Genomic DNA, 70299 nt, shown 5'->3' with positions numbered 1-70299 from the left:
CTCCTCCTTCCCCAGGTATTCAGCCAACACCTCAGTCATCTGTTCTTGCGCTGACTTCCCTTCCACTTCTGGCAAGCCACGAAAACGAAGCTGCTTCTCCATATGTTTAGTTTCTGCAACTGACATTCTCCCCTTCACCAATCTCATCTCTGTTTGTTGCGTGTCTATTAAATTCTCCATCGCGTCTTCTACTGTTTTAACTCTCTGCTGCGTTCCTTTTAATTCACTACTAATCGTTTCCATACCTTTTTTCATTTCTGACAGCTCCGACTTTACTGTCTGTGTAACCTCTTTAACCTCTTTAATAAGCTCCAATTTCGTGTCCTTGAGTTCTTTGATCATATCTACAAGTTTTTTGTCCAAATTTTTATCCAAATTTTCTATTGCCGATTGCCACTCTTTTTTCGACATCGTGGGGCTTGCTTTAGCTCGCTCCCACGAATCTGCTCTCTTCCTTAACTCCGTGGCGTAAAATTAAACGTTTTTCTTTTTCAAATGTCTCAATCTTCTTGCCAAAATTAACTTTTAAAGTGTCCAAAATGTCGGGCGTCTTTTCTCTATGGTTTCTCTATGATGTTATAATCCAAGATGGCCTACTTCCTCTTCCGCTGAGGCCGCGACCCTTCCCCTTTCAAAAATGGCGATTCCCTACTTCCTGTCCTTCGGCAAGGGCCGCTTCTCTCCAGCCACTCTATTGTTGTTACGCACTTCCTGTCTCCCGTCTTCCCACAGCAGGTCTCGCGATGGTGTCTTTTTCCCACAGCTCCAAAACCACAGGTATTCAAAACAATAGTCCGATTTCTTTAATAACTTCTTTAAACTTAGTCTCTTTTAAAATACAACTCCTGCCGAGTCTTCACCTCCTTTTCACTAATCTGTTGCAGTTTAAAAATCTACTTTTTTTCCTCTCTGTTTTTGTCAAACTGTCCCGTATCAAAAGATAGCGATCTTTACCTTCTCTTCACTTTTCTCGGGTTGTAATCGCTGTTTCGATCTTAAATTCTCCTCTCAGCTTCCTTTCCCAATCGAAGCTTGGGTATGTAGGTCTTATGCCAGCCGAATTGGCCCCAAAACTGCCGCAGAGATTATAGCCGACCCGTCGCAAGGTGGGACCTCAAGGATCGGGGGGAGACTCGTGGTGTAGAGCCCCCCCTCGTCCGAGATCTAGCTCACCCTAGGGTCTTGAGCGTTCTTTGCCTGCTCCCCGCCTGAGAGCAGTCGGACGCGGGTTATTTTCACCCCTCCGGCCGGTTAAAACGGCAGTCCGGTCAGCTCCGCGAATGGAGCTGCGTTAGACCTCCATGAATCCCAAACCGGAAGTCCCCTGCGGGACCTTTTTATAGTTCCACAAGGCCTGCAAGATGGAGATGTTCTGCTAGGCCTTTGAGGAGGAGTCAGCATTTTGTCCCCTTTTCTGACTGCCACCATGCCCCTCTGCAACTGCCTGGGGCCTTTATCATGGGGGTCCTGTGGTTTTATAGTTTTGCAGTAGCCTGGTATTGTTTAGAGGTGCCTGGATTTTAGCTGTTAAACTGTTTTTTATGATGTTTTAATTGTACATTCTTGTTATAAGCCACACTGAGCCCACTCGTGGGAAGGGCGGGGTATATGCTGAATAAAATAACAACATTTGATTTATATACTGCCCTTCAGGACAACTTAATGCCCACTCAGAGCAGTTTACAAATTTTGTTATTATTATCCCCACAACAAACATATCCTGTGAGGTGGGTGGGGCTGAGAGAGCTCTGAGAGAGCAGTGATTGACCCAAGATCACCCAGCTGGCTTCAAGTAGAGGAATGGGGAATCAAACCTGATACTCCAGATTAGAGTCCTGCTGCTCTTAACCACTCTACCAAACTGGTCACTACACCTAAATAAAATTGCTGAGGTTCCTCCCGCACTCTCCAGGCTCCATTCCCAAATCTCCAACCTGGAGTTGGCAACCCTGCTTGCGTCACAGGCATCTGTCCTGGCAGGAGTCATAAAGGTGGGGTGGGGAGAGGGGCCACAATTAACCCCATTGATTCACTTTCTCTGCATTCTTGGTCTAGGTTCTGTGACTTCACTGGTACACAGAAAATGCAGGCTGCCCTGCAGATGCCTTCGGGTCCTTGTGTCATTTGAGCCTGTGCCCCCCTCCCCACAAATGGGGCGCTGAGGTGTAAAATTAACATTGCAGCAAAAAAGCCCACCTCCCCCCACCTCCCCGGCATATCCATCAGGCCCTGACAGACCAAGCCGGGCCAAATGGTGGTTGCTAATTCGTTTGTGTTTATTCTGGGTGTTAATGAGTCTTCTCCTGCAACCCAATAATAAGTCCATTAGCTGCAAATTGTGGCAAGCAAACACAGGCGCACGTTTATCGCCAAGACTACAAATCTCTGTTAGTCCTAATTAAAACAACTGCTCGGCCTTTAATTAAGTCATCTTTTTTCCTTCCTCCCCCTTTTTGCTCTTTTCTGCTCTCCTCCTCTCGGGCGCAAGCAGCAGCAGAGCTCAACCGGAGGCCCTCCTCAACAAAGTGCAACCCGGGAGGAGCCGGCTTTCTGGATTAGGGTTTAGTCCTTGAGCAAGGGAAGCACTGATGAAGTGGAATGTGCCTCTGAGCATGGCCAGTGCGCATTTTTCTCACTCTCTCTGAGTGATGCCTATCACCGCAGGGTGGATGGCATTCTTGGAAAGCAGTCACTGAGAACTGGGGAGGACAGAGGACAGTTCGTCTCTTCAGATTTCCTCATTTTAATCCTGTCTTGCTCTCCCTGATTACTTTTGCCAAATCCTAGATGCTCACAAGGGAATTCGGTTGCTGGCGCAGCATAGTTAAGTAATTCTGCTGCTTCGAATCTCACGACCGCCATGAACTGACCACGTGGCCTTGGGTAAGCCGCTCTTCTCAGCCAAGCTCCACAGCTGCATTGTGGGGATAATAATACTGACTTTGTTCACCACTTGAAGTGGGCGCTAATCTGTCCAGCAGAGCAGCATACAAATGAACTGTTGTTGTTGTTGTTATCTCCAGGTGGGGTCTGGAGATCAGGAATTACAACTAATCTCCCGACTACAGAAATCAGTTCCCTTGAAGGAAATGACTGCTTTGGAGGGTGGGCTGTATGGCATCACATCTCCGCTGAGCTTCCCCTCTCCCCTAACCCTGTCCTCTCCACTGGCTTCACCCCCAAATCTACAGGAATTTCCTAACTTGGAGTTGGCAACTCTAGCTGGTCCGGGTGGGCTGCTAGGGATGTATTCCTTGGGCTCACGGCCAGGCAAGGGCTGTTTAGGTCCTGCGTAAACGTTGTCCTGGGTTGCTCTCCATTCCTGCTTCCAGGGGTCAGTTGTCAGGCTCTGAAATGCAGGAGCACCTGCTCTCTTGGCCATGCGATGCCTGGGGGCCAGGCTCCCTTGACTGGTACGAAGCCTGGCTAATCTAAAGATGTAGAAAAGAGCAAGAATCCAGTAGCAACTATAAGACTAACAAAAAATTGTGGTAGGGTAGGAGCTTTCGTGAGCCACAGCTCACTTCTTCAGATATTGTGCCTCACGAAAGCTCATCCCTTACCACAAATTTGGTTAGCCTTATGGGTGCTACTGGTCTCTTGCTTTTTTCTACGGCTACAGACTAACACGGCTACCCATCTTGATCTAATCTGAAGATGTTGCCGTGCTGGAGCATCTGAACATTGTTCACAGCCTTGGAGGTCTAGGCCAGGGGGACCCGAATCCGCCCCCCATGCTTCTGTCTGTATCTGCATGTCTCAGGAGAACCGAGGGGCAATGCCATGCCAATGGGGCATGCATGCCAGCTCCTATGTGTGGCTGAGGATCTTTCAACAGCTCACCAGTTTCCTTCTCCTGCACAGCTGCCAGACTGAGTGCCCTGGAGCACCGCAGGGAAGCTCCTCTGGGCTTGGTTCCAGGGCCACTTACACCTCCCACGCCACCCCATTCGCCCCCCCCCCCGGATAAAACGACTCCACTTGCTACATCTGAAGAACTGAGCGCCACCAGCCCGCAACAGTTTTATGCTGGAATATACTTGGTCTGTCTTATTTTTGCTACACCAGACTCTTATGGCTGAGCTTTTAAAGTTGGGTTTTTATTAATAACTTTTAAAAATATTCTTTTTTTACTTTGCAAGCCACCTTGGCATATTCCCTGGATAGGCAGCATAATATTTTTCTAAACGCATGAATGAATGGAAATTAATCATTGCTATTTATTTCTAAAGCACCTTTCATAGCGACGGAAGCTGGGCTTTCTTCTCTCCCTTTGGCATTTGCTCTCCTGGCCGATGGAGTGCTGCCTTTTGGAAAGTCTATAAAGACATTCTTGTTTCAGAAGACATTTGACAGTGTGGTGGTTGGTACCACTCAGGGCTTTTTTTCAGCAGGAACATGGTGGAACGGAGTTCTGGCACCTCTTGAAAACGGTAACATGGCTGGTGGCTCCGCCCCCTGATCTCCAGACAGAGGGGAGTTGAGATTGCCCTCCGCGCCAAGTGGTGCAGAAAGCAATCTAAACTCCCCTCTGTCTGGAGCTCAGGGGGCGGGGCCACCAGCCATGTGACCATTTTCTCTGAGGGCAACCCACTGAGTTCCACCACCTCTTTCCCCAGGAAAAAAGCCCTGGTACCACTAGTTTCACAGGTTGTGCTGTTGCTATTTTTCCTTTTTAAAACCCCTCTTGGTTAATTTTAACAGATTTTGATGTAAATTTTAACTATAATTTAATCTTTGTTAATACTACTAATAAAGAATACCTAAAATTGCCTTGCATTTCACACAGTTTAAAATTTATTGACTACTAGTGGCCTCAGGAGGGAAGGCAGCATGGTATAGCCTGATTTTGTCAGATCGCAGAAGCTAAGCAGCATCAGTACTTGAACAGGCAGCCCCCAAGGAAGACTCTGCAGAGGAAGGCAATGGCAAACCACCTCTGCTTCCTTCTTGCCTGGAAAGCCCTTTGGTGGGGCCACCATAAGTTGATTGTGACGTGATGGTGCGTGCTTGTGCGCGCACACACATATACTAGTGGCCTCAGAGACTCGTTTTTGCTGCTAAAAGGCGATACAAATGAAAATGGGAATTCATAAATTGTATAAAGTAATCTAATTTTTTAAAAATATAGGTCTCTGTTTCAATTTACAATCTACATTTCAACAGAGGTGAGACATGGGGGGTGACTGGGGAGGAGGAAAGAGTCAAGGGATGCAGATGAGCAAAGTTGATGCTTAGTCTTTGTTTCCTTCAGAAACAAAGGATGAAAGAATTAAGCCAGCCACTTCACAGCAGAAATGTGCTTGAGCTAAGATCTGAAGGGAAAAGAAGGATCACGTAACAGCTCAGGGCGGGAGTCCTAGGCATAGTCAGTAATGCTTGTTTTCAAATTTGGGCAGCCCTTACCCCACTGCATTGCTTCTTGAAAGTCCGAGCTGTTGATCGTGTTGACCTACTCTGTGTCATCCTCTTTAAGTCTCAGCAAGGAAGGCAGACTGTAAATCATGTAAACAAAAATAAATAAAAATAGCAAGGAAGAGCTGTTTAAAGGATGAAAATATATCACATGCAGAGCACTAGTTCTAGGTGACTCCCGCAAGTGAGTCAAGCTACAGACATCTGAGCAAAGCAAGCAAGCCAAACTATTGCACAGGGTCGCCAGAGTGGAATGTTATTCCCAACTGATAATCGGTCAGACTCTTGGAGTGTGTGTGTGTGTGTGTGTGAACGAGAGAGAGAGAGGGGGGGGGAAACCCTTGTCCCAAACTGTGAAGCGCAAGTCAGCTGCCCCAGGGAGGATTCTATAGGACCGGGACAGGCACCAACAGATGCAATGGCCTACACATCCAAGTTAATCAGTAAGAGGGCAGTGGCAGCCTCAGTCTCTCTTTGAGGCAAGCTTTTCTGAAGGCTCCATGGCAACGGCCAGTGAGAGATGCTCCAGCTCCTGCCCTTGTATCTTCTATCTCTAGCCTAGCCTATTCTGCTTCAGTGTACAAGAGGAGGATGCTTTCTCCCACCATGTTTTCTTCCACAGGACGGGGTTCCTCGGTGCTTCCTTGTCAGGCACCACGGCTGTCAGTTGACAGGGCTGCTCTCCGGTCATTATATTTGGGCGGTTGTTGCCCAGGACAACAAAAAAGGGGGAGAAAAAACAACAATAAAATGTACTAATATACCTGTCCATGTGTGAGATTACTATGTATATACAAAGGTATGGTAATTATAGGTCAAACCACACTTTTGATGCTTTTTATCATACTTACACACTTTTATGTAACTGGCTAAGTAGTGTAGTTGACACCCAATGGAATCAACTACACTATCTCTGGCTCTTACAGCTGCTCATTCTCCAACGTGCCAACAATGTCCTCATGTGCCATCCTCATGTGCCAACAATGCCCCTCTGCTCTGTACATTGGACACAAATCTGACATTAGAAATGGCAACATCCAGAAACCAGCGGGAGAACACTTCAGTCTACCAGGACATTCCATCAAGGACTTAAAGGTCACTGTAGTTCAACAGAAACATTTCAAAAACAGAATCCAACGGGAAGCTGCTGAATTGGAAATCATATGTAAATTTGACTCAGTCAGACTTGGATTGAATAGAGACTATGAATGGTTATCTCATGTTCAGAAGTAACTGATTTCATTAACAGAAACAAACTGATCTCATTATCAGAAGCAACTGATTTACATCTACCCCACCCCCCAAATGTATCTGGCCAGTTTCTTCTTACCCTCCATCCATCTGACGAAGAGAACTGTGATTCTCGAAAGCTTATGCTACAGTAAAGTTGGTTAGTCTTAAAGGTGCTACTGGACTATGGTTGTTGTGGGTTTTCCGGGCTGTATTGCCGTGGTCTTGGCATTGTAGTTCCTGACATTTCGCCAGCAGCTGTGGCTGGCATCTTCAGAGGTGTAGCACCAAAAGACAGAGATCTTTCAGTGTCACAGTGTGGAAAAGATGTAGGTCATTTGTATCTACTCAGGAGGGGTGGGGTTGATCTGAGTCATCCTGTAAGAGTTTCCCAGGGTGTGGAATGCTAATGGTGGGAGGCTTCACTGTATCCTGAGGAGGTTCTTTTGCATATGGATTGGTGCTAGATGTGCTAATCTTCTCTTCAGGGCTATTGTCGGGTATAGAGTGTTTTGTTAGCCTGGTGTTTTTCAGAACTGGAAACCATGCTCTGTTCATTCTTAAGGTTTATGCTTGTGAATTTCAATGGCTTCCCTGTGCAGTCTGACAAAGTAGTTAACTGATTTTGTTGATGAAATCTGCTGAATCTTTGATGTAAGACGAGGTTTTCCCGATGTGGTCCTGCAGGAGATCGGCCAGATGTCTAGCTAATTCATATGTCGGTGAACCAATGGCACTCACAATGGGTCGGAGTGGGACTGAATCCTTATGTATTTTAGGGAGTCCATATAGTCTAGGTGGCTGTGCTTCTGTCTTGCATAGTTTTCTGTGCGTGTCGGGATGTAGTGAGGAATTCTTGATCAGCGCATTTGTTAGCCTGGTGATTTTGCAGGTGGGATCTCATTTTCTTCCTGTAGGTGAGATTATTGACCTTGTCCCAATCCTGACTTCTCATTTTATGGCTGGTGTTGATATGCAAGCAAAATAGCTCCTTGACTGTGGCAGCAAGTTCTCTGCGGGTAGTGTGGATTCTCTCACGTAAGAGGGCCTGTTCTAGATGGTCATAAATGCGGTTCACCTGTGTGGTTTTGAAGATTCTTTTTGTTGTGAGAAAAGATGGAATGGTTCTTGTGTCCCTGCAGCGTAGGAGAAAGGTTAAAGAACAGAGTAGATGTGCTTTCTTGTTCCGAAGTGTTTCCAATCTCTGGGTCTGTTGGAATGTTTCTAGCACCAATCCATATGCAAAAGAACCTCCTCAGGATACAGTGAAGCCTCCCGCCATTAGCATTCCACACCCTTGGATGGTCAGTGTAGATTAGTCATTGGAGAAGATCAACTGGTACTGGAAAATATTTATATAATCACTGATTTGTGAATAGGATCAGCGTCCTTACCCAAACATCTTGGTGTATGCATATGATGATAGCAGCAGAGCCATAGGAGGGCAGGAGAGGTCAGGAGAGCTCCCATTCTCTTGGCTTTCTGCAGACGGTGCAAAACCGAATGATTCAAAAGGGCTTTTTTACTCAGATATGAGGGCTGTATTGTAGGGAACGTGTCTCAGATGCTTCGCTCATGAGTTAGGGACCATAGACTTCACCACTACGTTGCCTTACATATTATCTGTTGCCTTAAATATGTACTCCTATATACTACTTGTGCTTCATGCTGTGTAATGTCAGTCCTAGAATTGCTTATGTTCTGTTTCAGCATTTCTTCAACTCTGTATTGGATCCTCGCTAATGCTCTGTCTTTGTAAACTTGTATTCATTCACCCTATGACATTGTTTATGGAAATGTCCTTGAGACTGTATGGAAATGTTCTTGATATTGACTGCACTAATCTCACACTGTGTAATCCGCCTTGAGTCTCACTGAGAAAGGCAGACGATAAATGACATAAATAAATAAATAAAAATATGAAGAAAGCATATAGTCAGTTTATACCAGTATTTAATCTTGGGATAAAATCTAAGAGAGTTGACCAGGGCAACTGGCCCTGGAGGTTTGTACTCAACGGTGGCCAATCCACTCGATGTGTCATTGTGTATGTGTGTGTGTTTCAAAGAGGGAACTGAGCTTTGGCATTGGGCTGCTACCCTGCACAAATCCATGATTTTGATGATTCTGTGTATGAGTCATACTTACGAATCCTGAGATGAGCCACATTTACGAATGAACTTGCAATCATTGGGACTGAATTTGTACACACAGGTGTTCACTGAACAGGCCCAGGGGTTATTGTGAAGTCCACACCTACCAGCTGCTGGATTCTCCCTCAATTTTTTCTGTAAGGAGGGTGGATGTCTCAGCAAATTTGGCTCCAGGTCTCTCCGCCTTTCCCTTAGGGGCCAGGGGCCATTGGCTGAGTGGCTTCTCTGCTATCCTATCATTTTCAGGCCGCCCGCAAGAGCGCTGTCCAGAGTACTGAAGTTGGAGCTGAATCAGCTGAATAGTTATCCAGAGAAAAGGGGCATTTAGTAACAGTGGGTTAAGCCGAAAATTGCTTCTGGCACCAAGGGATTTTCTTTCTTTCTTTAAAAAAAAATACTTTATTGTTTTATTCCAAATATAACAACCCGTCACCGACATCACCCGTGTAGGGACCTCCAGGCAGTAGATACATAAATATTATTCCATACAATATTATTTCATATTCACAATTACTCCCAGTACAACTCTATTGCTCTATAGATCATTCCACTTAGCCTTATAATTAAATTAACCTCTCAATTTCCTATTAACCGACTAATCATCCAAAATTGTTTACCTCGCCAAGAATTGGTTTAGAAGGATGGCGGGGTACTTAGAGCCACCAAGGAATTTCCTAGCTTCTCTAATAATATGAACAGTTATGCAGATTCATGCTAAGTAGCATAGAAAATGCCTGAGTAAGAGCTCTAAACTTCTGGATGTTTCGCTGAAACCTTTTTTGGTTTAATTTAACTGGTTGGTTGTGGTCCTCTGGGACAACAGAAAACAATTCTGCTCCATCTTCTATGAGACGATCCTTCAAAAAAAATCCCTGATGGCTAGAGTGCTTCCACAGTGGAACACACCGTCTCTGGAGGTTGTTAAGCAGAAGTTAGATGTTCATCTGTCAAGCAATGCTGATTCAGTGACTCAGTGTGAACTTAGGAAAATTGTGAGAGGGAGGGCAGGAAGGGACGAGCCAGTGTTTGGCTCTTGTGGCTGTTTATTGTGTGCCCAATAGCCATTTTGGGGTCAGGAAGGAATTTTCCTCCAGGACAGATTGGCTGGTGGTCCTGGAGGTCTTTTGCCTTCCACTGTGCATAGCACATGAGTTACTGGGGGAGAAAGAGTGGAAATAGCTGTGAATTTCCTGCTCTGTGCAGGTGGTTGGACTAGATGACCCTAGATGACAGAGATCTCTGTCTTTTGGTGCTACATCTCTGAAGATGCCAGCCACAGCTGCTGGCAAAACGTCAGGAACTACGATGCCAAGACCACGGCAATACAGCCCGGAAAACCCACAACAACCGTCCTTGATACTGATTGTGCTAATTTCATGCTATGTAATCCCCCTTGAGTCTCAGTGAGAAAGGCGGACTATAAATGATATAAAATTAATAAATAAATAAACAATCCTGTGAGGTAGGTGAGGCAAAGGGGACATAACTAGTCTAAGGTTATCTAGCGAGCTTCATGGCTGAGTGGAGATATGAACCTGGGTTTCCCAGATCCTAGACTTGCATGCTGACTGCTACACAATGCTGGCTCAATTATTTGTAGTTCCTCCCCTCTGCAATGCCAGCAAACAAAAGTGAGCAACAGCCATGGCCTGGGCCACAATGAGAGCCAGTTTGGTGTAGTGGTTAAGAACGCAGGACTCTAACCTGGAGAGCCGGGTTTGATTCCCCACTCCTCCGCTTGAAGCCATCTGGGTGACCTTGGGCTAATCACAGCTCTCTGGAGCTCTCTCAGCCCCACCCACCTCACAGGGTGTTTTGTTGTGGGGATAATAATGACATACTTTGCAAACTGCTCTGAGTGGGCATTAAGTTGTCCTGAAGAGCAGTATATAAATTGAATGTTGTTGTTGTTGTTGTTGTTGTTGTTGTTATTATGTTATCACAACCTCAGCTTCCTATCTGTAAAATACACGTTTGTCATTTCTGACCAAACGGAGGATACTTAGTGCAAGGACCTCCTAAGATCATAATCAGAACGATGGATTTATCACTGTGGATGCTAAGATCCAGCAGTTGCATGCTTGGTGACTTCTTGTGGAAAGGGAGGGCTCATTGGGAATTGCAATTTGGGTGGGAATTGCGAATTGGGTAGCCATTTTGGCTCCGTATCATTTGTTATCTGTGCTGTGGGCAGGGCAAGGTGCTCTGGCCCAGGAAGCATCCCAGGGAACAGCACGCATGGCCCAGAGAGAAGCTCAAGAAGAGCTCAGGCGCATCTTAAATGCAGGTTCGCGCAATGGGATCCGGCTCTGCATCCTGACATTGCCTTCAGAGAGGAAAGCCCTCTTTATAGTTCCTTGGGTCTTTGGATCACAGTCCATGCTTGTGGACTCTGGACAGGCTGAGATCTCCCCAGAGAATAGAAAAGGATGCTCAGAAAGGGGCCACTCAGATCTCCATGAGCCCCGAAGCCTTTTCAGGGTTTGCTCTTGGCAAGGGTAAAGCCAGTTGGGATGGACATCTCAGAGCAGCAGCAGTTAGGAGGAACTGGGCAGGATGTGGTCTCCGAGGCATCAGAGGGAATCACACGCACAGACATTTTTAGCCAATGTGCTAGTGGGATCTTTTCCTCCACCTCCACATCACCGATCAGCTGTAAATCTGAAGCCAGACCATTCTTGATAACAGACACACTCTGGGTTTCCTGAGTTGCTGGACCAGCGTGTGATCTTGTTTCCTAGACTAATGGTATCCGGCCTGCAAATGAATTCCAACTTGGCACCTTCTTGCTAGAGTTCCTCTGCCAAACGAATGCAATGCTTAACGCATCTGTCAGAGGAGGCTCCAGTAGACAAAAATCTGTGCGATCAAAATGTCTTTGTGATGTTGCAAGACCCTTATACATTTCCCTAACCCCCAAACTTGTTTTAGGCTGGCTTTTAGTGATCAGGGATAAATTGGAGGCTGCAGACCTACATTTTCAATCGACCTAGAAAAGTTCCTATAGAATAATGTTTTAGAGGTACCGCCACCCTGTCTTGTCTGTAAAAAGTGTCTTAAGCTCCTCTGAGCCATCCGGAAAGAGCAGGAGAGAAATGAACGAATGGGAGGTTGTTGGGGAGAAGCCATATAAACCGGAACTCCATGCCTCACTTGACGGTACTGGGCCCTTCGCTCTCCAATATGATCTATACACTGGAAACTTGCAGATCAATATCCCCTTAATAAGCCGCTGTCACCTTGTGCGAAGAGACTAGCCTCTCTTTCTTGGGGTACGGAGCCTGTTAATCTCTCCCCCGCCCAAATCATAGTAGTTAACGCAGCCTAACAAGCCGAAGTGTCTGGTACCAGCAGCTGTCGAGCCTGCAGGAGGTCGGGGGAGCAGCCATTGATCCCGCAGATAATTGGGGGTCTCACCTCGGCTTCTCACTGCCAATCAGCTCCCAGCAGGGTGGATGGAGCGCAGAGGCCTGAAGGCAGGGCTTGGAGGCGTCACGTGGGTGGCAAGTGAGACTCGGCCTCTGGAGCATTCATTAGAGGCCTGGGGGCAGCATGGCCTCCTGGGGTGGCAGGGTGGAGGGGAGGGGAGGGGACGGACCGCCTGCTGGCTCCAGAGCATGAATCAAATCTGATCGTTCAGCCACCCGCTGAGCTTGTAATTGTCTGCAAGCGCTGGGATGGCAGGCAGGGGAGGGCGTCCTGTGAGGAGGAGGAAACGCACAGGTCCTAGCAGGAAAGCTCAGAGTATCTCCCCTCTGCAGTGGGTCCACTGGTCCCCTCCCCTGTTGGGCGTAGCTTTGGCAATGGTGAGTTGAGAGGTGCTGTAGCCCGGCAGAGGATAGAGCATTGAACCAGGCCCCGGTTTCTGCCAGATTCAGCAAGCGGTTTTGAGCCAGTCTCAGTGCTCCAGTTCTAAAATTGGTGTTGTATCTCCAGGGATTGCAGAGAACCTTGGAAGTGATATGGAGAGGCAGATGTAGAGGTGTATGTGCATGTCTGAACGGTGGGTGATTTTTATCCACTGGCCGACACCTAAGGATGTGCTAAACCTTCAGCTCAGCTGCTTGTGCCTGGCTAACACAAATGCAACAGGAAGAAATTGGGGGGGAAAGCAGGACAATTGGCTGCCAGGGCTGACTTTAGGGAATAACAATATACTGCTCTTCTGGACAGATTAACACCCCACTCAGAGAGGTGAACAAAGGAAGCATTATTATTATCCCCGGTGGTTCAATTTGTCTGGGGTGGAGAGGGCACAGTTTCCCGGCAGACCCTCTTTTAAGAATTGCACAGGGTTTGCCTAGGGCTTCTTGGGTGTAGGAACAATCCACTGAAAACCAGTGCTAGGAGGCAACAACAAGGGAGGGACTATACCTTGATTGTTGGCCCTCCGGGGCAAGTACTTGCCTGCTGAGAAACAGGCACCAGGCAAGACGGACTGCTGTTCTGACCCAGCAGGGCCCTTCTAAGGAAAAGATGTCTCCATAAACCCAGAACTGCCACTTGTCACAGCAAAGGAACTGGTCCCAAGAGCAAAACCGAGATCTCCTTTGGAGAAGGACAAAGAAAGAGCTGCGGGTCACACGGATTTTTGAAATGATACATCATGCACCTCAATGTCCATGAAAGCAAAGCTAGAATACCACCCCACTTATGGCCTTTCCGGTTAAGGCCTCATCTTTTCCCAGGCAACATCATAACCTAGTCTGTGATCCAAATGCTTTAATAAAATCCATGGATTTTCTTCTTTAAAAGGATCCTGGCACCATCCGGCCACACAATTCCAAACGTGGAAGGGCACTTGAGCCTCCAGAAGAGTGCGGGGTGATTTGTGCTGGTTCTCTGTTCTCAAGGGAGATGCCCATTTTGCCCCCAGTGCGGTTCCAGACGGTCCACTCACCCCAGGAACAAAAATTCAGGGGGGGGGTCACGGGCTGCAGCAGGAAGGGAACGCGGGAAAGTTCTGCTCAGTGAGGTCCGGGACTGTTGGATCCGTGCCACTCTGCAAACTGGGCAAGGCCCACTTTTGGTCAGTGAAAGCCACCCTGTATTTCATTTGCCATCTTTACCCATCTCTGTTTTACCCGATCCTTTCCTCATGTGGCATTGTACCCAGTGCTGTTGCACTGGTTGCGCACGGTGCCAAGCTCTGGGAGGACCCAGGACAAACGTGCTCTGAGGGCTTCGCAGGCTGCAGGAATCCATCACGCTGTCTTACGCCTAGTCAAGCCACCCAGGGCCATCTAATTCTGCCCCGACTGATGGTGGCTCTGCACCATTGATGGAAGCATTTTTCCTAATCCTTCTCTGTAAGATCCTGTTACGTGGGACAGAACCTCTGACCTTAGGCATGCAAGAAACACACTCTGCCTTGAGCTATGGGTGATGCTTAGGAACACAAGTGAAGACCACTTCCTCCTAGATTTGAGGGGGAGATGATGGGACTGGTATGAACGGGGGCGGGGGGGCAGGGAGAACTCGTCTCTTACTCCCCTGTTCCCCAGTCTCCCAAAGGCTTTAGCCCCTGCAGTTCTGCACCCCTTCCAGCCCTCTCGAAGGCACACAGGCCACAGCCATCACCGATTAGGCACAGATTAAGTGCCATTGATTTCCTTTGCTCATTAAATCTTCCACTTGAGGCTTTGGAGGTCCCTGTCCCAGGCCCCTGGCTAATCCCCTCAGGGCTGGATATTTTCTTCTCCCGCATCAATATTTTGCTGACAACGTCAGCTTGCTTCAGACTGTTCCAGCAGCGTCGTGTACCAAAGAGCAGCCCTGCACTGCGGAGCCACGCGGGCACCACTAGCTGGGGGCAGCCAACTCACCCTTAAGGACTCTCTTCCCCCAAGAGCCAAGTTACCAGTGATGCCAGCCACATGTTTTTTAACGTGTCGGGGATGCGATTGTTCCTGGGAACTGTAGTTGAAAACAGGGGTATGTCCCTAGTGCGGGGAGGTAGGGGAGGGGAAGAGATTTTCAAAGACAGTTTTCACAGACAGAGTTGTGCGGGATTGCTGGGTGTGTGTGTGTTATGTGCTGTCAAGTCGCCACTGACCTATGGCAACTCTATGAAGGAAAGACCTCCAAAACATCCTATCATTAACAGACTTGCTCAGATCCTGCAAACTGGAGAACGTGGCTTCTTTTATTGAGTCCAGCCACCTCGTTTTAGGTCTTCCTCTTTTCCTCCTGCCTTCCACTTTTCCCAGCATTATTGACTTCTCCAGAGAATCTTGTCTTTTCATGACGTGACCAAAGTACGACAGCCTCAGTTTCGTCATTTTAGCTTCTAGGGAGAATTCCAGCTTCATTTGATCTAGTACCCACTTATTTGTCTTTTTGGCTGTCCATGGTATTTGCAGAACTCTCCTCCAGCACCACATTTCAAATGAATCCATTTCCTTCCCGTCAGCTTTCTTCACTGTCCAGCTTTCACATCCATACACAGTAATGGGGAATACCTTCGTTTGGACGGGGTGGGGGTGGGGAACTTTAAAATTGTTTTCTTGCACCCTCAATGGAGAGAGGAATACAGGGCCCCGTCCCTAACGGGGGGGCGAGAGGTAGGGGCGGGGAAGGGCTGGTAGTTCATCTCTCCGTTGAGGCTGTAAGAAAACAATCGTAAAGTTCCTTCCACCCCAGTGATCCTGCGCGGTTGTCTTTGAAAAGCATTTCCCCTCCCTGCCTCCTCGCGCTAAGGACATAAGGCTGTTCTCAATTGTATCCCTGACAGGTTAAAAAACACGTCTCTGGCGTCACTTGTAGCTTAGCCCTGAGGTGCAGGCCCTCCTTATTGGGCATGGCCTAGATCACATCACACGTGTACGTGCAGCCTAGTGGTTAAGCAACCGAGGCCTGGCGCAGCACTTTGCTGGTTCAAATCCCACTCCTGCCCTGAGCTCAGTAGGTGGCCTTGGGGGAGCCCCTCCTCTCGGCTCCAGCTCCCCAGCTTCATTGTTGGGATAATAATTCTTACTTTGTTCACAGCTCTGAGTGGGCACTAATCTGTCCAGAAGAGCAGTATACAAAGGAGCGGTCATTATTATCGTGTCATTTCTGCCCTTGGGCTAACTGGCAATGTGAATGTGTGAACTCCATTGCACCAGAGTTAAGGGAAAAACGATACAAGGTCTGATTGCTGTGTGGTATCTATGAAGACTGCCACTTGCTGTTGCCACCAGAGACCTGCTGATCATCGACAAAGTGGCTGCGTCAGGCACCTCCAACCGTGCCCTGGGACTGAGCCCCAGAGAAGCAACAAGAGGTTACGCTGTGTGGAAGTAGATGGTTGCAATCACAAAGAAGGGTGAACTTGAAGCGGTATTTGGCAATCAGCGATGTTGCTAGTAGCCAGAGAGGCCCCGTGGAGCTCTGCTTCCAGAGGCAGGCCTTGCTGTGACTTGAGCATCTCTCCTCTCTGGTCTCAGGATAGTTGTTGAGTGCTCTGGATGGCCTTGAAGTTCCCAATAGAGTGATTGCCTCCCAGAATTATAACTGATCTCTAGACTACAAAGATCAGTTCCTCTAAAGAAAATGGCTGTTTTGGAGGACGGACTCAGGGCTGGCATGTCCATAGAGGCAGGTCCGGCAGCCGCCTTGAGTGCTGAGGTGCTGGAGGGGGTGCAGGGGGTGGGGGTGCGTGCTGTGGAACTGGTGGTGGCAGTGCTGGAGGGCTGGGAAGCCACCCATGCGCCGCCCCAGCCACCTGCCGTAGCTGGCCCACAGCTGTTGCAGCCTCCCAGCCCTCCTGTTCAGCTGCTCCATGGTGCTGCCCCTGCTGCCGCTGGCATGTGCTCCCGGCCGGGAGCAGCAGCTGCAGGCCAAGTGCAGCAGGTTGCCAGGGCGGCGCGCGGAGCAACTGAGCGGGATGGCTGAGAGGACACACGCACGCCGTCACAGCTGCCTACCGTGTAATGTCATCACACAGTCCAGGTGCGCATGGGGGCAGTAACAGGCACCAGAAAATCTGGTACCGGGCCTGGACAGACCACTGAGGTTCCTTTTAGAGCTCTCATGCCCCAGGTGGGGGTGGCTTACCTGGCCAGTGGAGGGAAGGTGGGAAACAGGCTTTCCAGGTGTGCTCCTGGGGCCGGTGCAATGACATCACTAGCGTCATTGCTCTGCTCTGCGCGTGCTCCCGTATTTTTCTGCGGGTTGATTTGGGCCCCCAAAAGGGCCAAATTGGGCCTGTTTGGGACCAAAATTGGCCTGCAGCAAAGCACACATATGCACGATGACATCACTTCCTGGAAGTGATGTCATTGTGCCGGCGTGTAGCCAAACTCATGTTTTGCATGAGGAGAATCCACAAGCAACAGAAAGGTAAGTGTTGGGTCTCCCCACTCCCCTCTGGGAGGGTAAGGGGATCTGGCAACCATAGTCCCTTCCCTCTCCAAATCCCACCCTCCCCGGGATCCATTCTCAAATCTCCAGGCACTTTACAACTCAGTTGGCAACCTTATCCCTGGTGCTACTTGCCAAGGGACAGGGGCTGCATTTCTCTAATCTAGCGTGTCTACCTGCCTGTCTTTGGCCACTTGCAGTTTATTTAAGATGGGCAAGTGGCAAAAGGATTCAGTCCACTAAACCTAGGCTTGTGCACAACGGCATGTGAATCAGGCCCACATAATCAGTAGGATTAGTTCTGGAAAAGTCCATCAAGCTGGAGACAGGATGTTTTGTTCCCCCTAAGCAAGGTACACCTGTGCCTTTCTGGGCCTGTGCTGTCTCTGACCAGGTCCAATAAGAGACCCAGACTGGACCGAGCTGCTGCACAGGGGATACCCGTCACCTGCCCATGCCACGCCACTGGGACTGGGCCGAGCCCGTGAGGAGCATCCTTGCCCTCGTCATTGTACTACCCCAAGTAGTGCTTGAGTGACTTGGCTTGAGACCCTCCCCGTCTACTGAAATGATAATGCTGGATTTGGGGGCAACCCAATTTCCTGGACTGTTGCCCTCTCAAGCTGGGGACCTGAGAAAGTGCCACCCGGAACATCCATCTCGTTATAGATTTATTTGGCACCCACAATGATTCTCACTTTGAGGACACCCCACTTCTTGCAGGGACCTGCCTTGGCTCTGGGCTGCATCGACAGCGCACAGTAAGCAGCAACGATTGATTATCCCAAGGTTATACCCTCCTTATATCATGGCTCCTTTTGCTGGCTTTGCCATTTTTAATTGTCACCCTTTGTTGCACAAAGCTTTTATTTATCCTTCCTTTCTTTTTTTGTGATGGCGTCTCTTTCAATAAAACTATTGACTGTGCAGAACAAAGGCGGTGGAGACTGGCTTATCTCCCTCCTCATCTGATATTTCCTCTCTTCCTCCCCCTCAGAGGACTGGAAGGGAACTTCTTCACTAATTACCGTAGAGTTTTCGGCAGAGAGTTCTCCCAAGGCCCCAAAGTTGAGAGCACTTCAGAGAACTTTCCCTTCTTCTCTTGCTGCTCCTCTCTCACAGGGCCTGGATTTCCAGCTGGCTCGGAGGCAGCCTGGAGTCCATCCCGACAGGAGTGTTTTAGCCAATGATTCTGGAAAGGTTGTGAGCAATACAGGGTCCGAGCAGCAGCAAGACCAAGAAGCAAAGGACAAGTTCACCTGAACAAAGCACCTCCGACTTCAGTTGTGTAGTCAAAACACTAAATTAGGATTGCATCAATTGTTTGCACTAGAAAGGAAACAGAGACCCTGTTAATGCATTTTATCCTGCCCTTCATCCAAGGAGCTTAGCACAACATACATGGCTCTCCCTCCATTTTGTCTTTACGACGACAATGGGAGGTAGGTAGAGCCAAGGGGCACTGAGAAAGTCTCACAGGGAGCTTGTAGTTGACTTAAATGAACTCTTGTCACACATCAAAAAGTCCCCGGGTTGTGTTTGGGACCAGATGATTTGAAGGTTCTTCACTGGGATCTCAGGTCCAACATTCACAGGGGCTGAATTTAGATCCATAGCACAGCTTATGCCTCCCCTGTGCAGTTTTCTTAAACCTGAACCTGACTTGGCTGAGCTTTGTTAGCAACCGCCAGGGCTTTTTTTCAGCTGGAACACAGTGGAACGGAGTTGTGGCACCTCTTGAAAATGGTCACATGGCTGGTGGCCCCGCCCCCTTATCTCCAGACAGAGAAGAGTTTAGATTGCCCTCCACGCCGCTGGCGCAGAGGGCAATCTAAACTCCCCTATGTCTGGAGATCAGAGGGCGGGGCCACCGGCCATGTGACCATTTTCTCCGAGGGTGATTTAATCTTTAAAAAACTCCCCCCTTGTTCCAGCTGAGCCAAAGTGACGTCATTGTGCGGTCCTGAGTTCCACCACTGAGTTCCGCCACTTCTTTTTCCAGAAAAAAAGCCCTGGCAACCGCCAACTTAGAAATCATGTTTCACATGTTCAAATCCAATGAAAGCCAGTGTTAACAGGTGGAGGTGGAGCTTTTGATTCTGTCCTGCTAGCTGTGATGCTTGGCTCTGAGGCTGGGAGCCTTCCTCTGTTGGAAGGAGAGCCTCTTGCGTCAGGGGAATGGACCTTGTGCTGTAGGAAAACAGGACTGCAAGTGGAATGAACACTGCAAGCTCTTAATAAACAAATAACCCAGCAGATGGGAATGGGCGGCGGGGGGGGGGGAACCCCTACGCTTTAAGATTAAGCACCAGGGACCAACGGGCCTCTTAACTTGCTGGGGAGTTTCTCAATAGGGTGATAGAGTGCAGGTAGCCAAAATCAAGCCCAGCTGAGCCCTGGCAGGGATTGTAATGCCAAAGAGGCCATTTACCTCTGGCCCAGGCAGTAACAGCAGGGTGTGGGAGATGGGGGAGTCCACATTCATTACAAGTGTTTGGACACCCCAGGAGATCCTTGGTTTGGCTTCCTCCTGAGCCATTTTAATGGCTCTGCCCACTGCTGCCACGCACAAATCCGGAAAATACGTTTCAGCACAGCCAGTTAGATTGACACCCAGAGGGGGGTGCAGCATGGCAGCTCAGAGTTTTTTCTGGGAAAAGAGGTGGTGGAACTCAGTGGGTTGCCCTGGGAGAAAATGGTCACATGGCTGGAGGCCCCACCCCCTGATCTCCAGACAGAGGGGAGCTGAGATTGCCCTCTGCGCAATCTAACTCCCCTCCAACTCCCCTCTGCCTGGAGATCAGGGGGCGGGGCCACCAGCCATGTGACCATTTTCAAGAGGTTCCGGAACTCCGTTCCCCCACGTTCCAGCTGAAAAAAAGCCCTGGACGAAGCTATGAACTGGGAAGTCTTAAGAGAGTCAGAAGTGTTCTGATGGAGAACATGATGAAAAATGGGCTATGGATTCCGCCGTATTTTTTGGCCTCGGACTCCAAATTCTGCTCTGAAAGACAAACTCGAGAAACTTTTTGCGAAGCCCTAATTGGAATGCTTGAGGCCTCGAGTTCTCGACGCTTCCTTTCAGGGCTTTTAATTAATCCAACTGGATCCTTTCCACGAAAGGCCTTTGTAATTATGAGATACCAGTTGGAAGTTCTGATGGACAACGGGCCAGCTGTGGCATTCATTAGCTTCTCTGTTTATTAATTAGTGTCACCTATTACGATCAATAGGATAGATCGGGCCTTGCGCAGGGGCCCTGGGAGAAGTTCCCAGCAGGCGGGGTGATAAGATTTCAAAAGCCGCAGCTTCTAGTTACTTGCAATCGCTATATCTATTTTGTTTAAACTATGTTTGAGCAACTCTTTGCTGAAGGAATGAAGCGCCCATCGATCTATCGGGCAGCGCAGAATCCGCTGCACAGGAATGCAAATCAACATCGATTTACTTTAACTTTTGAGTATTCGGCTTTGACATCAGCTTCACATCTCGCGCTCACTTGGAAAAGGAAAAGAAGAGACCCAGCCCCACCTCTGTCAACTTTTGCCTGTCGCCCCTTCATGGCAGCATCGTCTTCTGTAAGCGGCTTCTGAAGACAGACCTGTGCAGGTCGGGGTTTGCTTTGGCACTCGAGCCGGAGAAGTTGCCTTTGTCCTTCAAAACTAAGGGGTCACAACAGTTCCTGTTGCAGCAACTGGAAGAGGAGAAACATGCCTGAAGGGCTGGGAGGGCTTGAGGCACCTTTGAGACAGCAGTGTGACCTTTGGGGGATGAGATTCCCCTGATGAAGCAGGCTGAGGGTTGCCAACTTGGGCAGTTCCGGGAGATCTGGGATGGAGCCTGGGCAAGGCTGGGTTTGGGACGGGATGGACCTCATCATTTATTTTATTTTTAATTTACTTCATTTATACCCTTTCTCCCCAGTGGGAACCCAAGGTGGCTTGCTTAATTCTCCTCTCTTCCATATTTCCCCTTTGAATAGGTAAGGCTGGGAGTATATGACTGGTCCAAGGTCACCCAGCAAGCTTTTGTGGCAGAGCGGGGAATCGAACTTGTGTCTCCCAGATCTGACTCTATCACTCATGCTACTACACCACTCTGGCTCTAATGCTTTATAATCCACCCTCCAAAGCAGCCGTTTCCTCCAGTGGAAGTGATCTCTCCAGTCTGCAGATCAGATGTAATTTCAGCAGATCCCGGCCCTACCAGGAGGTTGGCAACCTTAAGCAGGCCCTGCTGAGTCCACATGTTCTTAGGCCACAATAAACATCATTCAGGTGCCACAAGACCTTTTTTTTTTGCAGACCAATGGCGATCCTTGTGGGGTCTGGAGGAGGCTTGTCCCTCAGAGGCTGAATATATACACCAAAGATCCTGTCACGGATCAAGGGGTGATTCTACTACCCCACTGCTGGGCCCCCCACGTGCTCCCAGCTCAGTTCTGCCTATCGTCCTCTTTGCAGGAATGTTGCCACATGCAAGCCATACAGTGCCATTCTCTACCCATGGAACAAATCCAGTCCTCAGGTGCTTCTCAAAACGTTTAATCATAGATCTGTCAGATAAATCAACATATGAAGACAGCCCAAAATATGAGCCAGGATAGCAGCAAAGCAAGCAGTCATCCTACAAGCCTTGCTGCAAAGCAATGCATTCGTTTTCTGAAGCGGGGGGCGGTAAAAGCAGCTCAGAAGTGGCTTTTTCCAATGAGAAAATACAGGGGGAGAAAAGGGTTCAAGTTTTCCCCTCACCTGCACCTTTCTCCTCCTTGCTAAGGTAATCGCTGCAGCTGCATTAGCTAAATACCAGAATATTAAGAAGGGATCATGGTGCAGATGAACTCTGGTGCGTGCGCATGAATTAAGACAGTTCTTCTGAGATTGCCTGTTTTTTTCACATCAGAGGACATAAAAGGAAAAGTGGGGGGAAGCATGAATTTGGGGCTCCCCTCTATGGAATCAGGACCGACAAAAGACTGGAGATCAGCCGCTTGATAAAGAGGTCCCGCCTCACAGCTCTAAAGTTGCGATTGCTGGACCACTTCAGCGCTTGGATTTGCAATCCAGTAGGAATTACACCGATTCAAACTGTCACTGCACATCTGGCACCATGCAGCATCTTAAACGGCTTCCACATCTGGAGTGCAGATGTCACTCTAATTCCTGTGAGAGGAACCAGACAGGAGGCAGGATGAGTGCCAAAGCTTTATAACTGCAAAAATAAGCAGTTAAAGCCTGCTGAGACCTTCTGAAGGGCTGGGGAAAGCTAGCAGGTGTATGTATAGCAGCATCGCCCTTGACAGACCCCTTGTGGGGTCTGGAGGAGGCTTGTCCCTCAGAGGCTAAATATATACACCAAAGATCCTGTCACGGATCAAGGGGTGATTCTACTACCCCACTGCTAGGCCCCCACTTGCTCTCTCGGTGGACCTCGTTCAGTTTTAAGGGGAATCTTTTTCCTGATTGGAGGAGAGGAAGAGGACAGGCCTCAATTCACATCTATTTGATCAGTCTAGGCACAGTATCAGTCATGGACAGGAGTGCGCTTTCACTACCATGTTCACAATACACACTACCATCTGGCTGGTCTCACCCACAATATTGTCCTTTTTTGCTTTTGGGATTTTTCCAAATCAAAGTGGAATCAAGTATTTCCCTTAATATTTCTATCTCTTTGCAAGTTTCCCCCACCCTGCTGGAACTACAGCACCTCTTGAAAGTGGTCACATGGCCAGTGGCCTTGCCTCCTGATTTCCAGACAGAGGGGAGTTTAGATGGCCACTTGGTGCGGAGGGCAATCTAAACTCCCCACTGTCTGGAGATCAGGGGGCAGGGCCACCGGCCATGTGACCATTTTCACAGAGGGCGATTTAAACTTTAAAAAACTCCCGCCTTGTTCCAGCTGACCCAAAGTGACATCATTGTGCGGTCCTGAGTTCCACCACTGACTTCCACCGCCTCTTTCCCCAGAAAAAAAGCCCTGGTCATATTAAAATAAATGTTGTTAGTCCTTGAGGTGCCACTAGGTTTTTAGTCCACCGTAGTCGTTGAGGTAAATCTCAGTGCACTTCACACCTTCGAAGGGTCACAGGCTTGCCATTCTTTGTTTGCTTCCACGTGGACATTTTGTCCCATCTCTGCTCCCTAATCTCAGTCAACGGGGGGGCAGGGGGGGTAGTCTGCCCCTGGCACTGCCAAAGAGGGGGTGCCGGGTGCAGCTGCCAGCCGCTGGGAGCATGTGGGTGGCAGCGCAGGGGGCTGGGAGGCCACCCGTGTCATTCACCTGCCCTGCAGGACAGGGGGCGGCCGGCTGCCCCCTGTCCTGAGGGGCAGGTGAATGGTGTGGGCGGCTTCCCAGCCCCCCGCGCTCCCTCCACCAACTCTGCAGCACGCTCTTCCCTGTGTGATGATGTCATGGAAGTCGCCCTAGATCTGGCCCCTAGATCTGGCCCTGCCAGCTCCCCAGCTGTATTGTGGGGATAATAACACTAAGGTGTTCACCGCTCTGGGTGAGGCACTAATTTGTCTAGAAGAGTGGAATATAAGCGCAGTTATTATTATTATAAAGACTGCATCCCAGTGTGGATGGGAAAATGCTAAGGCTACCAGTCCTCTGCTCCCACCCTCTGCTATCTCTCATGGAGGGGGGGAGGCACAGGAAGGGGGTTCCCGTGTGCACTTCCAGGGTGGCACAACATCACTTCCCGGGAGTGACATCATCGCATCACCCCCCAAGAGCACTCCTGTGCTTTTCAGTGGGCCAATTTGGGCCCCAAACAGGCTGAATCGGGCCCACTTGAGGCCCAAATTGGCCCGCTGCAAAGCGTGTGCGTGCTCCTGCACCTGCACGATGACGTCGCCCGGAACTGACATCAGCAGAAGTGACATTGCACACGTGCAGGGCGAGCACGGGGTACCCACCGTCCCACCAGAGGGCAAGGGGTCCTGGCAGCCCTAGAAAGTGTACATTTGAAAGATCCTGCTATTTTTCCTTGCCCACCCACCCCCCTTCCCAGAGCTGTCCTTTCCCCGGCTGTGCCGACCCGGAGTGCTTTTTTGGTCTCCCTTTCCCTGAGTGGGCAATCTCGGTAGCATTGTAACACTAAAGCGTGCGAGTGACGCGACAATTACCAATTTTTGAAAAGCCCTATGATGCTCCATCACTCCTCCTCACTTCTCCACCGTCAGGAGAGCTACAGAGAGCTTGTGGATGAGCTCAAAGAGAGCCTTTGAGCACGGGGTGTGTGGAATGAGCTGCCCAGAATGAACCTCTGAGCCCAGAATGAGCGTCTCTGGCTCGTCCCCCACCAACACACCAGAACCATTACGACGAATAAAGCCTGTGTGCAAAGAGGCAAGTGGGCCCGTTGGATCTGAACCAGCTAACTTAGAAGTTCTATCAAACCTTCGGTAGGCTGAATGCGTAATGGGAGCAAAGATTCTATCCTCAGTTCCCCTCGAGGAAGAGGAGGACGCATCTTTCACTAGAAAATGGGCATCCCGCCTCTTCTGAGACCTGCTTGGAATTGTTTTCAGGAGGGAGCTTTGCTATGGGGGAGTCCACTGTTTGCATTAAATGCTGTGCACAGGCAGCCATCCCATAATAACAAAGCCTTTAGTGCTTCGTGTTGCTGTGCCAACTAGACCTCTTCCAACACATGAAGCTGCTTTGTACCGAATCAGACCACGGGTCCACCAAAGCCGGTATTATCTTCTCAGTCTGGCAGCGGGTCTCCAGGTTTTCCAGGTCTTTCACGTCACCTCCTACCTGGTCCCTTTCACTGGAGATGTTGGGGATTGAACCTCAGACCTTCTGCATGCCAAGCTGATGCTCTGCCATTGAGCCACAGCCCCTCCTAGAGGCCAGCCTGTGAAATGTATAATTCATCTATCAGTACATTTCCATCTCCCCCAGCTTAGACTGGAGAAATTCTGTTTAGGATTGCACTCTTAGTATGTGTGTGTGTACTCTTGTTTGGATATGAATTTTAAATAGTTACATTTCACCCTGCACATCGTGGCCCTTAGACCCTCTTTATTTTTTTTCTTTACAGTCCTACATAAAAGAACAGCACAGTGATGATCCGCATGTTGCATCCGAAGCAAACCAGAAAAGCTTATGCTGAAATGGATTTTTTTTTCATTTCTAAGGTGCCACAACTATTTAAAATAAAAATTACAACTTAAAATGGCCTTTCTCTGTGCCCCCCTCCAAGAACTGCGGTGTATCCTGGTTTGTTGAGTGTTGATGTTAAGGATCCAGTTCCTTAAAAGGGTATGGAAACCACACGTGAAAGAAACACGAGACAGCGACAGCCTCATGTACCGCAAAACAGAACTCTAGCACCACCTGCTGAATCTCAGCGGAGAGAGAAGTTGACGCTACACCTTTCCTTTAAGTAAAACTTTATTGGAAAGTTAGAATTACAGAACTGAAACATATGGAAACATCAATATCAAACATTCATCTCATGTATTTTGAAGAATATAGCTTGTCTTGAAATTTGTCATATTTTCATACCCGTCTGTGTAAACTGCACGCTACTAAGTCATTTGCTGCAATCCCATATGGACTTTGTCCAACAGGCCATACTCCAGATTCAGATTTAATAATCTGTTGAGCCAGATTCAGGTCCAGTAGCACCTCAAAGACCAACTAGATTTCCAGGTATGACCTTTCAAGAGTCAAAGCTCCCTTCCTCTTACCACCATTTTGCTGTGATCTAGCAACCAATTAACAGACCCACAACTCATTCTGAATCAGTACACCCAATTTCATGTTCCAGCTGGCATAGTAAAATGGGTATAGGATCCAGTGGTAGGTGACACTCTGTCAAGTCAGAAACTAATCCTAGTACTGGATCCAGAGGAGTTAGCCGTGTTAGCCTGTAGTAGCAAAATCAAAAAGAGTCCAGTAGCACCTTTAAGACTAACCAACTTTATTGCAGCATGAGCTTTCGAGAATCACAGTTCTCTTTGTCAGTACTAATCTTAGTACGGGTGGCCAAAATATCGTAACAAGCAGTGCTGTACCTATCACTTCCAACAGAATATTTCCCCCAGTCCAATGACATTCACCTATGGAGATGTCATTGTCTAAATTGCTATGCTAGTTCCATGGGTAACTTGATTCAAGCGTGGAGGTCAGTCAATTTTTTCTATTTGCAGTTATATGGATTAAGACAGCAGGATTTGAACCCAGAGGCACCTTAGAGACCAACAAGATTTTCAGGGTATAAGCTTTTGAGAGTTAAAGTTCCCTTCTTCTTCTTGTGGATTATTTTTAACTTGAAGTATTTCAAACCACTTTGCAGCCCATTGGTGATGGAGACAGCCCTCAAGTCAGGGTTGACTTAGAGCAAGCCATGATGGGGTTTTCATGGCGAGAGACTAATAGACGTGGTTTGCCACTGCCTGCTTCTGCAACCCTGGTCTTCCTTGGAGGTCTCCCATCCAATTACTAACCAAGGCTGATCCTGCTTAGCTTCTGAGATCTGATGAGATCAGGCTCACTTGGGCTAGCCATTAATTGGGAGGAAAATAGGCTGCAGATGTATTATAAATAAATCCTTCTCTAGTAAAAGGCTCTTTGACTGCTGCACCCTATGCTACCACAGCTCTCATATTTTGCTATCTGAAAGGTAAGAAAAATAAAAGTTACAAGGCAGAAAACAATTTTTTTGTAGTAAAGCAAAAGGAAGTGCATATTATTCGGACAAACTCTCCGAGAGTCACAACAGGTTGGACTGCCAGCCTGTTTGGATATTAAGCTAAACTTGGTAACATTGTAAACACTGCACTCTGGGTGAGTTGTGTATTAAATACATTATAGTGTATGGGCTGTCCAAAAATTCCTTACATGATAACAAAAAATCTTGATAATCTTGAATTTTTCTACAATATAAGATTTTGTTTTTCAGTGCTCCCCTAACTTTACCAGTTTTTCAACTGGAAAAATTGAAAGTCCTCAAAAGATTTTTCATGCCATACATTTGGAATGAGCAGCATGATTTGCAAAGACCAGGTATTCCTCAGTAGCTTAAAAAAAAAAATCATAGGCTTTCTCAGTGCTTCAATTTCCCAGTTTTTTCAACTGGAAATACTGAAAAAGCCCTCACTTTTTCATGCTGTACATTTTGAGACTGAAGAACCCTACCTTCAGAAGCATTTTATATTTCAAAGGAGTTTCTTTTTAGTGCTCCCTCAAAATCTCCAAATGTTCCATTTGAAAAATGAGAAAAAAGGCTTCAGGGGAAAAAATAATGAGTTTCCCACTGAAAATTTCAGTCCCCTCCCCAGCCCCTTACTTCTCTAGGAGTCCTCCAAGTATACATGAAGATAGTTTTAGGTGGGCAGTCGTGTTGGTCTGCAGTAGAACAGCTGGATTTGAGTCCAGTGGCAAATTGGAAACCAACTAGATTTCCAGGGTGCAAGTTTTCGAGAGTCAGAGCTCCCTTCTTTGGACCCCGACTGGTTAAGAGTCAGGCTCTTGAAAACTTACATTCTAAAAATCTTGCTCTTTAAGGTGCCACTGGACTCAAATCCTGCTGCTCTAAGTACACATCAACTCTTATTTTGGCTTTGGGTGGCTCCTGCTGCTAAGACGTGAGGCCACCGAGTCCTCTGTTAGGAGAGATCTGAGGCTCAACGTTTTCGATACTCCCCAGAAGTCCGGGAAACAGAACTAGTACACAATAACTTTCTCCGTGGTCCCACCTGCTCCATCGTTTTCCAGATCTTCCAGAACCAAAGGGAGGGGCCAGGACTTCTACTTTACATGCACAACGCCCCAGGCTCAGGCGCCATCACCTCATGTGGAAGGATTTCCGGGTGCTGCAGAAGGTGGGAAAGACCTTTCTCTGCGTTGGATTGTGCAATTCCCGACTAGATGGACTACAGGTTCTACTTCACATGAGAGCTCTTCAAATGCTTATTCAGCAGAGCCCACGTCACCAACGGCTTCTTAGCTTAGCCACTGCTCAGGAACGAAGCCATAACCCTGACCAACCTCTTTTTATAAGCGCTAGGTTAAGGCCGTAAGAGCGAGCCGCATTTTCACAAAACCAGAGCAATGTTTCTTTACATCACACAGGGCATCTGGGGTGAACACAAGTCTTTGGCATCTGGGAAGATCTGCATCTTGGCCTCAGAAATGATTCTTTTTTGGCTCAGTTGCCAAAGTAATAAAGCGACATAACTCTCAAAGTCTTAATGCAGCAAGGTTCTCCTCTGTTTACAGCAAGCAAGGACTGCCAACCCTGGGATGAACAGATGGCTTCTTCAGGCGAGAAGCCGCAAGAGGGCACCTTGAGAGGCAGGCTGCGTGCTTGCAGTGTGATGTTTCATTGGCAAGAGATGCTGAATGTTATCAGGAAGCTCTACACAGATGGATCAAGAGACTCCAGTGCATAAACTGCGCTAACAAGGTGAGAACAGAGGGTATTTGGTACCTGTTGGGATGCTAAATTTGGACACAATAACTTTTTAAAAAGGTGATGGGAACATACACATAACAATTACATTTGCCAAGGCATCAAATGGACTTTTCCAGAATCCTCAAATCATGTAAAGAAGGCCCTGTGATTAACTGCCCAGCAAACGAAGGAAAAGGGTTCTATTCTGAACCCACCTCAGCACCTCCAACCAGTCCCACACTGTGCCTGGCTTCCAAACAGGGCAGCCTTTGCCTCAAGACTCTTGTTCCACTCTGAAAAAGGGCCCGGGAAAGCAAAGGAGCAGTTAGGGATCCCGTGAGCCGAGTGTCAAGGAAGATGAGCTGCTACTACTAAGAAACCTTCGGAACAAATTCACACAGGCCGTGGTGACCATATGAGTGTCAAGGAGTTCTCGAAGGCGTTCAAGCGGTACATCGGCTGCTGAACACGAACACCGAGTGACCTCCGTACCTGAAGATGAGCAAGACTGGTCTTTTCTGCAGAAGGGCTCAAAGTTGCTTATGGGCTCTTAGCCCAAGTAAGGGTTTTATTTCCCCCACATGCTTGTCTACTTATTTCTCCTCTCCTGGACAGGGGAATTTCAACACCTCTCCTTCGTCCCTGTTAAGTTCTCCAAAAGCAAAACACACCGTTCAGCTAAAACATGCAGCTTGCTTATTTGCAGCGGATTCATCCCTTACTCAAATCGAGCCAGGGCCTGGCAACAGGCTTTCCCCCTCGTGAGCTGGAATGCCATGGAAAACGTAACCCGAACCAAAGCTCCAAATGGGGGTGGGCGGGTGAGAAAAAGTGCTTCTGCTCCACATTAAAGGCCCTCTGCAAACCAGGTTTCGGGCCCAGATTCAGGTCTGGTGGGTCTTGCTACATGGGGCACTCAGCAACCTGAAAACCAGCCAGTGGCCTGAAGAGAAACCTACCCCACACATGCCCCCAAAGAATCCTCAAGCAGCCCGTTGGCTCTCAATTATCAACAGCTCTGAACACATTTGGTCCCACTTGACATGTGTTTCCTGGCCAGCGTGCCATTTCTAACCTCTTGGTATGGGACCTAGGCAGGGCTTTTTTTCTGGGAAAAGAGGTGGTGGAACTCAGGACTGCACAAGGACGTCACTTTGGGTCAGCGGGAACAAGGGGGGAGTTTTTTAAGTTTAAATTGCCCTTGGCAAAAATGGTCACATGGTCGGTGGCCTTGCCCCGATCTCCAAACAGAGGAGAGTTTAGACTGCCCTCCGCGCCACACGGCGCGTTATATTTTGCATGGCATTCCTGTTCACAAGGGGGAAAGCCTGTTGTCAGGCCCTGGCTCGAGTAAGGGATGAGTCCACTCCGTCCCGCCGCGTTCCAGCTGAAAAAAAGCCCTGGACCTGGGTATTTCAAGAGCCTCCTCCACCACCTGAGCCTAGTTGGGGAGGTCCTGCTCCGTGTTCCACCCGCGTGGGCATGTGAAAGGGCCTCCTTGTGTGCGCAACAACTCCAGAACTCCCTCCCCAAGCCACAGCTTCGGTCTCGGGCCCTTGCAGTTTGAGAAACTGGGGGGAAAGATGCCTTTGCCAGAGGACAGAAATCCAAGCTCGGTTTCTAGATTTTAATGCCTTCTGGCTCTTACGCTGCTGTAATTTTTAAATTGTGCCAGGTGTAAAACTTATTTTGTACCAGTTGCTCTGTGCAATTTGTATTTTTTGGGCTAAGCATCTTTGGTTACTTTCCCCCTTAAACTAAAGAATGATCTATAATTTTTGAAAATGTAAACAGATACTATAAACTACTGCAAGTTCTAACTTGGGAGGGTTTTCACTGGGAAAAATAATAAACACAGACACACAGGCACCATGGCAGGTTTATTCCTGGTCCATTATATTTCTTCTTTTGTCAAAGAATAACACTGATCTCTTTTCACAGATGAGGTGGCAAACGGGCCGAAATCAGAGGCGTAAAGGAGCCACAATTATTGCATCTGAGAGACAGAAACTGGGTACATGCTAGACATTTGGCAGATGGTTCCGAGGCTACTGCGCCAAGGAGGTGGCAAATTCCAAGCCACCTTCAGCGAGCGGCTAACGCCAGCCCCCCTGGGACAGCAGAAGCTGAAACATAGGTGGCTTGCAAAAAAAGGCAGCTCTCTGAAATCCAACACTGGTTTCTGATCCAAACAAAGAAAGCTCAGCCCCAAAAGAAACAGAAAGCTCTGTCCTTCTGGGTTCCAAGAATGCCAGTCAGCAGCAACGACTGGGGAAACTGTCCCTTTGCTGCGGGGGTATTAGACAGACTATAGAGATGGTACATCACAGTACAGCACCTAGGAGATCCCGCTAAGAGCTCTACCTACATGGCTCTTCCCTGAAGGAGCGGAGTTGGTCGTTTGCCAGTCAGCATGGCCTAGGAAGGGCAACCTCGCGCCCTGTGCCCATACTAAGAGGGGGGAGAGAAGGCATGTGCGTGCAGCCAGCTGCCACCGAGGATGCCTGCCCCCCAGCCCAACTCCTTTCTGTTTCCCAACTGAACATCAAGAACTGCTGAAATCCCACTGCTATTTCCCTGAATGCAAATCAAGAGCAGTTTCAGGAAGCGTAGCCAGTCATCAGAAAGTGCAAGAACCACTGTGAACGATCAGGCAGGAGGGTCTGAGGGGAAGACCAACATCCTGCCTGCTTTCAACAACATTTAAGAAAAAAGAAGTCCAAACAACAGGGAGATCGGAAAGGCCATGCTAGGACTGCTTGACCTACCCTGGGAATTATTTTTGGAGGGGAAAAAAAAGGTTCAGAGGCTTGCAGAAGCTGAGTCTGGCAGAGAGAGAACTTCTGCACCCTCTTGTATTTTGGACTGCCCCAACTACCAAAGAGGCTTCCGACTGGGGAGGGAGGCAGGACGGAGGGTTTCTCCTGCATAGTAAGCAAGCTATCGGACAACGCAGACATCAGGTGCAGAGAGCAAGAGGCTGGGGGAGGAGGCAGAGATCGCTGGCATCTGCGGAAGAAGAAAGGGGGAGGGGGTCCAAGCAAGGTGGGCAGCCATTGTCCTTCCCCTGGGAGCAATGGCCCCCCTCCGTTAAAGGTATCGACACCAGGAGGTATATACGTATATCCATGCGTGCATAGCTGAAGAGGCCACCGGAATAAGGCTCTAGGTTAAGGCGATGGATGGTGGCCCTCGGACGGATGAGGTCCTTGGAGAACGTGCAACCCACCTTGATGAAGGGCTGGAGGGAGATTTCCTCCCCATCTTTGGCCCTGCTAAATCCCCTCACCTCCTCGTCAGGCTTGGGAGAGGCTGATTGTCCCTAGTGCACGTTAAGACATACAGGGAAAACCACGGGACAAACTCAGACCCCAAAGGCTAGCTGTCCCACAGCTGGGACTGATCCAGAGAGCTTCGCCACAGCAACACGTTCCAAGTTGACCAACCAGGGCCAAGGAGAGCAGAACTTGCAGGCCACGGGGGGTCTATTTCCATAGGAGGGGGAGGCTTGCTGGCTACCTACACAGGAAGCAGAATGCAAAACAGTCCCTCCCTGGGAACTATGTAAGCAGGTCTGACACAAGCCACACAAGCGAGAGGTCAGGCCTATCCCTCCCCGCTTCTCCCACGGCACTTTTGGCCATCGTGCTGCTCTTTCCCCGTGGCTGCGCTGTTCCAGTCTCAACATTTGAACAAAGCTAGTTTAGCGGGAACGGTCTGCGTTACACAGTCGTGCAAACAGACCTCTGTGTTCTGCTGCTGCATAACCTCCCATTCCGTTCCTGTGGGAATGAAACGCAACACACAGAAAAGAGAGATCACAGTCGCAGAGCTTGCCGGCTTGCCTCTTGGGCAGCTCTGGAGGGCTCAGTGTGTGGAAATGCATCACGGTATGGGGTCTCTCTCTAACACAGCCTGGCTCCACATCTAAGGGAACATCCTGTCAGTCCCTTGCAAAACGCAGGTAAGGACAGCGGATGCCTATTTAAAGAAATATGCGAGAAACGTTCCGTTACGGAGACAGTAATCTGGGAATAGATACCGCTGCCTCCTTTGGTCTGTGGGCCTCCCAGCCTTATTTGGGTGAGTGAGGGCATGTGAGCTGCACCAGGCTTCCCGGGACACAATGCAGCCAACGGGACCCAGGGAGAGAGAAGCTCCTTCCGTTCCAAAAGAGGTGGTGGGGAAGGGAAAGTGCTCAGTGGCCCCCACTGCTGAAGTAGGTGCTGGCCTCCAGGAGCAGCCCCTTGACATAAACGCGTACAGTGTAGAAGAGCGTAAGGAAATCCTGAGTACTGAAGACTGTGTCGGCGAGGGCAAAGCCGAGTGTGGAGGGGATGAATCCCCGGCCGTACTCCACCATCCACGTGCCAGCGCTCCACTGCACAGATGTGGCCTCTCCGGAGCGGTGGACGATGGTGTCTCCTGAACGGACAAGCAGAGGGCACTCAGTGTCTCACCCAGGGTGTTCCCCCTCCAACCCCTCACCGGACAACAGCTGTGCCGCTCACCTGGGTAGTAGATTTCGCTTTTGGTCGTTCCTTCCTTCCATTGCCGAAAAGTGCCCGAGATGACAGTGTCGTGAATATCAGCCCAGTAGCGGCCTGTGAAGGAGGAAATGGAATCAAGACATTTGTAGCAGCCGGGTGAAGGGTCAATGAAGAGCTGTTTGCAGCTGGAAATTCATGGCACCGCCTGCATTTTTTTTTTAGGGCTGCGGGGAATAGAACCATAGGGTTGGGAGGGTCATCCAGGGTCACCTAGTCCAGCCCCCTGAACAATGCAGGAAATTCACAACTACCCACTGCTCCATGCCCAGAAGATGGCATGGATGCCAGCGTTCCAGCTTCAGACAAACGCAGAGGCTTTGTTCTTCAGCGCTGGTCACTATGGTAAGGAAAGGAGAGAGACGAGGAGAAGATGCTCTACGGAAAGAAGCGCACTTTTCCTCTCGTGCACAAAACCCCACTGCTCCTCTGGTCTTTTTTTCAAACTGTGTGAGCATGATGTTGGAACAGCAGGGAACACAAGAACGGCCAAGGAACAGATACCACTCAATGGCTGACTTACAGATATGGCACAGTAGGAAAAAACTGGCTGCTAGAGGTAAAGCACCCTTTGTCATCGGACCCAACTGGCCAGAGTTTTTAGCTGTCTCTGGTAGATTCTTCAATGCAGTCACATACGCCATCCCAAAATATTGAGCCTCTGATGGGCCCTGCTTGCAGTGAGCCAATGGTACAGGAACAGCATGGGCTTCTACATGATTAGACTTTAGGTATGTGGCAAATCGGGGCCTTTCCTCCCACTGGTAGACCCCGCTCTGCCTACCCCTCCCTTTCCGGATAGCCAGGCACCTGAAGGGGCTGACTCACTTTCCTGTCTCCGGGTAGTTGCTGCCACAACTGTCCCTGGATGGGTTTCCGGTTAGGCGGGACAGCCTCCTAACCTCCCTCTGGTTACGTCCCTTTGTATTCCTTGACCTCTCTCTCCCCTCCTAGTGGACCCACGCGGTTGGAGATCTATGTGGAACAGAGGGTCTTCATTCCTTCATTAATCAACAAAATTTATTTAAGATCATAACTCCACCCAGACAAGTATGCAGTGAACGGAAGACAATATATAACATAAGGCGGGGGGGGGGGGGGCGGGACCCTAATCTCTCTCCCTCCTTCTCTATACTCCTGCCCTAGCTGGATGTTGTATAGGGCAGGCACGATACTTTGTTACTGGGGTTTAACTCAAACCTCCCACTCCCCTCAGAGCCACTCCCCTCCCTCACCTCAGCCACCAACTGTCAACTTTTCAACTCCCGCCCCACCAACTGACTCGCTCTCCCTCCAATCAAATTCCACTCCAGAACTGGCCCCTCCCTCCTGCAGCTCCTAGAAAGTTAAATTCACCCACAGAATGGCGTTTCTTCCCCAATGTAATTGTACACGTGTCTATCCACCTGGAAAAACACTCTGAGGTACTGAGGTGTGTCAGCAACCAGCTGTATTTGGGCGATCTTTCTACGGGAGAGTCAAGCCATTGTTCTTTCCTAGGCAATGGAAGGGCTGAGCAAATGGGACAATAAGCAGAGAGGACTAAGAAAGGCTGTACCAAGCCATCAGGATTTTCCTGTCTTACCACAACACATAAGGCTACAACTCGTAACATTTCCTCTGCTTGTTTTTGTTGTCCACAAAGGTCCCATCTCAGTTTTACGCATGATAAGCTAATGTTGAGACAGCCCCATCGAGCAAGGGGTCCTTTGAACCCAGATCCAAATGCACCTCACCGTGGCTGAAATGGGGACCCAAACCACCTCGGAACCCGGAAAGGTCAAGATGAGCCTCCCCGATGCGCCAAAGAAACGTCTTCCTCCCAACACCAGACTCACCTGGCTTCCCTGCCTACTTTTCTCTGGCTTACCTGAATGACCCCCCGTGTCAACAGCCGTGCCAAAGAGCAGCACATACTCAGAGAGGGAGGCGTGCAGCAGGCACATAGAGCCCATCCAGCCACCGGCGTTGACAAACACCCACTGCAGGTCCTCATCTGGCAGTATGTGCCCCGGGTGCTTCTTGCGCAACTCCACAATGATCTTGGAGAAGGCGAGTTCATGGTCCAGGCCTGTGGGAGAAAGCACAGACACAGCTGAACCCCGTCCAGTGTCAAGAAGAACAATTTGCCACCTCAAGAAACAGAGACTGCAGACAGCAGGTAAAAGTGAACAGAATGTGTCTCCCTCCGACTCTAGAAGACTGGTTCATAATCTATCAATAACACTTTAGTATCAAGTTATAGTAGCTGGTTAGTATACTGCAGCAAAAAAAATATTAACAGCAAGTCACAGGCTCATCTCACTCTTTGTTTCATGATTCTTTGACCCTGCTGTTCACATTTTGTCTTCTTCATAATCTCTTACATAAATAAATCTGCCTTCAACCAACCCATTACACAGATCTGAAAAAAGTGATCTTATGTTGTATCTCTTGAAAGTGCCACAGGACCCCTTTATGTTGTTGCTAAAAGGCAGCTAAACAGCAATGGTTTAATGTGAGTGTGGCAAAGAGTTCCACAGGCCTTCTTTATGTAGAAAAAGAACACTTGTTTTGCTACCAGTTAGGAACCAGGAGAGAGACCACACGACACTAGGAAACGTAAAATTAGCCCGTTCAGAGACTGCTTGAGGCATGCAGGCTTTTTCAACCAGAACAAAAATGTCTTTGAGAAATCCCGCCTCTATTAATCATGAGGCAAATAAAAGGCAGTTTGTACTTATAAGCATTTACATTTTATTTGCAAGCCAGCACAGCAAAGGGACTCAACAAGCTCCTGATTCCAATCCGGCCACGGCTGCACGATTCGGCCTCCAGCCAGCCACCCTCTCCCTCTTCAGTCTCTCATCAGCGACATGCTCCCGGAGACCCCCCCCCCCTCCCCGTAAAAAAAAACGACTGAAATAAAAGTACATGAAGTTTTCCTGAACATTCAGGAACGGGAGCATAACGGGAGATCTCCAGCTCCCACCTGGAGGTTGGCACCCTACCCCTCGACGTGCCACAACCACCCCGCGAGGGGGGCCCAGAGACGTTCCCGCGCCTGCGCGCTCCACCCTTTCCCTCCCCAGCCGCCAAGGGCGACGGCCCGGCCCACCCACCCACCGGCGTGGTGCTTGCCCAGCCGCGCGATCTCGTCCGGGTCGAACTCGAAGCGGCGGTCGGAGGCGGCCCAGCCGCGCAGCGCCTGCACCAGCAGCGCCAGGCCCGCCACCGCCAGCCCCGCGCGCAGGCCCCGCCCGGCCCAGCTGGAGCCCTTCGGCCACCACATCGCGCCGCCTCGCTCGGCCGCCGGAGGGGAAGGAGAGCGCGGCGGGCGGGCGGCGCAGGCTCCACGGGGCGGGCAGGCAGGGCCGCCTTCAGGCGCGCCAGCCAATGGGAGGCGCGCCCGGGCGCCCGCGCGCTCCGAAAGGAGCCAATGGCCAGCCGCCCTGCCTGCGCGCAGGGACCGCCCCGGCCAATCCCAGCCCTCGCCGCGCTACGGCCCCAACGACTGGCCAGGGCGCCTCGGCTCCTCGTCCGCCTCAGGCCTCCGCCAATCGCAGAGAACGCCACTCACCCGGCCAATGAGCGGTGTCACGTGACACGGGCGTGCCCGCCCACTGCGTACGTCATCTCTCAGGATCGGCCAATCGACGAGGGGAAGGGGCGGGGCGTCGTTCCTGAGGAGAAAGACAGGGCTCGCGTCACGTGGGAGGAGAGCGGAAGGAGGATCATGGAGCGGGCGGCCGCGGGGGAGAAGTTCTGTCCGAGCGGTACCGAGCGGAGGGAGAGCCGGAGGGCGAGGGGCCAGGGCTCGAGCTCCCTTGTCGCTAGGGCGGGGCCTGTAGCCTGGAAGGGGGCGGGGCTTGATGCCTCCTATGGGCTGAGTGGGGGGCAGTTGATAGGCGACGGGGTGGGGTTGCCACCTCCAGGTGGGGAGATTCCTGGAGACTTGGGGCGTGGAGCCATGGAGCGCACCCTCCCAAACAGGCATTTATTTCCCCCCTCCAGGGGAACGGGCCTCTGTGCCTCGGAGATCAGTTACAGTCCTGTGAGATCTCCAGCCGCCGCCTGGGGGTTGGCGACCGCTCCTGCCACGGCCGGGGCTGACTCCCTCCCCCCCTCCGTCCCCCTCGCACAGAGCACCAGCACCTGCGCCGCAACCCGCTGCGGGACGACTGGGTCCTGGTCTCCGCCCATCGCATGCGGCGCCCCTGGCAGGGCCAGCTGGAGAAGCCCCCCCAGGAAGACGTGCCGCGCTGCGACCCGGCCAACCCGCTGTGCCCTGGCGCCAGGCGAGCCCATGGAGAGGTATCCGCCCGCGGCCCCGTGCAGATGTTGCAGGCCCGGAACAGCCTGATCTTTCTCTCCCCCCGCCCCCATTTATGAGCCTTGGTTTGGTCTCCCAGGGTGGAGCTTCTGCTCGGTTTCTTAGTCACAGTTAGTGAGCTCCCTTGTCCTGAAGCCAGCTGCCCCCATCGCTGGATTTCCTGGCTCAGAAACGGGTTTTGTGTTGAACACACCTTCCTCCACTGAGTGAATGCAGCAGCAGCAGCCCCATTCCGGACTTGTAAGCCAAAGAAATCATAACTGATGCTGCCAGCCCCCCCTTCTCTGTGGTGTGTCCCTGCCAAGATTTCCACAGCGAGGAGGTGCCAGGTTCAGTCCCCACCATCTCCAGGTAGCAGCTGATGTGGAGGCCCTGCTGTCCTGGAGAGCTTCCGCAGCTCCAAATAGACAGTCCTGACCGTGATTGTGATTCAGCGTAGGGCAGCTTATTGTGTATCACAAATCCCGCACTCAGAGTCCTTCTTTTGCACGAAACCCATGCTTGGGCTGAGAGTCTGAAAGGCTGTGTAGTAAGGGCAGTGCGGTGCGATTCCTTTGGACTCTGCCAGGAGAACTGGCGTGATGGGCTAGGCCTTTGTTAAGCATAAAAATAGACCCTTTGCTTGCACTTTTCTTTGCAACGAAGTCTTTTAGAAGTTCATACGCAGCTTCTGTGGGGAGGGGAGAGCTCACTGAGTAATACACTTTTGTGGGGTGCACATAGAAGGGCGACTCACTGTACCTGGGTGCTACATTATCGGGCTTTCGCTCGTCTGAAGGATCTTCTAAAGGCCAAATGTATGTAATCTAATAAACATAGCCAAGGGTAGAGGCTACTTCCCCATTTCCAAAGGCTGTCTTGTGCCTCAATCCCTGATGAGTCATCGTGGCAAGTTACTGAGATCAGTGAGTCATTGTAGCAGATTACTGAATTTTGCTGTGGAAGCTGTAATCAGAGCTGTAATCTACAAAAGACAAATGATATGAGAACTTGCCTGTGTAAAGAGTCACAATGTTAGCTGGGAAGCTGGGAAGACTTTGTCAATTTCCCCTCTCTACAGAAGCAGGGAGTTGCTGCTCAGAGGGTTTGTTAATTTCCTCTTCTCCTCCTGAAGGCTCTGTCAATTTCACCGCCCCTTCCAGGAGGCAAAGAGGAAATTGACAAACCCTCTGAGGAGCATCTTCCCTGGCTCTTTAGAGAGGGGAAATTGACAAGACCTTCCAATATCTTTTAAAACTCAGCTTCCCGGCTAACATTGCGACTCCCTTCACGTGCATGTCCTCATGTAATTCATCTTTTGTAGCTTTGCTCTGAGTCTCGGCTCCATGGGTTCATAATATTCCTGGCAGTACGGAGGGTCAGAAGCTGAGGGTCTTAGGTGGGGATTTCAGGGGGGCAGGAATGCGTTTTGTCCCTATCCTCAGTGACTCGTCTTCATTTCTGCTTCCTGACTGGCCTTTAACCAAACTGTTGCTGGAAATGCCAAGTTCTCTCAAGCACCGTTCATTTATTTACAAAATTTACACTTCGCCTTTTCGCCCTCATCAGGGCCAACAAGGCAGCTAACAGAATAAAAACACACATGATAAAAATCATGTCTTAAAAATAAATAAAACCAAACAAAATAACATTGGTAGAACAATTAAAACCTTGCTCAAATTCACATACGAACACAAAAATTACAAGAAGGGAATGCCAGACAAAATTTAAAAAGTCTTCACCTGTTGGTGGAGGATGGCCACAGAGGGGACAGGTGAGTCTCTCTGGGCAGAGAATTCCAGAATTTGGGTGCCACAACTGAGAACGCCTTCAGGTTGTCACTAGCAGGAGTACTCAAAGCAGGGCCTTGGGTGATGACCGCAGTGGTCAGGTAGGTTCCTGAGAGAGTAAGTGGTCTCTTATTACCTTGAAGTATTGCAAACAAAAGAGACTTTAGGTTTGGTTTTACATTTGCAAATATAATTGTGCTGTATCTCCCCCCCCCACCTGCTTCCTTGGAGAGAGTTTTATTTCCCCTCTCCTCTGCATATTCTGATCCTAAATCATCTTTGTATTGAATTTGAAAAAAAAGAGTCAGGCTCCAAAGCCTGTTCCTACCAAGCAAGGCTAGGCAGCCGTGTAGCCTGGTGCTTCCAGCTCTCATCTTGCTCTTTCTTCCACTGCAGGTGAATCCCAAATATGAGAGCACATTTGTTTTTGACAATGATTTCCCTGCCCTGCAGCCAGATGCCCCCGAACCTGGTAAGAACTTGCTCCGTCCTTGTCAGAAATTGACTGAGCCATTTGAGGACTGGGGTATGGCCCTCTTGGGGGGATGGCCCTTGGCAGCTTCTGCTTCTCAGCAGGTAGCGCTGTCTTTCTTCCTGGCAGGGCTCCTCTGCCTTTAAAAACTGCACAGCAATCAGCATTTTAGCAGTTGGGCATCGGATCCTTGTTAGGAGGCAACTGTGATAATCATAAAACTGAGGACTGAAAAAATTTGTCAAAGCTGAAGCAATGAGCATTATCTGAGAGCTATTAGCAGGATATAGATCCAGAGGAGTTGTAGTAGCAAAATAGTAAAGAGTCCCGTAGCACCTTTAGGACTAACCAACTTTACTGTAGCATAAGCTTTCGAGAATCACAGTTCTCTTCATCAGATGCATGGAGGGTAAGAAGAAACTGGTCAGGTATATAGGGGGAGAGGGGAGTAGATGAAATCAGTGGCTTTTGATAATGGGATCAGTTTGCTTCTGATAATGAAATCGGTTACTTCTGATAATGAGATAACCATTCATAGGTGGTTGTTGTGGGTTTTCCGGGCTGTATTGCCGTGGTCTTGGCATTGTAGTTCCTGATGTTTCGCCAGCAGCTGTGGCTGGCATCTTCAGAGGTGTAGCACCAAAAGACAGAGATCTCTCAGTGTCACAGTGTGGAAAAGATGTAGGTCATTTGTATCTACTCAGGAGGGGTGGGGTTGAGCTGAGTCATCCTGTAAGAGTTTCCCAGGGTGTGGAATGCTAATGGCGGGAGGCTTCACTGTATCCTGAGGAGGTTCTTTTGCATATGGATTGGTACTTGATGTGCTAATCCATATGATGTACCAATCCATATGCAAAAGAACCTCCTCAGGATACAGTGAAGCCTCCCGCCATTAGCATTCCACACCCTGAGAAACTCTTACAGGATGACTCAGCTCAACCCCACCCCTCCTGAGTAGATACAAATGACCTACATCTTTTCCACACTGTGACACTGAGAGATCTCTGTCTTTTGGTGCTACACCTCTGAAGATGCCAGCCACAGCTGCTGGCGAAACGTCAGGAACTACAATGCCAAGACCACGGCAATACAGCCCGGAAAACCCACAACAACCATCGTTCTCCGGCCATGAAAGCCTTCGACAATACAACCATTCATAGTCTTTATTCAATCCAAGTCTGACTGTCAAATTTACATATGAATTCCAATTCAGCAGCATCCCGTTGGATTTTGTTTTTGTTTCGATTCCAATTCAGCAGCTTCCCATTGGATTTTGTTTCAAAAACAACTTATGCTACAGTAAAGTTGGTTAGTCTTAAAGGTGCTACTGGACTCTTTTCTATTAGCAGGATAGAAGACAGTATACATCCCGTGATGTACAGCGAGGTCAGAGGGTGGGTTAGAGCACATATCTGAAGTAGTACTTCGATTCCCACCCCCCCAAATTTGCGGCAGCGGGGATGATAATGTACACTGTTCTGGGTCTCATTCGGGAGAAAGGAGGAGCATAAATGAAGTAAAACAAAGTTGCCTCCTGAAATGATGAGCTGCCAAAGTGACGTCAGAAGTTCTGAACCCGTCTCTTGTATCTGACACGAAACAAGGCTTCAGAACGGATATCTCCCCGATCTTGTTCCTGCAATCAGCATTCCTTAGAGTGTTTTCACATAGCAGTTTGGGAGGGTTTCCCCCTCAGTGTACGCCTGTTCCCTTCCCCCTGCCTCTCAATTTACTGCCCAAACACAGTACAGGAAGGAGCGCTAGTGGGGGTAGGTCAGGCTTTGGGTTTCCTGCAGTGCTTGATTGGAGCTTGCAAAACGTAGAACCTGTCTGGTTTGCAGCACTTAAGAGTTGAGCAAACAAGCACAAGAGAGAAGGCATTTCAGCTTATCAGACACATGTAGATCCTCTGCTATTCTTCAACTGATAGCAGACATCGATGCCAAACATCTCTGCCATGCATGTGTGATCTGGTGTGATTTTGCTTCCCTGATTTACAATAAAGTGAGAGGTTGTCTATTATCTTTGTCATTTGTACAAACACATTTCTCAGCAGTTGTTGTGGATTTTCTGGGCTGCACAGCCTGGAAAATCCACAACATCCATCGTTCTCCGGCCGTGAAAGCCTTCGACAATACATTTCTCAGCATTTGAATTACACATTGGAACAGAACATTTTTTGGTTGGGGGCATCGAACGGTTTATCCCTAGGGCGTAGTGTGCGTGGTTGAGGCTGGGATAGCCAGTGCTTGTGGGCTCTGATGAATACCAGCTGCCCTGGGCTCCCTTCAGGCTCCTGCCTTCTCTTGATTACACCTGGCACGTTCTACCTTCCTACTCGCTTCTCACTGAGTTTCCTCTCCTTTCCCAGATGCTGATGACCACCCTTTGTTCCGTGCAGCGTCTGCTCGAGGCATGTGGTAAATGTAGCATTGCACCTTATTTCCCCTGTGATGCAAACAGGCCAGTGTGACTTTTGGGTTTTTTAGCAAGTGTCATCCCTTCTGTCATGGAAGAGTTAACTGATGTTTATGTTTAGCTAGTGATAGCTTGTTTGCGTAGGGCCAAACTACTGAGTAGTTTCTTCTTGCCAGAAAGAGGGTGATATTATTATTAATGAAGTGACCCTAAGATTGGTTGTTGTGGGTTTTCCGGGCTGTATTGCCGTGGTCTTGGCATTGTAGTTCCTGACGTTTCGCCAGCAGCTGTGGCTGGCATCTTCAGAGGTGTAGCACCAAAAGACTGTGTCACTGTGACACTGAGAGATCTCTGTCTTTTGGTGCTACACCTCTGAAGATGCCAGCCACAGCTGCTGGCGAAACGTCAGGAACTACAATGCCAAGACCACGGCAATACAGCCCGGAAAACCCACAACAACCATCGTTCTCCGGCCGTGAAAGCCTTCGACAATACATCGACCCTAAGATTGATTATTGGCTGAACCATTTTATTGGGGGTCAATTCGGATTCCTGCATGTACCCAGGAATCAATTACAGCGTTCAGTTGCAATTAGAATTAGAGATCTAGACGTAGTGAAAATTACAAAGAATAAAGGAACAACATGGAGTTCAGATTGTTGTTTTATTATCCGTGTACCTTTTCCTATAATTTTGTAGTAAACTCTTTTTATAGAAGCTAAACTCGCGTGTCTGTGCTGCTTATTTCTGCTTTGCAATTTCTACTCGCTCTGCTATGAACATCCAACAGTAACAGTTACTGATCCCAAGGCATTCTCAGCACCCCAGCAGTACCGAGCACCACACAGTTAAATGACGTCAGCCACGTCCAGCTTATTAAATCAGGCAGGATAGGAGCATTCTGGGTCTGAAAGGCTTCCTCTGCTCATATGCATGAGAACAGCTGTGCTGGGTCGGCATCAGTGGCCCATCTAGTCCAGCCAGGGTTGGAGTGGGGCCATGGTTTCGTCATTCAGCCATGTTGTGGTTTGCCCCAGCATGTGGTGCTCCCCCTTCCAGATTCCCCCGCCCCCCGTGGGGGGTGGGGTTCGGCATCTTTTCCAGAAAATCCTGCTTTGCTCGTTGCTTAACCTTAACTTTTCTGCTATCATGCTTGCAAAGACTGGAGTCAGTTTTCCTCTCTTCTAAAGTCCCACCCCAAGAGACTGCGTTGGAGGACTGTTAACCGGTTGAGGGAAAGCTATAAAGAGCGTGTTCGGTTTTGCAACTGTCATCCCTTCAGTCATGAAAGAGTTAAGCTGAAGTTTCTGTGGGCTCATGGTAGCAAGTTTAGCATAGGGTCAGTTAGGCGTAGAGTAGACTCTTCCTGCCAAAGAAGGGGATGTTTCATTCTTAAGGAGGTGACCCTAGGATTGACTATCGGCTGATCAATACATTGCGGGCGTAATCAAGCTATCCCACACGTACGCAAGGGATCAGTTACAGAGAAAGAACAGAGGGATAAGATAGAGTTTAGTTAGGCTGCTGCTGTTTTCTGTTCTATGTAACCCTTTCCCCTTTTATTGTAGAAGTAAACTAAGCACACGTGTTTGCAGCAATTATTCTGCTATGTTTTATTCATTCTGCTAAATGTCTCCAAGAGAGAGCCAGGCTACTCCGCGTCAGCAGGCAGGCATATCAAATGATTTTCTGCAGCTCCTGTAGAACGTGGGGAGGGGAGGCACCTGCTGGCAGCGGATTTGTTCCTTCGTTCCTCAATGAGTAAATAAACTGGGGGTGCAAGTGGAGGCGGCGCTATGCAAGTGGAGGCAGGTGCCTTATGCTGAGTCAGGGCCTGGTCCGTCAGGGTCAGACTGGCAGTGGCTCTCCAGGGTCTCAGGCGGCGTCTGTTGCATCACCTGTTCCTTTTAACTGGACATTCCCAGGACTGAACCGGGGACCGCCTGCATGTCTGTCGGATGCTTTGCCCCTGAGTCACAGCTCCTCCGTGTGGTGAAAGAGAAACCATCACATTCAGAGGCAGCAAACCTCTGAAATTCCACGCTGTTAGGTGTCAGCTGGGGGAGATCTTGGCTCCTGTTGGTTGGCCCTCCAGGGCAAATGGCTGGCCAGTGTGAGAAATGGGACACTAGACTAGGTGGGCCTCTGGGATGATCCAGCAGGGCCCTTCTCATTTGGGTTTATACACATTTCAAAACTCTCAGATTGCTTAGCGCAGGCATGCCAAGTTGACCCATGCTCTTCGGGGTGCTTTGGTTCAAAGAATTCATCCTCTCGATATTCTGCATGCTGGATTTCATTCTGCAACCACTCTGTCGGCTACCCCTCAGTTTCCAGGCTCAGTGCAAGGTTCTGTCTATCACATTCAAAGTTTGGTGTAGTGGTAAAGAGCAGCAGGACTCTAATCTGGAGAGCTGGGTTTGATTCTCCGCTCCTCCGCTTGAAGCCAGCTGGGTGACCTTGGGTCAGTCACAGCTCTCTCTGAGTTCTCTCAGCCCCACCCACCTCACAGGGTGATTGTCGTGGGGATAATAACAACACACTTTGTAAACCGCTCTGAGTGGGCATTCAGTTGTCCTGAAGGGTGGTATGTAAATCGAATGTTGTTGTTATTATTATTAATCGTGGCCTTGGTCCCTCGTATCTGTGGAACCTCCTCTCCCCCATGTTCCAATGTGGCAGCTTTGCTCATCTGAACAGGGCCTTCCGCAGGTGCCATCTTGCAAACAGCCAAAATCAATGGCTGTCCATGCCTGTGCATTCTCTGTGGTGGCCCCCACCTTATGGCGTGACCTGCCTGAAGAGGTCAGGAAATCTCCCGCTCTCCTTGCTGTGTGCAAACTGTGTAAAACTAAATTATGTGAGAGGTTTTTTTTTTTTTTTTTACAAGTAATAGGATTGAGGTCTTAGGAAATGGTTCAGTGAGATGCTTTAGTTAAAGGGATAGGGATTGTAGACTGTGCTACTATGTACTGTCTGTTGCTGTTAAGTTTGCTTCTGTTGGGTAGTTTCCACATCATTTAATATGTCAAGGCCAAATTGCTTATGCTTTGTTCCTTTAAGACTCACCAACTTTATTGTAGCATAAGCTTTCAAGAACCACGGCTCTCTTCGTCAGATGCATGGAGGGTATGAAGAAACTGGCCAGAGATATATAGGTGATGAGGGGAGGGGGGAGTAGATCAGTTGCAAAAGTCATGAAAGAGGTGGAGTGTGCACAATCCAGGCTGGGTGTGGCCCCCCCCCCTCCGCAGCTGAATCTGAATGGAAGGCCTGAAAGGCACTTCCTTCCGATAATGAGATAACCATCCAGAGTCTCTATTCAATCCAAGACTGAATTCCAGTTCAGCAGCTTCCCCTTGGATTCTGCTTTTGAAATGTTTTTGAACACGGCTGACTCCTCTGGATCTGCGTTTCAATTTCTGCTTGTTTTCACATTTCTGCAGTCCGCACCCTATTATATTGTCTGTCAGATGTCCCAGCTGTTGATCGTCTTGACTTACGAGATGTGTAATTCCCGTGGAGTCTCAGTAGGAAAGGCAGACTCTAAATAAAATAAATAAAAATATTGCAGTGAGTTCGTGTAGCGGAGATGAGACTGGACTTGGTTGCTTCATTAATCAGTGGGGCCCAGCTGTTCTTCTGTTAGGACTGAGCAGTGCTTCGGAGGTTGCAAAGAAGAGATTCTGGAGGACACCTCTGCCCCCCCCCCCGCAATCGGTTCTCCTTTGGATCACAATGGCTAGTGACCTGGGGGGTAGCTTTGGTTTTTCCTTTGCATCCTCCTGTCTTAACTGGAGCTGTTTTTCTATCGTGATGTGGATGAGACATCTGTCATTCTCCCCCCAGCCCCGTGATGCCATCTAGGTTAGATTCTGACTGTTAATTTGGGGAAGGCTGATTTGGATTTTGTGACCTGCAGGATCCTTCCAGGCCCCTCCTCACTCACCTGATTTCTTTCCTCCCAGCAAAGTCATGTGCTTCCACCCCTGGTCTGACCTCACTCTGCCTCTCATGTCGCTTGCTGAGATCCGGGCCGTGATTGACAAATGGACGGAGATAGCCGTGGAGTTGGGAGCCTCCTATCCTTGGGTCCAGGTTAGTGCCTGTAGTCAGTTTCCTGGCTGGGTAGGGAAGGGAGCTCTCAGCCAGCGCAGAGGACAAGAGTCGCATGGCAGGGGAGAAGCAGCGTTTGGGCCTGCTGTCTTTTCCCAAGCCCGTGCAGATGGGCGCTGGAGGCAATTTAGGAACATTTCTGGAATGAAAGAGCACAATCGTATCAAATTAGTTTGTGTCCCCAGCCTCGTGTTCAGTGCCCACACTCTACTGCAAACTGCTTTTGTGTCTCTGCCACGATTGCTCTGATTGCCTTATTTATTGAAAATGCCGCCTCCCCACTAAAAGTATCTGAGGCATGGTACCATTCATCAAGGCATAAAAAGAGAGCACGACATCCAACTCCGAAGCGGAAATCCAACAGTACCAATAAAACGGGGAATAAAACCATGAAACAGCAGATAAAAGCCAAAGAAGCAGGTATACAGATTAATTAAAAGCCAGAACAGAACAGAAAAGTCTTGGCCTGCCAAGAAAAAAATATCTAGAGAAAGTGCCAGGTGCGGGGAATAGGAGATGGTATTAGCTGATGGCTTGGGAAGGGCAGGGCTTTTTTTCAGGGGGAACGCAGGGCTTGGGAAGGGCAGGGCTTTTTTTCCCTTTAGGTTTTGTCAGCCAAGGACAGTCCACACACCTACAGATTAGGAGCAAGGCTTTGGACCCACCTCCTTAGCGAGACTGATGCCCAGAGCACCCTCAACTAAAGCCATGTTCCCATGAACAGCGACTTCCTTATTGAACAACTCTATGACTCCTTCTAATGCTGGGAGTGGAATTCAGAGTTGGGGAGCAAAAGTTCCTGTTTAAAAGGGAACATGGGCCCTGGCTGCTGAACTCTTCATTCATGCACGTGATTCCAGATTAGGGCCTGCTCCTCCCTTTCCGAGGTTGCTTGTTCACTGCAGACAGAAACATGAGTTTGCTTCATATCGGGGAGAGAGAGAAAGAAAATCTTGGGGTGTCTTTGCAGGACTTTATGCAGTCTGAGCCTCCTTGTGGGAGAAACATGGAGAGCAAATATTCCAGTACAGAGTAACATACAGCAGCCTGAGTAAACATTAGAGAAAGATAAGTACAGGGCGAAGTGCTGAGAAGGAGAGCTGTGGACCCAGGGGTCCGGGATTTGCTTTCATAAAGTTTGACTTCGGTTAGTTCCAGAGAATGTATTTATTGCAGGCCATTCGCCTCCTGCTTTTTCATTTATCTCGAGGGGGCTAACTAAAAGCAAGCCAATAAATAATTTTTATCCATTAATAAAACATTAAACAGTTAAGCAAATTGGTCCACCCGCTGTGCCTAAAATGAACCCACCTTGGACGTGTTCCCTGGAGAGGCGACATAGAAATGCTCCAAATAAAAAAATCATAAAAGCATAAACAAAAACATAAAAGCATCAGCGGGCAGATTGAACAAACAAGCCTGGGTGAACGAGGATGTTTTCTCCTGGTGCCTAAATGCTCACAGGGTTGGTGTTAGGGGTGCTTCCAGTGGGATGGAGTTCCACAGACAGGATGCCTCTGCTGTGGCTGTTCTCCGCCTGCCTTTCTTCTGCCGGGTGGGGCACAGAGAGCAAGGCTTGGGGAGAAAGACCTTAACTGGCAAGCTGGATGACGGGAGAGGAGAAGAGCTGTGTGGGAGGCTGTGGATGTGCTGAAAGATTCCACTTTATCCCGACAGATCTTTGAAAACAAAGGCGCCATGATGGGCTGTTCTAATCCCCACCCTCATTGCCAGGTAAGGAGATTGCTGCTGTGTGTGTGCGGGAGCATAGCAAGGGTATTTTGTGATTTAGGAGAAGGGTTGCCCATGGTACCCAAAGGGATTTGCCTTGAACTGTTGCTTCTTTTTGTTAACCGTGATTCCTCTAGTTTAATCCTTGGAGGCCAGTTTGATGCTTACGACATCAGGACTTTTACCCTGCTCTTTCTGAGCAGATCGAGATGGGTCGCCATATTAGTCTGCCTGTAGCAGTAGAAGAGAGCAAGAGTCCAGTAGCACCTATAAGACTAACAAAATTTGTGGTAGGGTATGAGCGTTCCTGAGTCACAGCTCACTTCTTCAGATTCAGCTAGAATGTGAGTCCACCTGTCTTTGTATCTTGGAGAGTAGAGCGATTTCAGATGCTGAATAGCAGGTAAATGAAAATAGCCAGTGAGTGACAGTTGGCACTTGGCATTTGAAATCACTCCACTCTCTAAGATATAAGGACAGGTGGACTCACATTCTAGCTGTATCTGAAGAAGTGAGCTGTGGCTTACGAAAGCTCCTACCCTACTACAAATTTTGTTAGTCTTATATCCATTTTGCGGCGTTTGTAGTTGCAAAATAGTAAAAAGTTCAGTAGTACCTTTAAGACTAACCAACTTTATTGAGGCATAAACTTTCGAGAACCACAGCTCTTTTCGTCAGACGAAGAGAGCTGTGGTTCTCAAAAGTTTATGCCTCAATAGAGTTGGTTATATAATAATAATAATAACATTCGATTTATATACTGCCCTTCAGGACAACTTAACGCCCACTCAGAGTGGTTTACAAAGTATGTTATTATCCCCACAGCAAAACACCCTGTGAGGTGGGTGGGGCTGGGAGAGCACCTAGAAGCTGTGACTGACCCAAGGTCACCCAGCTGGCTTCAAGTGGAGGAGTGGGGAATCAAACCCGGCTCTCCAGATTTGAGTTCCGTACTCTGAACCACTACACCAAACTGGCTCTCATGGTTAGTCTTAAAGGTGCTACTGAACTTTCTACTGTTAGTCTTATAGGTGCTACTGGACTCTTGCTCTTTTCTACTTTCTGAGCAGGGCTTTGGAGTCCAGGATTGGATAGAAAAACAGACAAATGATTTTGGCTTTTGTGTAGAAGTTTTACTTGCTCAGTGAAAGAAATTTCAATGCACATGTTTAAATCCAGGGAAATGCAGCTCATCCTGACTGCCAGGTGGAAGGTGTTTGTGGCTCAGCAGTGGCTGGGGGGTCGGGAGTGTGGCACAGCTTCATGAGCACGGCTGATTTCTGGCCATTGTTGTGAACCTGGCAGGGTGCCATCCTGTGGGTTTGCCACTGCCAGAAACGCTTGCAAGACAAAAGGCTGTGCAGGTCTGTCCTTATTTGTGAGAGCTCTTCAGAGCTGTCAGCGGTAAGAGGGCAAATGCCTTCTGTGCGACTGGATATTGGTACTGTTAATTATCTTGACAGCAGAAGTTACAGCCCCAGGACTGTAGATCTTTGCAAGCGGCAGTGCAGTCCGTGCTTTAGCAGCCAGCTCTGTATGGTGCAAGCCGAGGGAAGGTGAGGCAGCTCCTTGCCAGGGAATTCCAAGAAGGCTTTTCCTTCCATATGTTGGGAAAGCGGGGTTCGTGCCTGCTGACACCCCAGGAGTTTAAAAGATAATGACCTACAGTTGTATTTATTGTGATTTGTGTAATTGTGTAACCTTGATTGTGGATTATAGAGCACCCAGCACCTTGTATCAATAGAATATTTTTGATAGTTATACAAGAGTGTATTATTCTTGTTAATTAACTTGCTGCGCGGTGCACTTTAAGAACGTTTTGGTCCTCTAGACCTTACCGCTGTAGGTCATTATCTTTTACGGTGTAGTTTACTACACGGTGCCCCTCTTGTTATCTAACCCCAACCCCTGGAGTTTAAAGCAGGGGTAGGAGAGAGGGTGGAGACCCTCTGCCCTCGCACACAGGTGTGTGTGTGTGTGTCATTTTAACACCCCACCCAATCTCCCTGCATCCAGGGGCTGCTGCCCCGCTGTCAGGTGTTCTGGCATATGCGTATGGCTGTTTCCAGCAGTGCGCTGGGAAAATGGGTTTGAATTACACTTAACAGGGTTTGTGAATATTAATTTACTGAAGTGGAACTATGTATTTGGCCCATGATGAAGTGCTTGTCGTGAAACAAGTTTAATGAGACAGCCGGCCGCTTGTTGGGCAGGGGGCATCTATGGGTCCTTCTCCCATCCTTGTGGCTCCACCTAAGAGTAAAGAAAGAAAAAGGAAAATTTATTTCCCTGAGTGGTTGGATTACTTACCTGTTGAACTTTGACTTTCATCCAAATGCCTGTCTTTGGCTCCACCATCTGAAAGAAAAGAAACGGGCATTTAAATAGGGCGTCATGGGACTGTAACATTTAAAGGGACTGTTACCTATCCTAATATGTGGCCGACATCTATATGAATTTGTATCGTTGCAATAACTATTGCATTAATTATTGTCTTCCATCTGTGGAATTAAGGTATTTAGGTATTTATAAATATTTATTAAGAGCACTTGTCACATTTGCACATTGAAATATATTTATAAATAACTATCTTTGAATGACTGATTTTAATTTTTGCTTCCAGTTGTGGTTGTACCACTGCGATATTAGGGCTGAGAGCTGGAGGGAAGCAAGGGGCCCGCCGTTGTTTCCCTCCAGCCTGGCCTAAAGGCTTGGAAAACACACCGCTCTCTACCCCTTCGTCCTTTGTGTGCAGGTTTAGTGGACTGCCCTTTCGCAGTTTAAATGGTGTGCGTGTGCATGCGTGTGTGCAGGAGGGGATAAGATTGGCCCCTGAAGACAGGCTTCTTCCAAGCCGAATTTCCGACTTCCCCTTTCATGGGTGTGTATTTAGCTATGAAGCATCCAGCTGAAGGCCTCTTTCTCTTGTGGAATGTGTGTCCTGCTTCTCAGAAGCTGGCCACAAGGTGGCAGGACAGGCCTGCAAATTGATTCCGAGTGAGTTGCGTGTCCTCCAGTCCGGGTCTGGGCAGGTGGGCTTCTCGAACTCAGCCAGCCGCATCCTTGCCGGTTGCCTTTTCTTCTCCCCCTAGATCTGGGCCAGTAACTTCCTCCCCAATGAAGCCTCCCTGGAAGACCGAACGCAGCAGAAACACCACCGCGAACGGGGCGTTCCGATGCTACTTGAGTATGCCCAGTTGGAGGCTGAAAGGAAGGTAGTTGTCGCTTGCGAGTAGGGAGGGCAATGCGAGGCACTGTGCCTGATCCTTCTTGTGGCCCCGTGCAGGAGCGGATCGTGGTGGAGAACGCGGACTGGCTGGTTGTCGTCCCCTATTGGGCAGTGTGGCCTTTCCAGACCCTCTTGCTGCCTCGGCGGCATGTCTGTCGCCTCCAGGACCTTCGCAACGGCGAGAAAGACAGTAGGTGCCCAGTGGCGCCCCCTTCTGGCTGATAGGAGAGGAGGAGGGACTGTAGCTGGTGATTTGTTGGGCACGGGGAAACAGGAGTTCAAGCAGAGGAAAAATGGGAGCAATTTCCAGTTGAGTGGATCAGTGGGATGGGGGCTTCAAAATCGGTGGTGGTTGTTTGGGGTAAGAGGAGAGGGAACCCTGGAAAAGATCGCTGAGGTTGCATGGCCCTTTTCTCCTTGGTGCCTGATCCCTGGGGCTGTCATGTGCTTGCAAGTTGGTCATTGCAGTGTTGGGAGAAAAAAAGGGGGAAACTCCCCTAAAGGTACTCCCCGTTGCCCGTCTCGGTCTTGTCTGGAGTCAGCACGTGAGGCAGGAGAGTGCCTGGGCACAGGCTGTGGCTGTCCTTGCAGAATCCAGGCTTGGAGCGGGCGTTCTTCTCCCCACTCAGGGTTACCGAGGACAGTGGCTGGGGCGGGAGGCTCGAGGTGGGGTTGGCAGCAAGCGGGAGTCGCCGCTCGCTTGATCGGTCTAGGGCAGGAGGCCCAATTCCCATTATTTGCATCAGCCCTGAAACACGTCGTGATGCTTCCTGAGCCTGAAGAGAGGTCTGAGGAAGTGGGGGCTCCTGTGGCCCCAGTAGCTGACTGGCTTCAGCAGCAGGCTGAGTCCTTGGGGTTCCTCACCCCGGCGGTGCGGTCCTGGCCCAAAGTGGCCGGATCTGGTCATTGTTTGCTTGAAGGCAAGCCAGGATGGTTCTTTTTCCAGCTAAGATGCTGTGGGTGGCTTGAGTTTCTGGAAGCCCATCCTGGCACCAGTGATTCTGATGAGCCTTTCTGGGGAGGCTGTGAATGGGAGGGAGGGGCTGACTTCTTGGGGCCTCTTGTGTTGGCAGGCCTGGCTTCCATCATGCAGCGGCTCCTCACCAAGTATGACAATCTCTTCCAGATCTCCTTTCCCTATTCCATGGGGTGGCACGGTAAGTACCCAGGAAGGAGAGCTGTAGTCCCCCCCCCCCAACATACCACTATTCCTGTGCTTGCGGTTTTGATACCTTTTTATCCCCCTTTCCTGCTCAATATTCCGCGACTAAAGATCCAGGTGTTTCAGCCTCGCTCTCGAAGCTGACTTGACGACTCATTGGGGATTTAGGACCGTATCTTTTTGAGGCAACAGGTCTAGTTGTAGATCAAACTAGACATGTCCCTATAAATGCATCACATGGGAAGCTCGGCTTAGGTCTAGTTGTAGATCAAACTAGACATGTCCCTATAAATGCATCACATGGGAAGCTCGGCTTATAGGCCTCGGTAGAGAGGGAGTCTTAAGGTCCCCACCTTGATGCTGGCTCTACGAGTCTGGTCCCAGAGTGGGTGCTTGAGTCCCACAGTCCTGGCTTCTCCTGCTATCTGTTCTGCCATGACGCAGCTGGGGAGGGCAGCTATAGAACGAGGGTGGTGAAAAGCCTAAGATCAATGTGGTGGGATGCGGGCTGGAGCTGCCAGCGCCGCACACCAAGCCATCCTGCAGCGGTTTACTGTGTTGAACAAGGTCTGTTGCAACCAGTCCTGCAAGACGGGGCGGGGGCGGGGGACGGGGGTGGGGGGGAGAGACTGTGCTCATCTGCTGTGGCCAGTGTGTCAGAATTTTGCAGATGACGCTGCTGATGTCCATTCCAAGTCAGATGCCTCGCTGGTTACAGACAGGGTTCTGGTAGCCTCTCATGCTTTTGCTTGTCCACTTGTATTGGGTCTCCTTCAGCTCGCTGCGGATGCAGACAGTCCTGGGGGACATGAGGTCTACTGCTTGTTTGCTTGACCTGTGCCCATCCCTAGTCGATCAGAGCTCTGTGTGTGTGTGTTTAAGAAGAGGCTGTGGTGGGACTGACGGTGCCAAAACCGTCTGCTGCACCTTCCAGAGGATGTAGTCGCAAAATAGCAAAGAGCCCAGTAGCGCCTTTAAGACTAACCGACTTTACTGTAGCATAAGCTTTCGAGAGCCACAGCTCTCTTTGTCAGATGCATCGATGTATCTGATGAAGAGAGCGGTGGTTCTCAAAAGCTTATGCTACAGTAAAGCCGGTTAGTCTTAAAGGTGCTACTGGACTCTTGACTATTTTGCTGAACCTTCCAGTCTCCAATATTGGGTTCTTGGGCAAGGTGCTGTAGCGTGTGGTGTTTGCTCCGCAGATTCCTGGAAGATACTCATTAGCTAATTATTATTTTTTTAAAATGAAATCCATCAACTGTCTTGCTGCTATGGCATTTTCCACCTATTAAAGGATAATACAAAAACACATAAAATCGGCCTTAACTATGAATAATATATAAATCTCTATTTTATATTATTTATTATCTGCTTTTCTCTGAGATTTAAGCCGGATTATACAATGTAGGGCAGTGGCATCAATAGAGTATGACATCTGATCAACAAAGTAATAGAACAAGGATTACAGAAATCTGAAAACAATGCGTGATTATTAGCCTTGATCTGTTAACATTGCTAAAAAGTGGAATTACTTAGAAATTAGTAGAATATTAGTGTAATCTTGGCTCATGCCTTGGTGACATCCAAACTAAACTATTCAACATGTTCGGTGTGGGATTTTCCGACAAGAGAAGCTGCCACTGCTCCAGGATGTGGCCTCTAGATTGCTGATTTGGGCAAGCCGCCCTGAGCATGTCTCCTATCGTCTGCCCCAGATGCTTTTTAGTTTTCAGGCTCCATTCCTTTAAAATTCTGGGGTCACAACCTCTTCAGGCTCCGCATCTCCTATACAGATCTCCCTGGACAACAGAGTTCCCTTTGGAGGTCCTTTTCTGACCTAGAAGTTCTGACCTGTCCCTCTCCTTGTGTGCCGGGGTGGGGGGGTGGGGGGGCGTTATCGCTACGTTTGGGCTTTCAGTGCTGCTTGCTCCTGTTCCCTCCCTGCCCCTGGCATGCTGCCTTCTCAGACCTGCTTTTCTGATCCTAATCCACTCTGTGTCCTCTGCCTGGCTGCCCAGTGCCGGCCCCTTCTCATCCACCTCCTGTCTCCAGCAGGGGCCCCCACGGGGCCGTACTTGAATGCTGACTGCAGCCACTGGCAGCTGCACGCCCATTACTACCCGCCCTTACTGCGCTCTGCCACCGTCCGCAAGTTCATGGTCGGCTATGAAATGCTGGCACAGGCACAGAGGGACTTGACTCCAGAGCAGGTGAGTGGGGACTGTATGGGTGGGAGGCCCTCTCGTGGCTGCTCACAGGTCTGTGAGTCTCAGAAACTGAAACCACAAGCTCTCTTGTGGGCAGAAGGCACAACTAGTCAAAAACCTCGTGGCTAAAGTCAGCTAGCAGGAAGGAAAAGAAGGGCATGCCCACGGGGTTTGATATTTTGAGCAAAGTGAGCCAGGAAGAAGCCATATTGCCAGCATGCAGCTCGAAACAGTTTCGCTCGCCTGGCCTTGAATGTGTAACTGTGCAGAGAATAGCTTAGCCAGCAAGACCAGAAGCAGGCAACAACGGATGGTTGAAACCAGCTAGGTAAGGAAGGGAAAGTTTCACTTAGAGCTGAGAGAAGAGAATTGGCCTTTTGTCTTGGCAAGAAGGTGGGCTTTGTCGCAGAAAGGCAAGGTAGAAAAGATTCTCCCCGCCATTTTGAGGGTGGGCTCAGAGTGTTGTTATTTGCTTGAAACTCCATACCTCTTTTATACCTGGAGTAAAATATTTTCCTCTTTCAACGTCCTCCAGACTTGGTGTAGTTCCAGGTCTTCCTTTTTCCGTCTACGACAGACTAGGCAGTTTGCCCCCTATCTCTCGACCCGCGACTTAACTACAGTGATCCAGGCATTGGTCGCCTCTAGGTTTGACTACTGTAACACGCTCTACACAGTTGCAACTGATCCAAAATGCAGCGGCACATGTCATCACCAGAGTGCCGAGAAATGCACATATTACACCGGTATTGCGCCAGCTGCATGGGTTACCAGTAGAGTACTGAATCAAGTTAAAGGTTTTGGTATTAACCTATAAAGCCCTATGCGGATTGAGACCTGCGTATCTTCAGGACCCCCTCTCCCCATATGTGACCCAGAGGATGCTTCATTCCAGTGAAAAACAACTATTAACGGTCCTTGGCCCCAGGGAGGCCTGCCTAGCATTGATCAGAGCCAGGGCCTTTTTGGTCCTGGCTCCAACCTGGGTCAAATCCATATTACTCATTCTAAGTCGCATGTTCCCCGCATTCCCCACGCAATCCTGAGTGCCGGTCACATTACCTCATTAAACAGACGCATTTCATTCGCATTTCTCCTGAATATGTGGTCACAGGTTTTCAACGGGAGTTTCACGGTGGCCGTGAACGGGCCAATGCGCAATTTACGCGTTTTTTTAAAAAAACCACCCCCCTTCCTGTCTCTCCAGCTGTTCCGAGAGTTCCTATTGGCTGATTCAACTTGCAAGTGCTCTGTAATCTGCAAAAGACTGTTTTTGACTTCATAGCATTGGATTTATTGATTATGCTGTTTCTGAATCAAATCTGGTAGTTTGAAAAATCATTTTGGGGTGAATCCACCCTCAGAACGGACTCTCGAAACTTCCTTTTTAACTGTTTTTTATTTTTTTTATTTTATATTACTGTAATATCGAAATTACGAAATATCGAAATAATGACACTCCAAGGAAGTGAAACTTCAGTAAAATTCAGGCACTGAACTGTCCTGCATAGGAAATGCCCACGAAAGCTTCCCACATGCTTCCAAATTTCCAAAAAAGAAACGGGAGAGAGCCATCAGTGCTGTCAGTGGGGGAAAGAGAGGCACCATTATCTTCAATGATGTTTCTTTATAAGGCAAGATCGAAATAACGGAAAAGTGCGCTAAAATTTTTTTTAAAAAATGGGTGGGAAAAAAAGGTCCCGCCCAAAAAAGCTGTTTTCGAGCAGCCGTGTGACCGGAGGGACGCGCGAGAAAGACGGATTGGAAGCAGGAATGTGAACAAAGAGGAAAAAATCGCGGATTGGAGGCAAACGGAAGATATCCGATAAACATGCGGGTAATGGGTGAATGTGGATTCGACCCTGGTGGAACGCTCTGTCTAATGAGACCAGGGCCCGGCAAGATCTGCTACTGTTCCGCTGGGCCTGTAAGACGGAGCTGTTCCACCAGGCATTTGGTTGATGCTGGGTTGGGCTCCTGCCGGCCAAATAGGGTAGAACACAGCCCTCCTACCAAAACATTCACCTCCAAAGAAACTTTTAAGTGCTTAATTTTTTTTAGTGACAGTGGAAATGGTTCAACTGAATCAATTTAGTGCTGCACCGTATTTGTATTTTTAAATATATTGTATTCATTGTGTTTTAACTGTTAATTTTAATGTGCATAAATGTAATCCGCCCTGAGTCTGCTAATGTGGGGAGGGCGGAATAGAAATCAAAACAAATAAATAAAATCGTTATTTGGGCAAAAAAACACCCCAGGTCAAACAGACCTTGCTATTTTTGCAACAGTATCAGAGGGCAGTAAGTGTCGTGGGACTACCAACAAGGTCACAACACAGAGAAGTGGACTTGGATGTCTGGCTTTGAGCTGTGCCTGTGCCGTGGGCTTGTGGGGCCGCCTCCTGTCTCGCTCTTGGCCTCTCTTCCCAGCCATAGAATCTGATCAATAAACACGGGGGGTGGCACAGTTATGGCTGCCTGTTATGGATGCTGCGTTAGGCACAAGTGGTTCAGAGAGGTGACAAAGATTATAGCGGAAATGAGTACAGGAGGGGGAGTGGAAAGGGAGGCAACTGCTCTGTCCCTTTACGTCCCACCCATTCTGCTCTTTCTCTCCACAGGCTGCTGAGCGCCTGAGGAACCTGCCCGAGGAACACTACAGACTGGATCGGAAGGAAGCTGCCTAGTGCAGAACCCAGCGGGGCCCCTTCCTGCTCTGACTCATTCCAAGGAGGGGCTTTCTGTAATTTGGGAAGTGTTATCGAGGGCACGCTCTGGGAGGGCTGCTTGACTGGGCATTGAGGTTGAGCTGGAGGGCTCCCTGCAGTGCCGGATCCAGGCTTCGGGCTGCTCGTGAGCCATGTGGGGGAGTTCGGCTTGTAGCCAGGCCCTTCTAGAACCTGCTCGAGTCCTCCTTCCGTTCCAGCCAGAGGCTTGGTCAAGCCACTGCAGTGCGACAAATGGGTCGTGAGTGAACTCTCCCTGCATGTGATTTTGGACTCTTGCCGATCCCTTTATCTTGCAGTGGACTCCCAGGAGTGGGAAGCCAAGGCTGTTAATGGGAGCCCTAGATAGAAACTGTACTTACATACAGTAACTGGCAAGTCCTTTCCTGTGCGCTTCTGGAACGGAAGTAATCTCGGGCTTTTCTGTGTAGCCTTGAACAAGCTCTGTGCCGATGTGGAAGTCTCAGTTCCTGGGCCTCCTTGCACACATAAAAGTCGCCTTAGAAAGGGTGTGTAAGAAAGAAAATGGCTGAATTTGTTTTTGAAATGTTTGGGAGCTGATGAACATTCAGGTTTCGTGTGACTGGAAACGGTTCTGGGAGATGGCCTCTCCCTCACGCCTTGGTTAAGATAGGCATCTTCACCTGTTCGCTGACGGCTTCCCTGCCTTCCTTCTAAATATGTGTGTTAAGGGGGGGCAGCAGGAGCCCGGAGCCAATGTGAGCCCCCCCAGTTCTCCAGCCGGTTTTGTTTCCAGGCGAGCTGTTTGTGACGCCTCCTGACCAAAAAGGGCGTGGTCGGCCGCTGAGTCTTCCTCTCTCTCAGGGTGACGCTGGATCTGCTCCGGCTACATAACAGATATTGCTGAGGGCAACAGCCACGGGCAGGGGAGGTTGTTTGGTCAGTGCAGGGGGCGCTCAGCAACGCAGTGGGGCTCCGTCCTGCAGCCGTCGTCTTCCTGAGCCTACAAGAGAATGGAAATAATCAGAGAGTCCTTCCTGGCAAGGAGGTTGGCCCTTTGTCACTATTTTAGTCCATATATTTTTAAAATCCAAATCTAATTAAATAAAAGAAAACACTGTTTCTGGGTTGCCCGCCTTATGGTTTTCATGGGTATGGAGAAGCAAAGGGGTTGGGTCAAATTGGTTCCGCCTGCTATGGATCAGCTGTGTCAAAGAGCCCGTTGGTGTAGTGGTTGAGAGTGGCAGGACTCTAATCTGGAAAGCCAGGTTTGATTCCCTGCTCCTTTGTTTGAAGCCAGTTGAGTGACCTTGGGTGAGTCACAGCTCTCTCAGAGCTCTCTCAGCCCCACCCACCTCACAGGGTGTCTGTTTGTGGGGATAATAATAATACTGACTCTGCAAACCGCTCTGAGTGTGGCACTAATCAGTCCAGAAGAGCGGTATAGAAGCACAAGTTTATTAAAGGTGCTAATCCTTCGTGCGGCTTGGCTGCTCTCTTCCACCTCCCCACTCCAGTTTCCCTTTTCCGTACTGTCCATGGCTTGCCTAGGTTTGTGTATTCATTTGCTTCAGTGGTGGTTCATCTTTTTCTCCGAGACTCAAGGTGGATCGCCCAATTAAAACAATGCAATCAGAGCAGTATAATACGTATGATCAGCAATACAATAAAATGGGATTTGTGCATTAAAAAAATATCAGTGTGCTACATACATACTATGAACAGTATGATACAAAAATAGTTGGATTAGAAAATTAAAGAAAAGATGCAACAGTATAATATGTTCAGCAAAACCTCAGATTGTCCAGGCATTGACTATGACCCCGTCACCTTTACAAGAAGGCTCTTGACCTCACCAGGCAGGCTGTTCCGTGGGGTGGGTGGTGCGTGGGGAAGAGCCACAGCAGAAAGGCAGCTGTTGATTTTGCCCATTTGCAGGGTGGTTAATTTGCAGCCATGAAGGCGTTGGGATGGGGGCGCGGCCAATGGCCGTCAGTCTTGAAGTCTCCACACCAGTTCCCCACCCTAGTGGAGCTCCTTCCATTTTCCCCAAAGATCACTTTTTTAGGACTTTGTCATCTCCGTTCTGCTTTCTGCACCCCAAACAGCATGTTGAGCTTCCAGGGCAGAGAAGTACCCTTGATCATGAACACATGACATGACCTTGTACTGAACTGAATCAGTCTTGTCTACTCAGACCGGCGGTGGCTCTCCAGGGTCTCGGGCAGAGCGCTTTCACATCACCTGCTGCCTAGTAATTTTAATAGAAGGTGCTGGGGATTGAACCCGGAGCCACCTGCAAGCAAAGCCGAGGATCTTCCACGAACCACAATTATGGTGATAAAATACAATAATAGCCACGCACAGCAATTTGCTTAGCAGGCAAATGGGCTTCATACTGGACAGTCGAAGTCAGTGTCACATGTAAAAGGAGCTCTTTTGGTGAACCAGTTGGTTGGATGGCCCCTATATTTGTGAGGCTGCAGGGCTGATTTCTGTTGCTTCCTCCCTATTGTGGACTGTCTTGGGGGCACTTTATAGGGCCATAAGGCAACAAAGATTAGCCAAGTACATCCTTCCTCAAGACCCCCATTGGGAGCACAGCCTACCCTCTGTCCCTCGTCTGTTCCTTCTGCCATACCAAAGAGTCTCCCATCTGCCATCAGTTTTGTGCCAGGGCCAGCCCTCTGGCTCCCTAGTTTCTTCCAATATTCCCAGCTGGGCTGTTGAATAGAAAAGGGCAGTAAATATGGGTAATAATGAAATAATGTGTGTTCTGTGCCTTCAAGTTGCCTCTGGCCTCGGGCAACCCTGTGTATGAAAACCGTCCAAAACGTCCTATCGTGAACAGACTTGCTCAGATCCTGCAAACTGGAGGACGTGGCTTTTATTGAGTCCAGCCACCTCGTTTTAGGTCTTCCTCTTTTCCTACTGCCTTCCACTTTTCTTAGCATCATTGAGTTTTCTAGAGAATCTTGTCTTCTCATGATGTGACCAAAGTACGACAGCCTCCGTTTTGTCATTTTAGCTTCTAGAGAGAATTCAGGCTTGATTTGATCTAGAACCCACTTATTTGTCTTTTGGGCTGTCCATGGTATCCGCAAAACTCTCCTCCAGCACCACATTTCAAATGAATCCATTTTCTTCCTGTCAGCTTTCTAGAGTACATCATAAGGAAAGCGGGATTAGATCTAGAAGAAGGTGGAGTGAAAACTGGTGGAAGGAACATTAACAATTTGAGATACGCAGATGGCACCACATTACTGGCAGAAAATAGCAAAGACTTGAAACGACTACTGATGGTTAAAGGAGAAAGCGCCAAAGCAGGATTGCAGCTGAACATCCAGAAGACAGAAGTAATGACTACTGAGGAATTAACACAATTTTAAAGTGGACAATGAGGAAATTGAAATTGTTCAAGATTGTCTATTCCCTGGCTCAATCATCAACCGAAAGGGAGACTGCAATGACTCGGGCTCTCTGGAAGTGGAATGAGCCTGGGGCAATTTGTGGTAGCACATGTCCAGTAAAGGCACGCCTGTTTCTATGGTGAATTGCTGTCTGGATTATTTCTCAAGGTAAGCAGAAGGAAGCGGAGGTGGACAGGGGAGCGCCACAAATTCTGGCTTGCCGCTCTCCCAGCCAAAAGTCATTGTGGCTAATTAATGGCTACAGTCGCCTGACCTCAGAACAATTCCAAGTGCATCCTCGCCGACGTGCTCGAGGCAGCTGTCCCCGCGCAGCCGCGTGTTGCTGTTGAATGCTCTTAACTAGTGTATTTAGAAGTCATCTTGTTCCTAATGGGAGTCACGGTTTTATTTCCCTCTCTCTCCCTCTGCATCTAAATTGTCAAATTTATTTTAAAAGGCCCATTTGTAATTAATCTTTACACTGCCTAAAGGAATTGAGATTCTGCTCCCGCTTCCAGCCCACCGCTTTTAGCCAGAAACAGATGCCTTGTGCGAAAACACCCCCAGGGTACAGAAAGACATTTTGTGGCTTGAAAACACCAGGGAGGGGAAGGATGCCTTCATTCTCTGCTCAGACGCCAATTCCTGACTTGACCTTGGGGAAGTCCTTACAACGCCTGAGTCCACGTGCCCGGGAAGAAATCTGCTGACGTCGACAGTCGAGGTTTACTTGGGTGCAGAAGGATGGCATTCTAGGTATTAGAATGCCAATTGAAATATCATCTCTGGGATCTTGGCCAGCTCATTTTGAAAAGATTATGGCTTGACATAGAAACAAAAGCCCCCAGAACTTCTCATCTCCTCACCGATTTCATATCTAGCAAATTCCAAGTGGGACAGATTTTTCTTTTTTTTAAAAAAAGATCTATGCTATTTATGTCTTGCCTTTCTCTTTTAGAAAGTTAAAATCCGTAATATATAATCCAACTATATAATTCCCTTAGCGTCCTTCCGACGATGCACATTTATGCTGGTGCGCCAGGGCAGTGTGGAACGCTGCTTCCGGAGGACGCTGTTAGCAGCAAGGGCTGGGCGAGTAGGCCTGGCCTGCTGCCGCGGGGCTTCGTAGCCCAGTTGGCGGCGGGTGGCTGTGGCCGGCCAGTGGGTGGGTGGGAAGGGTGGCGCGCCAGCAAGCCCCGGGGGAGCTGCGGCGGGGGAGAAGCGCCCATGGCCCACCGCCCTCTGACCCCCGCCGGAGCCGAGCTGCGCTGCTTTCGGCAGGGATGGGGTGACGGGGTGAGGGCAAAGCGCTCGCTGCCGCGTCAGCCCCGCTGGAGCCACGCGCTCTGCTCTCTGTGGACCCGGGGCGAGGGGGCGCGAGAGGAACACTGCCGCCCTGAGAGGCCCCTGGAGCCACGGTGCTCCACTGTCCACTCCAAACCCCCATTGCCTCCCTACCTGCCATTCCTCCCCAGATCCCTCCTGCTTCACCCTCCCAAGACCCCGATGGCCTCCCTACCTGCCATTCCTCCCCAGACCCCTTCTCCTTCTCCACCCTCCCAAGACCCCCCTATTGCCTACCTGCCATTCCTCCCCACACCCCTCCTGCCTCTCAGCCTTCCCCAGACCCCCCTTGCCCCTCTACCTGCCAATCCTCCCCAGAACCCTCCTGCCTCTCCACCCTCCCCAATTGCCTCCCTACCTGCCATCCCTCCCCAGCCCCCTCCTGCTTCTTACCTCTTCCCAGACCCCCCTTGCCCCCACCTGCCAGCCCTTCCTAACCACTCCCCCCCCCAGCCCTCCCCAGCCCCAGCTTTCTAGAGCCCGTTGTATTTATTTGCGCAACGGGCTCTGTTTCTAGTACACAAATAAAGGGTAAAGTAGTAGTAGCAAAAACAGCAATGGCATACAACTAGTAAATTCAATCCAGAGGTAATTCCACTGACTGGGATGGGATTTCTAGGAGATGGGGAGAGGCAAAGGTTAGCTAGAGGGGGGCAAATGGGGGGAGTCTGCAGTGAGAAGGGGAAATGGGTGAAAATGCTATCCTTTCTTTAGTTGGAATTAACTGCTGGATCCAACCCTGTCTAAAAATTCCATTTTAGCAGCAACAAGACCATAAAAACTGGGAAAACCAAATCTCACCCAATGAACCACCACAGGGAGGGCATTTGAAAGTGAGGTCCCCTTGCCAGTCCAGGAGCAAGGCACTGCCAGGTCATCCAGAGAAAGAAAGGCCTTTGTGGAAGGGCTTAATCCATGTCAGATTGACAAGAGAGGAGGCAATCGTCCAGATAACCCGATCCCAGACTGTTTGGGGCTCTGAAGAGTCCAGATGACTACAAAATGGGTTCCTAACCAACATAGTAACTAGTGAATATCTTTCAGTAGTGTTAAAATGTGATCGCTCTTGGGCATACCAGTTAACTTGGCAGCTGTGTCTTGGAGCAGTTGATGTTTTGAACCCTTTTCCAGTACAGTACAGCACTATTACTAGAAAAACAAGTTAAGGCAGCCACAAAAAATTCTTTCTACAACCTCTCCCTAGCCCGGAAAATGGCTTCTTACCTCAACATTCCCAACCTGGCCACCTGGATCCGTGCTATGGTAACATCAAGACTTGACTATTGTAATGCATTATACATTGGTCTCCCACCTAAATTAACTAGGAGACTCCAATTCGTGCAAAACACTGCGGTGCGACTGTTATCAGGAGTGAGCAGGACTCATTCTGCAGTCACTCCATTGGCTACCTATCAGTTACCGTGCTCAGTTCAAGGTATTGGGTATCAAGTACAAATCCCTTCATGGCCTTGGTCCGGCATACCTATGGGACTGCCTCCCTCCCTATGCTCCTCCACGGCACCTTTACTCATCCAAACAGGGTCTCCTGCAGGTGCCGCCATGCACATCGCCAAAATCAACAGCAGCCCGTACACGGGCTTTCTCTGTGGTGGCCCCTACCCTGTGGAATGGCCTGCCTGAGGAGGTCAGGAGACCCCCCCCCACTCTCCCAGCTTTCCACAAACGATGTAAAACCAAATTACTGAAAAAGACTTTTTACTCAGGAGGGCTTTACTATAGGGAGGGGTTCTCAGATGATCCGCTAATGAATTAGGGACCATAGACTTCACCACTATGTTGTACTGGATTCCTGCTAGTGCTATGTCTTTGTGAACTTGTATGTATTTAGCCTATGACCTTATTTATGGAAATACTGACTGTACTAATCTCATACTGTGTAATCTGCCTTGAGTCTCAGTGAGAAAGGCAGACTATACATGACAAAAATAAAAAAATCTAACACATTGCAGCAATGTAAGCAGAGCCTGAATAAGTGGGAATTAGATCACAGATGCACTTGCTATAGTTATGTTGCAATACTTCATAGCCAGCTAGACATTTAAGGCTTTTTCACGTTTCTATTTTCCTATGCTGAAAACATGTTCATAGAGAGAAATGCCTGAAAGCCAGGTGGGGCTCGGCCCCGGGGACAAAATACACACAGCAAAAAGCAAACATTTGCATGAAATTGTCCCCTGTGAAGATCTCTCCACACAGCTTTCATGCTGATGCTTTCAACGTGGGTAAATAGTAACGGCTGAAGCAATCGTCTGGGTCTGTCTGCGCCAGCTGCCTTCTGAGCAATGCGTACAAAATATTTTAGAAAATGCTTTGTGCAGTCTGAACTTTATTTAAAAACTGCCCACCTCACTTTTTTCCTGAGAAGGACTCAAGGCAGCTTATAAAGAAAAAGAACTAAAACAACAACAGCAAACTGTAGAACAATTCTGAAACTAGAATAGAAAAAAATCCAAAAGCACTAAGAAACAGAAAAATCTTTGCTTGACTCCTCTGTAAGGTGAAAGAGCTGCCGTATTGTGGGGTTGGCATGGGGGAGACAGGCAGGGCTCATTTTGAGGGGGAACGCGCAGGAACGCAGTTCCGGTAGTTATCCAAAGAGGTTACATGTCAGGTGGCCCCGCCCACCTGATTTTTGGCCATTTGGGGCCTGTTGTGGCCTGGATTGGGCCCCAAACGGCCAGGATTGGGCCTAAAACAGCCAGGATTGGTCCCAAAACAGCCAGGATCGGGCCTCTTATGGGTGGTGGATCACTCTCCCGCTCAGCAGTGACCCAATTCTGACCATTTTGGGGGCATTTTCAGCCCCTTTTTGCCATTTTTGGGCCCAATTTCAGCCCTGAATGGCCAGGATTGGGTCCAAAACAGCCTGGATAGGTGAGGTCAGGGGGTGTGGTATATACAAATCAGTTATGCTAATGACACACTTCCAGTGATGTCAAGGGGCATGGCATATGCTAAGGAGTTATGCTAATGAGTTCCTGCAGCTCTTTTTCTACGAAATGACCCCTGGAGACAGGTGTTCCTATACTTAATCCCACCCACCCCCCTTTGCAGTAGGCAAGAGATGCTTTTTACTCTCCACTTGGCATTTGGCTGAGAGGATCCCTTGAGTGAGGGTTACAGTCCCTGAGATCTTCATCCCGTCTGGGGGAGGAATACGTTTCCCTTTGAAACAAATGTCAGCAAGAAACAATCCAAAAACATGTCACATCAAAGAATCCTGACAACATGTTTAAGGAACAACATGACCTTAACCAGGGCTTTTTTCTGGTGGTGGAACTCAGGGTAGCAGTTGCCAGCAACTCCCCGCAGGAGGGGGCTACCCTGCCACTTTCCATGCCACTTCGAAGCAGTACAGAAGGGGGCATTTAAACCCCGTCTTTTTTTCCACTTTGGGTTTCCCAAACCACATGACCATTTTGGAGAGCTGCTAGAACGCCATTCCACCATGTTCCTGCTTAAAAAAACCCACCCTGAAATAAGATGTCTCTGTGTTGCAGTCACTTGTCTGACAATAAGATAGTGATTAAACAGAGGAAGCAGGCCTGGGAATTTGCTTTATATTATATTTGCAAAATGTGTGCAAGTTCTTGCTGTTCCATCCCTGAAGAGTTACTTTTAAAAAAAATGATGAACGGATACTCAGAATCCAATCAGAACAACTTGGTCTAGAAAGTATACCACTTCAATCCATTTATTTCCATGAGAAAAAGTTTTAAGCTTAGAAAGGAACTGATGTCATAGCACTGGATGTGACAAATCAGAGGATTTCGGTACGGTCATGTGGGTTTCCTGTCACTGAGCCAATATTAGATAGCCAGAAAGACCCCTGAATCTCAGACATGGGTTGTGTGAGAATCTAATATTTCAAAAAACTCTTTGGTAAGATTCTTAAAATTAGTTTTAGCTGGGTAGCCATATTGGTCTGTAGTAGAACAGCAAGATTGTACCTTTACATCCTAATGCCCTTGTTTGTAACACCCCACCCACGTTTGGCTGGGATATAAAGATTAGGGAATCTCCATTCCTATTTGTGTGAAGAAGGGAGCTCTGACTCTCGAAGGCTTACACTCTGAAAATCTTGTTTGTCTCTAAAGTGCCACTGGACTCATATCCTGCTATTCTTAAAATTGTATTGTATCTTTTAGATCTAAGATATATAGGATAAAGAATTATGTATGCTTATCTGCTTCTGTTATATTTAACGTATGGAATGGTTTTTTTTTTGCATATTTGTGATATTTGTATATTTGGCTATTTCAAGATTGATTAGATTGACTAAACAGAAGTCTTAAAGACAACAATCAGTGACTTTTGGCTAAGATACATGGTTTCCCCTTTATGCCTTGAATAAACAAACTTCTGATTGCTCTTCAGTCACAAGGCTGCAAGAAATAGGCCTGAGAAGAGAGAGCCCTTTAACAGAGTTCTATAATCTAGAGGAATTACAGAATTTTAAAGCTGACAATGAGGAAATTGAAATTGTTTAAGATTTTCTTTTCCTCGGCACAATCATCAACCAAAAGGGAGACTGCAACAAAGAAATCAGACAGAGATTGAGATTTGGAAGAGCAGCTGTGAGGGAATTAGAAAAGGTCCTTAAAGATGTCTCCCTGGGAACCAAGATCTTGATGATCCAAACGATGGTATTCCCCACTACTATGTATGGATGTGAAAGCTGGACAGTGAAGAAAGCTGACGGGAGGAAAATGGATTCCTTTGAAATGTGGGGCTGGGGGAGAGTTTTGTGGATACCACGGACAGCCAAAAAGACAAATAAGTGGATACTAGATCAAATGAAGCTGGAATTCTCCCTAGAAGCTAAAATGACAAAACTGAGGCTATCGTACTTCGGTCACATCATGAGAAGACACGATTTGAGATGGTTTGTCTCCATCAAAGCAGCCACGTCCTCCAGTTTGCAGGATCTGAGCAAGTCTGTTAATGAGAGGACGTTCTGGAGGTCTTTCCTTCATAGGGTCGCCCTAGGTCGGTGGTGACTGACTTCATGGCACATCACACACACACAGAATCTAGAGGCTAAAGCATTGCTTTAACGTAGACAAAGACTCTTTTATTTCTGCAGGAGAGAGAATGCGCCCCTGCTTGTTTTCAAAACTGTGCAAAGTTGCATCTGTGTGCCCTCTTGCACTGTTTACTGGGCATCCCTGCTGTCGATTGCATTGACTGACCCTTTGTAATCCGTCTTGAGTCTCAATGCGAAATGAGGGCTATAAATAACACACATTAAAAAAAGAGTACTTGCCTACCAGAGCGCCCTGACCTGGATAGCCCGGGTGAACCCAATCTCATCAGATCTCAGAAGCTAAGCAGGGTCGACCTTGGTTAGTAATTGGATGGGAGACCTCCAAGGAAGTCCAGGGCTGCAGAGGCAGGCAATGGCAAACCACCTCTGGTAGTCTCTTGCCATGAAAACCCCACCAGGGCTTGCCATAAGTCAGCTCTGACTTGACAGCTCTCTTCACCACCCCACTTACCAGAGCAGCAACAGAAGGTGAAGGACTAGGAGAGGGCTGGTGACTCAGACAGGCAGATTCAAGCCCCAGTTCAGCCCTGGACTCCCTATATTGCTGTGAGAAGCCACTGCCTTGACCTCCCACCATTTGCCAAGTACCACCACATGTCATGAGCGCTTGTGAAGCTGTCTTCTGCTGAATCACACCATCGGTCCATTGTGGCCAGTATTGCCATTCAGATCGGCTTTGTCTCTCTTGGTCCTCAGGCCGAGGTCTTTCTCATCACCGACTGCCTGGTCCTTTCAACTGGAGATTGAACGTGGGACCTTCTACATGCCAAGCAGCTGCTCTGCCCCTGGGCTGCTTCTCCTCATGATGAGTCACACTCTGGGCATGAACCATCACGCCCAGCAGTATTGGATTGGCACCGGCTCCCCAGGATCTTGAGCAGAGAATAGTCTTGCTCGGACCCTGGAACAGGACGTGCTGCCAGAGACTGAACCTGGCGCTTTGGCATGCAAAGCAGGTGCCTAGTCCTCCTTGTTAGTGGCTATTCTCCATGCCCATCATATGTGGGCATTAGGGGTTGATTCCCTGATGGGGCGGTTCCTTGTTTTGGCCTTGGCTGGTGGTAGATGGCCTGCTTTGCATGGGATCCAAGTTCAAGCCCTGGCATCTCCAGGTAACAAGATGTTGGGTAGCAGAAGGTGGGAAAGGCCATTCTCTTTCTGGTGGAGCTGCTTACACTGTTTTGCCATCTTGTAAGCATGGAGCAAGGGACCACTGGGGGTGTGTGGGGGGAGGTAGTTGTGCATTTCCTGCATTGTGCAGGGGGTTGGACTAGATGACCCTGGAGGTGCCTTCCAACCCTATGATTATGATAAACTGCCTAAGACGGCATCAAAAGAGCGAAGCTCCTCTCACACTCCTTGCTTCTTTTCTTGGCAACCAAATACAAGCAGGTGTTTTTTTGGCCAGATCTTGATTAAGGCTTGGTAGGGTTTGCCCTGCCTGGAAATCCCACTTCCACCATGCCCAATAAGAAAACCACATATTTCACCATGCTAAAAGGGATATAAGAACCAGACCTTGGGTTTGGATCCCCCAGGGAAAAGACGTGTGTCTTGTATTGGACTTTTGTGTGGAACTTCTCCTGAGGGAAATTGTATTTTTGCAAGCCACCTTGGCTCTGTCTTTTCAGAGAGGCCTTGGCAAGAGGAATTTTCTGGGGATTGTGCCCCACGCCCTGCACACAATATTTTGCAACCACAATGCTATGAAGCGGCTATGCAAGGCTTGCCAAAAGCCCTGGAAGGAGCTGCGGAAGGAAAGAAGCAATTTGAACACTCGCGGTGCTCCATAAACGCTTAGTATGATTTCCAAGGAAAGCTTGTCTCATTAGGAGATTGGCTCAGAGGCAACCCAAACAATCAGCTCAGAGGGTCTAGCAATTCCAGCCTGTCACTTTCTCTACCATTGCAAACAGAAATTGGGAATCAAACCCAGACCAGGGTCAACGAGACCAGCCTTCCTGGGCAGAATCTGTCAAGCTTTCCGATAGGAGACGCGTGTTTCTCCTCTCTCTTCTCCACCTATGATCAGGGAAATTGTCACCCATCCCATAATGAAAATTGCATTGTTGTATCTCATTGGTCTCTTGGAGGCTGAAGGAGCACACAGCATTCTTGTGTAATTTACTACCTGCTGAAAAGGACCGATGCAAATGCGTTTTTGCTTTGCCCGTATCTCTTTGCACCTTCTGTCGTGCTGGCAAAGGAGGGCTTGATATCTGAACTGGGGCAATGTACAGACTTTGCAGTTATGAAGTATCTCTCACTGAAGGGGCATAGTGAGTCACAGGGCTGGGCAGAGCCGAATTGTCATAGTATTAATGATAATAATAACATTCGATTTATATACTGCCCTTCAGGGCAACTTAACACCCACTCAGAGTGGTTTACAAAGTATGTTATTATTATCCCCACAACAACCACCCCGGTGAGGTGGGTGGGGCTGAGAGAGCTCTGAGAGAGCTGTGACTGACCCAAGGTCACCCAGCTGGCTTCAAGCGGAGAAGCAGGGAATCAAACCTGGTTCTCCAGATTAGAGTCCTGTGCTCTTAACCACTACACCAAACTGGCTCTCAATATCTTACTCGAAAAGGTACTTGTACAAAGTACTGAGTTTCCCACTGAATATGCTGCCTGCCTCCCCCCCGCCCATCAAAAAACGTTTGGTGGCCTTCGGCATGAAGCATTCACCAGGATTCCATATGCTTTGATTTGATTTATTGGACTTTTAGCCTGTCCTCCCGGCAAGTGGGCTAAGGGTGGGTTACTACTTCAAAAAGGATATTGGATGTTGGATTTTCTCACAAGGTTTACTTGCGAGGCCATGGGCCTTTCTAAGGCGTTCTCTGATCAGCAACATTCACCATTGCTGACAAAGAGTTCTATAAATAAGATTGCAAGTTCAGCGCTGCCAGTCGGAGAGCTCGTGCGGACATTCAGAGCCGGGCCCTGGAGGCAGGAAAGGCCTGGGTGCGTTTGATAAGCTTCCTTCCACATAGAGGCTGTGCATCGGTTTGACGTTCAGGCTGGGCCAGTTTTTTTTCCTTTTTTGAGCATCAGCGTGACACTCCCCCGTTGTTCACTTTCTGTGTCCCCTCCCTGTTTCGCTCTGATCTTCCCTAAACCTGGCTGAATGCAATCTTTTTGCAAAGATCTCACTCAACGTGAATTTGCGTGCTGTGTGAACAGGAAGCTTCACATTTTTGACCCACATCGGTTCCTTTATCTTTGCTTCAGTGCCCCCATGGTGCCACCGGAAGTTTTTTTT

General features: G+C 48.9%; 2 protein-coding genes across 4 annotated transcripts; one reads left to right on the top strand and one right to left on the bottom strand.

Moving 5' to 3' along the window:
* Positions 1-30421: 30421 nt before the first annotated feature.
* Positions 30422-36421, bottom strand: SIGMAR1 (sigma non-opioid intracellular receptor 1). The gene is made up of 4 exons (XM_054986700.1): positions 36207-36421; positions 34972-35172; positions 33066-33158; positions 30422-32979 (listed from the first exon to the last, which is right to left on the bottom strand). The coding sequence occupies exons 1-4, from the start codon at positions 36370-36372 to the stop codon at positions 32753-32755; spliced, it is 687 nt and encodes a 228-aa protein (XP_054842675.1). The 5' UTR covers positions 36373-36421; the 3' UTR covers positions 30422-32752.
* Positions 36422-36776: 355 nt separating this feature from the next.
* On the top strand, positions 36777-58876 carry GALT (galactose-1-phosphate uridylyltransferase). 3 transcript variants are annotated; one of them, XM_054986968.1, is made up of 11 exons: positions 36777-36856; positions 37225-37394; positions 39579-39654; positions 42026-42074; positions 46041-46170; positions 47866-47922; positions 51012-51134; positions 51206-51338; positions 52222-52305; positions 54369-54523; positions 57144-58876. In XM_054986968.1, exons 1-11 carry the CDS (start codon positions 36817-36819, stop codon positions 57207-57209), a joined length of 1083 nt encoding a protein of 360 aa, XP_054842943.1. In that variant the 5' UTR covers positions 36777-36816; the 3' UTR covers positions 57210-58876. The 3 variants fall into 3 exon arrangements, with proteins under 3 accessions (XP_054842943.1, XP_054842942.1, XP_054842944.1); XM_054986967.1 differs by having other exon boundaries at positions 54366-54523; XM_054986969.1 differs by having other exon boundaries at positions 36809-36856; positions 37095-37394; positions 54366-54523.
* Positions 58877-70299: the final 11423 nt, after the last annotated feature.

Source organism: Eublepharis macularius, chromosome 8, assembly GCF_028583425.1.
Source record: "Eublepharis macularius isolate TG4126 chromosome 8, MPM_Emac_v1.0, whole genome shotgun sequence".
NCBI classification, from domain to species: domain Eukaryota; kingdom Metazoa; phylum Chordata; class Lepidosauria; order Squamata; family Eublepharidae; genus Eublepharis; species Eublepharis macularius.
Note: the sequence above shows the minus strand (reverse complement) of the source record. Positions and strands in the feature narration are given on the sequence as shown.

Excerpts from the sequence above, each read along its gene's own strand:
- SIGMAR1 (XM_054986700.1), bottom strand. The coding sequence starts at position 36,372 with ATGTGGTGGCCGAAGGGCTCCAGCTGGGCCGGGCGGGGCCTGCGCGCG. Across the intron at positions 35,173-36,206 it reads GCTGGGCAAGCACCACGCCG|GCCTGGACCATGAACTCGCC; the intron begins GTGGGTGGGTGG and ends TTTCTCCCACAG. Across the intron at positions 32,980-33,065 it reads AAGCGAAATCTACTACCCAG|GAGACACCATCGTCCACCGC; the intron begins GTGAGCGGCACA and ends TTGTCCGTTCAG.
- GALT (XM_054986967.1), top strand. The coding sequence starts at position 36,817 with ATGGAGCGGGCGGCCGCGGGGGAGAAGTTCTGTCCGAGCG. Across the intron at positions 51,339-52,221 it reads TCGCAACGGCGAGAAAGACA|GCCTGGCTTCCATCATGCAG; the intron begins GTAGGTGCCCAG and ends TTGTGTTGGCAG. Across the intron at positions 54,524-57,143 it reads GGGACTTGACTCCAGAGCAG|GCTGCTGAGCGCCTGAGGAA; the intron begins GTGAGTGGGGAC and ends TTCTCTCCACAG.